The sequence below is a fragment of the Pinus tabuliformis genome, chromosome 3_1 (genome assembly GCF_031772625.1).
Source record: "Pinus tabuliformis cultivar Carrire ecotype Pingquan chromosome 3_1, CPIR1, whole genome shotgun sequence".
Lineage (NCBI taxonomy): Eukaryota > Viridiplantae > Streptophyta > Pinopsida > Pinales > Pinaceae > Pinus > Pinus tabuliformis.
The window spans coordinates 886,520,058-886,592,146 of NC_142301.1; the positions used below are offsets into that span (position 1 = coordinate 886,520,058).

Here is a 72,089-nt window from a genome sequence, read left to right on the forward strand (position 1 = left end):
TCCGCTGTGAACAAAAATAGAAGTCCATCTATTTTTTCCAACATGACCAATCATCCATAAACAGCATCCTGCAACTCATAGACCATGATCCATATGTCTAAAAATAGACATAGTCTAAAAATAGACTTTGCGCCAAAAATAGCCTGCGGGCCCACTTAGTGAAGGCGACTCCTTTCCACTAAGCTCCATCATCTTGTTGCATTTTCAACAAGTGGTCCATGATGGGGATGGGCTCCTCCAGCCACAACCACACATCATGCACCAGGTAGAGCAACTTCCTAATGATGAAAATAGTCATTGGGGCGTGATGGTAATGTGTTACCCAAAGCCGATTTAACAATCCTGCCCTTTCTACACCTCTCAGCCACTTACGCGGATCCAACTCTATAACTCTCGTCGGCGCGTCTTTCTTCTGGCGCATCAGTTGCGCGGTTGCCAAATGTGGGAACTTCTTGTGGTCTGTGATATCCCAGTCTTCAAATTTTAGTATAGACACTCGCCCCAAGTGCGCTCCATCAAAAATGATGTCGTTGGGGAGCAGCAGATTCTGCAGAGAGCTCTTTCTCTCATCTAGGTATTTGGGAACCTTTGCTTTCCCCTTCCACGGAGGAACATACGCAGGCAGCCTAGTCAGAGGGTCAGTACCCTGGGTTTCCACCTCCATTTCTACATCCTCCTCCTCCTCTACTAGGTTCTCCTCAAATTCTTCCTCCTCATCAGCCTCCAAATTGATAGCCTTCCCTTTTTCTTCCATTGTAATCCTAGTCCTTAGCGGATTCCTAGGGGATACGCGCACTAGTATCATAGCTTGCTTATATTTCTTAAGTATCGATGTGCACGGTGATTTAGGGATTTCTGTGACTATCCCGACACTTTCTCGAACTTCTACTTCCGTCATGGCTTGCGCGGCTTCCTCAGCGGTCATTGCTCTGTTATCCATGGCTTCCTCAGGTGCTTCCATAGTGCTATTCCAAAATTCTCGCAACGGCTCGGGTAAGTGCTCAAACAACGACTTTGCCTTCAAAAGATTGAACAAGTCTAGGTTCATGAGTGTCTGGGCGTGCAACAGCTCAGTTCGCAAATTGCCAAGTGTTGTTTGCTAGACACTCCTTTATAATTTATAGCGCCTTTTTAATTTGAATTCGACCGTTCCCCCCCACATTCGATCCATTAATGCTAACTTGGTGGCAGATTTTCAAGAATCTATCCCATAACGTTTGCCTTAAATGCCTGTTGCCTGCTCCATTTGGTCTCAAACCAAGCATCACATCGTGAATAGTGACTGTAACAGTCACTTTCCAACCAACCCGCGCGGCAGCACAACTACCCTCACACTGTCGCGGACCCTGTGACACTTCGCTACTACGCACAATCCTGACATTGCGCAGCTTTCGGGCAAAGTATTTTATAGTCTCGTACCTCCTTTCAGCTACCTGGAGCGCTAAGACTATGCTTCTGTCAGCTAGTCAGATGGTCAAGCCCCCTGTGTACACCTTCAAACCACTGCCATTGACTTTTCCTGGGAAGATTTCTCCATTTAACTTTACCAACTGTATCACGCCACCATTTGTGATCTCCTTAATAACATACAGTCCTAGCCAATGCATTCTGAGCTTTCTTGGGAATTTATCGAACTTACTATCATATAACAGCACCAAATCATTCGCCTTAAAGGTGCGTAACTTAATATGTCGATCGTGCCAAGCCTTTTCACACTACTTTTGTATCTGCTGGTAGAATCTAGCCAAAAATCGTTCTTCTTCGAGCTCCTCCAACTGCGCGAGCCTCTCCTCCAGAGCTCCGGAATGCATCATACCTATGAGCGCAGCTATGTGCAGACTAGGCATGATGTATTCCATAGGCATTACAGCTTCCACTCCATAGACAAGCCGAAAAGGTTTCTGCCCATCAGTTTCTTGCATGTCGTCCTATAAGCAAATAACACTGCAGTACGCACAGGTCCCAATCACTTCGTTGCACATTGCATACCTTATTCAACGCGTTGCATACCCTGTTGAGCGCTTCTATGCAGAGAACCTTCTATGTGATTTTTCTTCCTACATAATGTCTTCCCATCATTAAGAGCCATTTTCTCATTTGCTCCCCCCAACAAATGCTTATTGACCATACCTCTCAACACAAAGTTCATGTGCATCCGTGTAAGTTGTTTTCCATATGCCTACACCCACCTGGCCAGATGCACCCATGGACTATCCCGTTCATTGTATTTGTCTATAAATCACACTCTAGCCTTCCCAAATCGTGTGCGCATCATCCTTCTACATCCACGCCACTCGTAAAAGCTTCCTTTATGCGTACCCCACCACCTCGCGGGCGTAGTGCATAGTACCCAGTCCAAGGCCTCGAAGCGTTGCTTTTCTGGCACCTCCCTTTCAAATTTATTCAAGAAGGTATCTACCTCACTTAGACCATCATAAGTAGGCAAATCTCTTACTTTTGTCAATACGCAACATAGCAACCTTGTCATCATATTACAATTCAGTGTAGTTAACTCATGTAACCGATTCTACCATCGTTCTGTTTCCTCATCCAAATCCAAAGTACAGGAGCTTTCGCGCTCCCATGCAATCCACCCATCCGCGGTGGGATTCACCCAGTCCTAGTTTCACACTGTTATCTTATAGATGCATCTAAATCATCATCACTTTCATAGTTGCACACCGGCTCTGTATAGCGTGATCATTCAGCAGGGTCCAGGGGTATAATTACACATAGGGACTTCTTTTCAAAAATCATCTTGCGCTTCTTCAGATTAATCACCCCGTTCATGTCAGTGGCCCAATCAATTCCTAAGAGCGCAGGGTAGGGATTGTTGCCATCAACAATCTCTATCACTTCAAAGTCTGCCAATGCACTCGCTCCCTCAATATCCACGGTTATTCCTTGCAATCACCCCATGGGTATTATTTTTTGTTGGTTCGCCATTCGGCACTAAATAAGAGACCATTACAGCGCAGGTCACCCCATTTTCTCCCATGTTTGTTTTGGTAGAACATTTGCATCCAATCCTAAACCCAGGATGACTTGATCCATCTCATATTCTCTGATCTGCGCAGTTAGTCTCATTTCTCTTCCCGTTCTTGTCTTATTTTTTCCGATCTTCTTAACTACGCATGGTTCTCTTGATGTGGTCCCAGTGCATCTATTAATGATTTCCTGTAACCCTTTTACCACCTTACTGTCACGCAGTAGCTTCATACATGTCTCCAAGAACATTTTGAGCATATATGGGTCCATCTACGGCTTTGGTTTATCTTTGCTTCCTGAACTGGATGCATCAACAAAGCTCTTCTTGGCTTCCATGAAAGTTTCCCGGGTGTGCTCCAAATCAAACTCCGCTTCTTTGGCCAGAGCTTTGTGAAACCAAGTACTATCTTCTGGTTGTTTGCATTTGTCATCTCCCATTGTGATCCCACTTCGGAGCACAATGTTCACATTCGGATCTTCCTCACGTGGCTCAGACCTCATCATCTACAGGTTCTAAGTCGGGGGAGGCGGTAGCGCTCCTTTATCGTGTATCCTAGCTATCAGTGTAGGAAAATCTTATGTCTCATGATCAAATAAGTTGTAATAAAAACATGACGGGCACATTGGATTTATGCAATCATGGGCATAATGTCCTGGCCCTCCACAATTGTAGTATATCAACTGTCTGCGACCTCTTCCAGGTCCTCCTCCGCCTCAGCATCGTTCGCGCCCCTGAAATCATGTTCATGCCATTCCTGCATTTTGATCAAGGGGCCACGTTTCAGCCCGAACTCTGTAGGTGGAAGCTCTATCCATCATTAACTCATAGCTTCTACAAGTGCTCTCATCGTGGCCCACTAACCTACAAAAGTTGCAGAACAACTGTTGTGAATTTTTTGTATACTTCTGTAAGAAATGGTAGTTGTCTGTTCCATGTTTTCCAGCTATTTGAAAAATCACGCACCACAAATCAGGTGTCGCTCTAGGTCCTGCTTGTGCTTCCGGTATTAAGGGCATCAGTCCTCCTCTTGCGAGGTAATTTGCGAAAACCGGGTAGTGGTCCTTGTCATGACCCTGACCCTTGCATTTTATGCACCACACCTCTTCGCGCACTTCTGGGCAAGTTGTCCTGTCCTATTTCAGACTCTGCATCTCAAGGCATAAATTCTTCAGCTGCGCATGGATCTGCTGAACTCCTAAGTTAGGATCTTGCATCGGGATCTCATGCAGCCTCATTGCGATCTCTAAGGCCTCTGCCTGAGTCGTTAGTTTTTGTTGTGATAGTGCACTCCTTAAATGTGGTGTTAGCAAAGCTACAAACCATTCACGATGTTGTCCATCCATCAGATTCATATTAGCTTCGTGAATCGTACATTTCAACCTCTGATCGAGTTCCCAAGGAGTCTCACCTGGTAGCATTGTGATCTCTTTGAATCTAATGATCGACTGTGCTTCATACTTTGGCCTACTAAATTCTCTATTTAGCGCTGCTTGGATATCTGCGATTCCTGCATTTTGATTATCATTGGAGTGCTTAATATACCAGGTCAGTGCGCAGTCCTTGCGCTTCCCATACGACCCTTATGACGAACCATAATTGGTCTGGATCTTCATTTACCAAACCTTTGAACACAGGCAACTTCACTGTGCTTGCCATATTGAATCGCGGTGGTGGTGGAGGTGGTACAGGTGAAGATGGAGGTGATGGTGGTGAAGCTAGTGGCGGTGTAGGTAGAGGTGGTATTTGCGGTGTAGGTGGAGGTAGATATGTAGGTGGAGATGGGGGTGGCAGCGGTGGAGGTTTTGGCGGTGGTGGTGGTGTAGGTGGTATTCGCAGAATTCTTTGCCTTATCAGATGGATCGCACTTCGCGGTGAGACCTTCGTGAGCTCTTCCTCATCCCCTCGTAGAGATGAAATCAAGGGGCTAGTTTCTGGTCCCTTATTTCCTTCGTTCTTGTAAGCTTTTCAACTTCGCGTAGCCCTGAACATCAAGGTAAATGCATAACCCTCTTTTCGCACAATAGCATTTTAATCCAAGTATTCAAAAACTTTATGTACTTGCCTCATGGTCCTTTGAGAAAGCGTCACTCTGCCTCACTGTAGCTAATTGAGGTGTCAACCATGAACTCAGTAATGAATCCTCTTATAATACAATCGAGCCAATGATCAATGGCGCACACAATCTTATCCTCCAATCCTTCCAACCTTTGCACTAACTCTGGGGTCCACACAATAGGACCGGCAAGTTTCCACCTCACTTGGCTATCTGCTAGCTTCGCAATCCACTCATATGGCTCAGTAGGGAAGGACGCGAAGAAGAATTCGTGGATCTTCGTGTATAGGTAGCAATCTAACCACTCTTCTTTTAACAATCACGAGTTCCTATTCTCCTGCGCCGCGAACTCGTGAATTATTATGTCCAACCAGCCTTCAATTTCCTTCTTAGTCAAATTCCAATGATACGACATCAGACATCTCTATGCAGATTCTAGTCTCGGAAATGGAACCATTTGTTGGCTTGAGGGGGCCTGACCCAGGTTCAGAGTTATTTAGCCAAACAAATCCCTACACTACTGGCCCTTTCAGCATCATCCCGCAGAGCGTGGACTGCAGTCTCACCTAAAGCAGTGTGGGGGGATGTTGGAACCAAGTTTCCCCACCCTCGAGATGTCTGAAGTGTCGATTTAGTCCAAATGTACCTACCTGCGTGAAAGTCACTTCGCACACTATTCTAACCTTCAATACCCTTGCAATATGTTATGATCGCCTTTCGTGCAACCCTAACCAGGGGCTAAGATGCTTTCACGCTGCTATAGCAGCGAATTGCACTATTTCCTCAAGCTACACCGTGAATCTTACTTATCTTCTTAAAGATCTTAGTTAACTTCGCATAAACAGAGATTCTACCTTACATTCACTTAATCAACACATTCATACATATACATGCATCATATAAACAATAGAAGTGCAATTTATACCCAATATATTCAATGCATAAAGCAGGAAATAAATACACATAATATATATGAAACTTCTCTTTATTAATACTTCCAACCGTTACAGACTCGACTCGCCCTACGCACTCAGCTACAGGGGTCTACGCACTCAGCTGCATTCTACTAGGCCTCTGTGCACTCAGCTGTAGAGCCTTCTCCTACTCTACAACCCAAAACTAGACTTTACACTTCAGATATGACTCAACTCTTCATCCTCATCGTGATCATATGATCTCTTTATCTACTTAGAGCCTCACTCTATTTATACAATCCTATGGTCCGCAAACTATGGGTAGATATCTACAGCCGACATTACATTACAAAATTGAGGGCGAACAACCCTGTGACTCTTTTACAAACTACGCACTCTGCACCCACAAAATGCGGAGTCTTTACATCAGGGTTACAACTTTTGACCAAAATCTAGGCTCTAAGCCCCAAAATTTCCCTTGGGGGATCCCACGCCTAACACACCTCCATTCTTTGGGCTCAACTAACAATTGGTTCTCTCGGATTTGGCGCCCACACATCCTCATACCTCTGTAGGGCCTGAAACTTGGCCATGGTAGCAGGGTTGCGGGGGAGTGCCCCCCTCACCCCCCCTTTGAATCCGCTCTTGAAGTGCACTCCGAGTGGGAGTGCATCGGGAGCAATTTTTGAAATTCACACCCTAGCTTTTTTTTGCAAAAAAAAATCACAAAGACATTCCAAACACAATTATTTCAAAGAAACAAGAATTTTTTAGTGGGGCAGCCTAATATTCAAGCCTATGGCCCCAGTATTGATATGTAATTCATGGTAATGTTAAATTCTTAAATTTTTAACATTACCATGAAATGACTCAGGATGTTTGACAGTGGTTCTGACCTCATTGGATTTCATATGGAGAAAGTAAAATTTTATATCTCACTCAAAATCGCGCAGACTTATCAATTTTTCAGGATTTCAAGATTGGAGGGATTGCAATGTTTCCATTGGAATTTGTCATGTACTAGGGTATAGAACTTATATTTAATCAAGAGCACCAAACCCTCTATGTACCTTGATGTTAGTGGCATTGGTTGTCGAACTCCTCTTTCAGGGCCCTACTAAAACTTTACCTATTGGTCAAACAAAATTTTGACTTGACATGATATGTCTTTTCTATCTTATGTTAATGCTCAAAGGGTGATATTAATGACAAAGATCCCAAGATATGCAATTATTTTGCTAATATGTAGGTATTTTTTGTAGCATGATTTTTTTGGATGCTAGAGGCCATCTAAAGCCTATTTGTTGATGCATTTTTAGTTCAGAGATGGATTTCACTCAATGTTATTTTGGTTATGTGCACCCTTACATGCTATATAAATGAGAACTTTTAATTTGTGGACCTGTGGTTGATGAAGATTATAACTACTAGATGAATGATGTTATATGGTTTAATCCATGTTGTTATTTTTTTATCACTAATTCATAATTCTACATGCTTTTGCTGACATATATGCATCAAAATATATAAATATAAAGTTTTCTCCCAAAATCGCTCCCAACCCAAGAGCTTTTGAAAATGTCACTCCCCACTCTCGCTTCCCACTTTTGTTCTTGCTCCCAAGCAACCTTCCCTGGGAGGTTGATGCAACTAAAATAAAAGGAAAATGCATATGATGGCCACAAGCAAAATAAAAGAAATAATATCAAATGCATATACATTAACATGTGGGAAAAAACCTAGCATGAGCTCTACCTCACCCCTTGTGGCCATCACCCAGTTCTTGAGCACATGGTTCTCTTTCACATCATGAAAAGGAATCCTTGCATCTCCCAAACCCTGATGAGTAATGATGTGCCTCATCATTAAGGGGGTAATCATTGTTATACATCATACAAATCAAGCTCTAACCCTTTGAGCTATGAGCAGTAATACAAATAAAAATCAAGAAAAATTAAATGGCGCACAAAAGGAATGGAAAAACAAAGGTCAGGTTGGTAACTCATGGATCCATGATTGCTCCCTCCTCACATCTATGCACCCAAAATGTGGATTCCCACCATTTTGGTCCCTTTGACCATGGCACTTGGCCATGAATTATTTTCCCCTTTGTTACCATCATTATTCACACAACACATATTTATTCAAGGGTGTAAAAAGGAAATGTCACTTCCCCTTAGGGGTTGGGAACACCTAATAGGGTTTTCCTTTGACACTCCTACTTAGGGAGGTAACATCATTTTGAGTTCAAAACCCCAAATTTGGAGGAATCCTTGTTTGAAGTGTGAAATAACCCATTACTTTCGAGCTTAGTCCACTTAGATGCAAAAAAATGATTATTGTACCTGATGATTTGTTGCTTTCAATAAACTTTGTGATGTGATCATTAGGTGGTTTCACAACTACGACCTGACCACCTTAATTGGCACCAAGATCCCAGAGGAGCATATTAACACCCACAGGTGAGGTGTTGAGAGTCATGGGACTTTAAGCGACAATAGAGCATCATATACACCCTTGGGCACCTACAACACCCATAGCGTTTTGGCACTTTTCCCTGCATTTGATGATTTATGAGATGATGCACCTGGAACCAGCATGCCCCTAGCTAGCGTTAGCACTTTGTGAGGGAGAGAAGTTGATCCATGGCCTAGATGAGGATAGTCTAATCTTGTGATACATGGGAGGTCTAGCACCACCTTAGAAGGCCTCAATGTTTGAGCTGAGACAGGCATTATGGCCATTTGGAGACCCATGAGACCACATTTTGACCCCCAAGATGAAATTTGGGGCCCACAGTGAGATTTTGAAAGAGACCTAAGGGCCAACCCTTAGGAGATTATTTTAGAGGGTTTCTACACATCACTTGGAACCCTAAGCCCTCAACACATGCCTTAGAGAGGCTCAAGCATGGATGACGTCAGCATAATCAACCCTACGACTCACACGTGTGGGAAATCTATTATGTTTTGTCTTGGATAGGTCGTCTTGTGACCTAACTTCTTCTTGCAACATTATTTTATTATTTTTAGGGGCTTTAGGCTAAAATAAGAATTAGTCCTCCTCATATAAGTAGAGGAGAGGATTCATTTGTGATTGATCATCATCACATGGATATTTCAACCTCTCTAAAGATAATTTTGGCCTTCCTTTTTGTGGAGAGATTTGGATCTATGAATGCATTTTGATATTTGGATCAAACCACTTGTCTTTGGATCAATGGATGAAAATCATGTATGTTATCTTTTAAATCAACTTTTGTTGGAAAAATATTTTCTCCATGTCTAATGTATGGGATATATTGAATCTTGGATTATCTACTTTTCCCTAATTTGTTGAAGATATATTGGATAGAGTCTAGATATCATTATTGCATGCATTACTCATGAATTACATGTGAATGATAATCCTAGTGGTGAAATTTCATTAACTCTTCCATGAAAACTCCTTGATCCATTGAATAGGTAATTGTTAGGGTTTATGGTGCTAGCACATCAACTAGCCTTCCTCAACAACCTTTTTCTATTTAAACAACACATAGACTCCATCCTCCCAAGAAGCAAGACACTGGTTGTCATTTTGGTGATCACTTTAATTGTAAATCCATAAAATTTTCTCTTTCTTCCCTTTTCCCTAATTCAACCCCTTTAAGGCCAAGCAGCTAAGCAAGGGCTTGGTGTGAATTCCTAGGCAAGACGAATTTTGGTTGTTGAAAAGTCTAAATGCTAGGGATAGGGTGGTTGCCACAAAATCACCAACTTTGGTAGGAATTCATTCCAATTTCATCCATAAATTCATTTTCCCTCGTTGTTTTCCTAGGGTAAACCTAAGTTAGGTTTTAGGTTGAACTTGGGGGATTTTTTAGGGTTTCATGTGCCTTGTCTTTGTTGACACACATTAATGGAAATCTTTTCTCCTTGCATTGACCTTTGGCCATCCCAACACTCAACCCACCAAACAAGCCCTAGGTCTTACACCTCATTTTATTGGTTTCTATAAAAAAACAAATTGCTTCTTATTGGAACCTTGAGACTAAATTGTATCTTTCTTGTAAAAGGCTTCCTTAGTTCACCTCATGCATCAAACCTAGAATATCCATTAGGTGACCATATACATATCGAGACTCCTCCCATCTGTAGCAACAAACCCATTGCTTCAATTGATGTTGCTTGAATTCCACTTAATGTGCAATGTCTCCAACTCAATCAATAACAATATATTTGGAAAATGATCCATGGCAATAAAGGAAGAGCTTGATCATGCGATTAATTGTCTAGCTACTCAAAGGATCACCCTTATGGATATTTACATCTATATGAAATGAAGACACCATCACACTAGCCAAACAAGTTTCCAATCTACATAGTTGCAACTTGTAATCGTTGGGGCCAATAAGGTCACTTAAAGCCTTAGGTTGTTAGTTGTTACAAAGGCTTGAGGAAACCTTCCTTTCTAGTTATTGTGTCCTTGTAGTTAGCTTACCATTATTTCTTGTATTTACATTCTTACTCATGTGCAAATAATGTTGTAATATCCCCAACTAGAGATACTAGAAAAACAACAATATTTTTAAAACAAGGGCACAACAGAATCTGAAATTTTATTTGCATATAAAAATCAGAAACTACAACTATGAAAATTACTTGCTAAAATAAACACAAATCCGAAACTGTCCTCTGAATTTTTATCTCTAATTCGACCTCCAAACCTAATAAATGATTGCATCCCAAACAAGATGATGTGCTAGGGTCTCACAAACTGAAGCTTTTCCATTGAAACGCATCCTTCTAACTAGATGGAGCCCATATGTCTCTCCGAAACCAAGGATACCCAAGGTTGTCATACCTTAAGTCCAAAATTGCAACAACATAGAATAGAAAAATCACAATGAATATATTTTTGTAGCTACCAAAGCGCCCTCCTTTTATCAATTATGGAAGTTGAATTATCCATGCAAGACTTTGCCTTTAATCCATGTGCATTAGTAGACTCAAGTTGATGTGTAGGGGTGCCTTGTTGACTTGAGGACAAAGCAAAGTAAATTGTTCAAGTGTTGGAGTTAAGAGAAGGTTAAGGGAGTAAACTTGAGTTCATTTTATGTTGAATTTTCTAATTCTGACAGTTAGAAACCCTCCATCAACTTTACTAATTTATTCCTACCTACTTGTTCTGTTAATTAACAAGTTATTTACCATGTAAATACTAAAAATAAATACAAGTGCATGTTCAACACATTACAGATCATCAACTAAAGGAAACAGAAACAAGCACACAAATGACACCGTTATTTTTGGACTAATGTCCCCGGATAAACCCAATGCGGGAAAACTGGTGCAACTATCTGAGGGTTTTATTATTAAGCAGCCCTTTTCTGAGTACACTGGGTGCCAAGCTAGCTAACCCAGTAGAGATAAAAAATCTGGCAGCAATACCTCTCTTTGAAAATAGGTATTTGAAAACACTGCTCCACGAAATCCCTCTCCTACACAGTCTAAAGCTCATCGTCAGCCCTGTTGGCCTCTGCATCAGCCTGAAACCCTCTGCGTCAGCCTACTGAGGCTCTGTGCAGCCTCTCTATCTCTTTGCGTCACTCCTGCAGCCTCTACATGGATGACGCATGCCCTTCTGGCTTTGCGCAGTCTCTGCTGCCTCTGTGAAGCTCCCTCTGGTTCTACATCTTCCTCTCTTTGCTTCTGCGCTGGTCTCTTGGCACTAGCCCTACCTCTCTGCCTCATACTCACTGCCCCTCGCTACAACTGATCACTTATTCTGTCTCTCTTAGCAAACCCTACTCTAGAGAATAGAATGACTGATCACTCTAGTGTATTCTCCAAGTGACCCTCAAGCCTCCTCTTATGCTTTTCTCATTGACAAATCAACGACCGAGATTAAGTCCCTAATCGATGGCTAAGATTAGATCTAGCTTGATCCATGTCTTTTGGACCATTCTAACATAGTTTTATACTAATTAACATTAATATTTTAATTTCCCTAAGTTTAAACTTAGGGACTCCATTAAAAATATTAATTATTTTAATATCTCCCAAATTGTTTATAATTTGCTCAAACCCTTTCTGAGTATTGGACATCTCATAAGCCCTAACCTCTCCACCAAATTTCATGGCTAGAGCACATCCAATGCTACCCCAAATCAACACTCCCTCTTAGTGAGGATTGTGCTCTAGCAATACTCCTTACTGAGTATCACCCTGATCATCTAGCATCGGTCCCTGTGCTGATGCTAGGCCTGTTGCCCATCATCCTCTACATTGTTGCATCATGTACTGCTGCCTATAGCTCTGCCACTGCGATTACTACATCTGTATGACAACTCCCTCTGTATCTGTGTTGCTGCCCATGGCCCTGCCACTGCCGCTGTTGCGTCTGCACTTCATCTCCTCTCATCATGATGCATCGTGTTGCCCATAGCACTACCACTGCTAACTGTTGCACTGCAACTCACTTACAAAGAAGTAAGTAACTGATCTCCCAACTCTGACCTCTCTATCAGGCTAGAGTACTCCTAATGTTGAAGCTCCCTCTGCCGCTGACAAGTGCTCCCTCTTTGACCTCTGCGCTGCTGCAACAACTCCCTGCATCTCGCACCATTGCACGCCTCTATGTGTCATCCTGCACTGGTGCAACACTCCTATGCCTCTCTCACTATTGTAGATTTTTAGCCTTGCGATGTCCTGGGAATTCTGCACTGTAGCTCTCTCTATCGCTTCATCCACATCCGTATCTACCCACATCCGCCAGTCCTACTACTCTTTGGGGCGCCCGTAGCAAGGTATAATCCAAGAGGCTTGGTACCTCGAGGATCTTGCCCCTCATCACATGTAGTTCTATCTGACTACAACTCAATGTCTACCCACTTCCGCTTAAGTGGCGTGTGTGCACTCATGGCATGGTCATCGTCTGTCTCCACTTCCTTCTCTGCCCTTACTGGCGCTGCCTTGGTCTTGGAGGCCTCTCCCTTGTTCTTTTTCCTTGGACACTGGGTCGCATAATGACCCAGCTCCCCACAGTGGAAGCATTTGATCTTGGAGAGGTCTTTCTTCTTTCGTTTCTCTTGCTTCCCCTCAAATGCTAGGGAAACATCCTCCTCCTCCTCCTTCATGACTCTAATCCCCTTATCGCTGCTTGCCACCTTGCTTAGCCTTCTGATCTCTTCTTGGAGAAGAGCTACCCACATTTCCTCCCAATGTGGAAGGGTTCCTTTGCCCAGTATACTCTGGACAAATACCTCCCAGTCTTCTGAGACTACATTCACGGTTGTTCTCACCATCAATTCTTGATCCAGCGTAACCCCTATGGAAGTCAGTTGATCCCGGATCTCATTCAGTCGACTGAGGAAGGTGTCGATCAGTTCTCCCTTCTTCATCTAGTATGACCGCAACTGATTTTCTAGTAACATCCTTCTCTGCACAGAAGTATGATGGTACAATTTCTTTAGGGCCTCCCACATCTCATTTGTTATTTCCTTCTCAGCAATGTGTGGTACCACATGGTCCTTGACCCCATCAAGGATGATGCTCTTGGCCCTCACCATTGCCTCCTCATACTTTTCGTTATCAGCTGGGTCAACTGGGATCGCTATCGTCCTTAAGGCAAATTTCTTGACACGATTTCTATCAAGTATGAATAAGATTATGGCCCTCCAGACTGCAAAGTTTGAGGCTCCATCCAGTCTTTCATGGTCTCTTATTCCATGTAATTCCATGTTTCTCTTCTACTTCCCTCCAGGAAGTTCTCTATGTGACTCCCACTGAGCCTTGATTTCCCTCCTGGAAACCCTTCTGCCGATGTCAAGATGCCCCCTACTCTGATCGTTTGTGCAATTACACCACTCATCCAAACTTCTCAGCTAGAAACCCTCGATAGCAACTCCCTCCTCCTTGGCCTTGCCCTGTTAGGTAATGTTTTGACTACAGTACCCCACCAACGCCACTCTGCAACTTACTCACAGCCTCCTAAACCCCAACAACCTGAAGGTGAGAGCTCCTAGGCTTTGTGCAATCCTAGCACTGGAAAACTAGCTCCCTCAGCCAATTGTGTCAGCCCTTCTGGCCTCTGCGTGAGCCCATCTTTGCCTCCTTCAGCCTCTGCGTAGCCTCTTCTTGGCTCGAACTTGATGATGCAGGCATTGTGTAACCCCTTGATCTGGGTGGCTCCAGACACAAGTAGAAGTCCCAGAGGACTTAGAAAGGGCCAAAATTCAGAGTGGTCAGATTTCACCCTAACCAACACCAGATCGAAGTGCTCGTTGCCCCAAATCCAATGGTGTGAATGACACTCAAATCCAAGCTCGTATGAGGGAGAATGAGCTAGTCAAAGTTTTGGTCAAAGTTAGGCAATTGGCCAAGTTTAAGTGTCCTACAATTTGACCAACCCTGGGGCATGAAACCTAGCTCCCGAAAGCAGACGAATTTGTTGGGTCATTAATTTGTCTAATATCGCCTATATTAGACAAAATAAAAATTAAAAAAAAAAAAAAAATCTCTATTATATAAAATATATATATATATATATATATATATATATATATATATATATATATATATATATATTTATTTATGGGGTGGCGGGCCACCAACCGCACCAGCCCCCCAACAACCAACATATATTAAAAAAAAACAAATTGTATTAAAAATGGCTGACGAGCCATGACCCCCACTGGCCCCTAACCCAACTACATTACATGTTACAAATATGGAGTGGGCGGGCCACCTCCGGTGGACCCGGCCCACACCCCAACTGCATTTCCATATACATATTAACAAATGAAGAGGAAGGTGGGAGTTGAACCCATGGCCGATGGCTTCGTCGGCCCCGCCCATGTGGCAGCCCCATGTGGCACCGTGCCATCCAATCAACAACCCCATTTAATACCACCAACAACGCGTCAACCCAAACTTATACATAACCATTAATGCGCCCATATAAAACGATTTCACGCCAAACTTAACCACATGCGGTTTAAAAACAATGTGTTATGTGTATTTTTGGGAGAGGTGGGATTTGATCCCCCAACCTCTCCGCCACCATTATTCCGCTTAACCACCGCACCACGGGTGGCGGCTTTGTAAAGTATTCCAACCTTGCACCACATAAACCCTCATTTTCTCAATGTGCAGAGGCAAAGGAGAGCGCAGAAACCGAAATGCATATTTTTTTAATTGATTTGTAGGTGGAACCATGAGCTTGGAAAAAGAGCAAGCGGAACCATGATTGAACCAAATTTTCAGAAGGGCAAAACTTTGCCAGTGTCCAAATTGAACAAACTTTATGTCGATCCTACACTTCTCAATGACACGAACTTGATGGTGTGGACAGAAATTTGATCTAAGCAGCAGATCTTCAGATCACCCAAAGGAGGGAATCTATGAAGAATCTAGGGGGAATATAAAAGATTCCTTAAGCCCCAGATTTTCACTTTGTCAGAATTCAGAAATTTGACAGTCGATTTTACACTATTCGATGCCACAAATCTGATGGTGCAATCAGATTTTTCATTTGATCATTTCATTTTTCGGCCACTTTTCAAAGTGGAGTGCAGGTGTCAACAGTCGATGTGTGAGCAGTGATTTCCATGAGATTCGACGCCATGAGTTTGATAGTACAACTAGATCCAGCATTTTATCATCCTCTTCTTCATATAATTCCTTGATGTGAGGTATATATAGAGTGATCATGTGCTTCTTTGTCTCTTTGCATGAGATGCATTGTGTTGTATAGATCCATGTTTGATGTTTGATGTGGGATCTTGTTTTGTTTTTGACGTGAGATATACTTATTGTCATGTTTTGATTGAGATCCCTTTGTCGTCATGCTGATGGGATACTCATGTGTCGCCATGTATGTGTGAATAGAGATCCCTTTGATGCCATGTTGGCGAGATGCTCATTATTAACATAAATGAAATTATGTCATGTTGATAGGAGTCCTTTCTTGAATGAGAGTTCTTGAAATGGAACATCTCTTGGAGCCACTCCTGCGTGAGGGCATATTCCTTGTATGATAGATAAAACACATGCATGTACATCATTACTTTTTCCAACACTTAATGCAACGGCCTACACAATCTTGACATTGGGGCCCAGAGACGTAGTCCCTCTTGGACGAACTCCGTTATCAACGTTTTGTGTTTTATGTTGCTGATTCTTGTTATTGGACGTGGTATCTCCCAAGGCAAGTTTTGGGACATAAAGCCCAAATTTTGACCAAATCCGATGTAAAGACTCCGCGTTTTGAGGGCGCGGAGCGTGAACTTATAAATGAGTCATAGGGTTGTCTGCCCTCATTTTTTTAAATGTAATGTCGGCTTTAGATATCCACCCATGGTCCGCAGACCATGGGATTGTATAAATATAGCGAGGCTCTAAGTTGTAAAAGGGAAGAAGGAATCAATGAATGAATGATGAAGAATTGAGTCATATTTAAGTGTAGAGTCGAGTCTTGGGTCATAGAGTAGGAGAAGGCTCTACAGCTGAGTGCACAGAGGCCTAGTAGTCTGTCGCTGAGTGCGCGGACCCCTCCAGCTAAGTGTGCAGAGGCCTAGTAGTCCGCAACTGAGTGCGCGGACCCCTGTAGCTGAGTGCGCAGGGCGAGTCGAGTCTGTAACCTTTGGAGAAGTAATAAATAGAAGTTTTGTATCATTTCTATGTATCTTTCCTGTTTTATACATTGAGTATATTGGGTATGAATTGCATTTTTACTATTTATATGCGCGAACTTATATGATTATGTTGACTAATAGAATATAAGACAAAGTATATGTTTACGTGAAGTTAACTAACAGTTATAAGAAGATAAATAAGATCTACGGTGTAACTTGGGGAATTAGCGCAGATTGCTACCTTAGCAACGCGAAAGCATCCCAGCCCCTAGTTAGGGCTGTGCGAAGGCGATTATAATAGATTGCAAAGGCCTCGCAGGTCAGGGCGGTGCGCGAAGTAACCTACGCGAAGCTATTCACAGTTGGACTAAATCGACCCCTCAGACATCTCAAGGGTGCGGAAACTTGGTTCCAACATCCCCCCATACTGCTTCAGGTGAGACCTCAGTCCACGCTCCGTGAGCTGTTGCCAAAAGGGCCAGTAGTATAGGGACTTTTTTGGTTAATTAACTTCGAACCTGGGTCAGGCCCCCTCAAGGCAACAAATGGTTCCATTGCTGGGACTGGAATCTGCATAGAGATGTTTGATGTCGTATCACTGTGTTGAAGCCCCGAAAATCGGGTCTACAACAAGGGGGATACCCACCCGGTCTGGACCTTGAAAGTAGCTCTTTTTCCGTTTGGGATGGTAGGTCCAACTGGGGATAATGGGACCAGTTTCCCAATTTGTGTGTTTGTTGATAAGAATTGATATTTCTGTTTTTTAAAGATTTCTAAGTAAAATGCTTTTAATCTAAATCTAATTTAAAAATGCAATTGCATTCTAATGAACAGAAATATTTAAGTCTAAAACTAACCCGGGATTCAAGTTTTCACTTATGCGATCTAAAATAATTTCGAACAGTAATTGGTAATAAAGATCATTCAATCGCTATAAGAAAAGAATTCGATAAAAATGAATTGTTTCGTATAAAAAGTTAGCCGAAACAATTATGAGAAGCATATCGCATAATAAGTCATTCATATATTGAGAATAAACAGAATATTCATTACCGTACAAAATGTCAAATAATAACTCAAACATTCAAGATTTCATATATAAATAACTAAGCATAAAATATTACTTGGACACACAAGCAGAAATCATTAAGAGATAAAAGTACCATTGATAATAAGTTCTACTCATGAGCTTCAGCAATATAGATTTATCTCTTCCTAATTCAATATCTACTAATAGTATAAAAGTGCATTTCAGTAGTAGATATTAAACACAGATATCAATAAATCTCATTCCATTCATTCATCAAAACCTCCTTTGAGGGTGCAAAAGTGCATGTTCTAAGGAAACTTTTCTGACAAATTTCAAAACCCTTCTCTAAATGCGTGAGAGGGGTTAAAATACTACTTTCTAAATATTAAAAATAGTTTATTACAAAAATATAGGAGGAGGTTTAAATGATCGTCCTCATCTAAGGCAAAAATAAATCAAAACTAAAACTAAAACTGAATCTAGAAATAACTATATATGTATCTGTTCTCTCTGTTCGCAAGCATTCAGCATCGGCTTGAGGAGCGTCGGTTGGCCGACCTCCGATTTTAGTTGTCCTGTGAAAACAGAATCAACAAGTGTTGGCGCTATCTTCTTAGCAGAGTTCATAAGCCATTTGAGAGTCATACATTGATTATGCAGTTTAACCAAGTATTGCCAGTAAGTTTCCCAATTCAACTTGGTTAACTTTTTGATGGAATCTGACCTTTCTTTAGCCTTTTGTCTCTAGCTTGTCTGCAATTACTGTGCCTTTGGGAGAAATCCGGGTGCGGTCTCTGAAATAAGGTTTTCTCTGTGTCATTGACACAGTCAATGACATTATTTGCCGTTGTAGCTGCTTCTTCTGCTGCCACACGTCGAGCGTTGAATGGAATCGCTAAGTTTCAGCCAAATCTGCTTACCACCCAAGGGTGTACCCGATAAATACCGTCGGTTTTGGAGCGTGGGTCCTGCCTTTAGCCTTTAGTGCTTTTCACCGTGGTTTTCCAGCTTTCCATGTGACTGAATGCTCGGGGGCTTTCCTTCTTGAGGGGTTTTGCCCAGCGATGCACGAAGCGCTAATCGCGCATTAGAAACTCCTTCCTTTTTCCGATCCAGGCTTCCCAGGTGATATTTTTGCCTCCTGCGCGGTCTTAATGGCCCTTGGTCAACGCGCTTTGCCCTTTTTCAATAGTTCTTCCCTTACCAACCAGTTCTTGGTGCATTCTGCCTAATCTTCGTTTTCTTTGGTAAACTTTTCTACGCACTGCTTGTTGTAGGTTGCCTATGGCTCTGGTAGATGATACATAAGCCTTAAATCTTATGCAGTGAATGACCCAATGAGGTCTTGACCTCGAGACTTGAATTATTTGTCTGTTATATCAGCACTGTCTAGTACCCACTTGAGCATGTCTGTGTATGGAAGAATCTTCGGTCTTGATGCTATTCGATGAAGGAACGAACATGCAAGTTCATTGATTGATGCCTCAGACGACCCGCGTGAGTCTGTTGTCGCTTTAACCTCCATAACTGTCGGCTTTTCTTCTTCGAGCAAACTGTACATGCCTTCCCAAGTAGTTATGCCGGCATCTTTGTTACAGGGGGTGTCTGTGTATAAGGGCATCATCTCTTTGTCCTCTGCAACCAGAGCTTTCCCTTCTTTCCCATTACGTTTTGCACACTGATGCATTTATTACTCTACTTGCCGCTCCTACAAATTTACAAGGAAAGAATAATGATAAGAGATAAAGTGACGGAAAAACTCCTTAATTCTGAAATCATATCCAATATACCACCCTACGTGAAATAACATTTTGATCAGATTCAAATCTTATCTCATAAATGACCACCAACTAACCACTAAATTGACATTAATGCCCATAACTCAGTATCGGATTACGAGAAAAAACTTTATTGAAGGATAAGCCCTGCAGATCTGCGATAAAGCGATTTTGAGATTTGCTTCGCAAGATCACAAATTGCAATATCACTAATCCGTTTTGTCCACAATCATTCATTACCTTATGTGTATGCGAGATGCGATTTGCGAGATGCCTTATCGCATATCGTTGGATCGGGATATTTTACCTTAGGTGATACTTGCGGCGTATGAAAGCTGCGATGTGTGATGAGTCTTTAAATCATGCGATCTCGCATCACGTTTTCGCAATTTCAAAAACTTGTTTATATGATGTTCCCCATTACCCTTTGCGATGCGATGTTTTATTGTCAAAAGAATGATTTTATTCGGAACTTATCATAAAACTTAGTTTTTTTAAGTTTTGCGGATATTTTCCTAAGTTTATGATAGCATGTTTTATTTAAAGGGAAACATGAGTGCCAGTTTTTTATTTTTTAGAAGCGTCTCCATTTATTTAGCTTCATTACTAAAACTAAATAAAAAGGAGCGTTGTTGTTGGCCACAACAATTGGCGATTCACTAGGAAGAACCAGTTATCTCTGATTATCTTTTGAATTTTCTAAACTTCCAAAACAGAAATATTTTTTGGAAAATCAAACTTTATTATAAAAATATAAAGTGTATCATGCTTTCCGTTGTTAATGGCAGTTTGTTTCTCCTGTGTTAACTCTGATTATTTACTTCCCAAAGCTAGTCATTGTATTTACATCAGCCACTACTTAATTTATAGAGATAAAAACAAAGACTTCTTTGTAGATCAGTTTTAAGTATGCTCATTTGTCGTAGGTAGAGCCTCTGCTGCCAGCAGGCGTTCATAGCCTTGACAGGGTTACCTATTACCCAGCAATGATCCTGTATCCTACTTGGAGAAATATACAATTTTCAAAGATAAATCCATATCCACACTTGTTGTTTTTTGTTTTCTTTTAATTCTTAAAGAACAATGTCTTGGTTTGGTAGCCAAATTATGACAGTGCCATTCACTTGATTTATAACTTTGCTGAACAAGCTGGCTCGTGATGAGACCCCTTGTCTTTTGATTGCAACAATCTTGAGCCATTGCCCTATTGTGGTATGCAGTTTTGGCAATGTCAGCAAGTCATAATATCTATGATCATGATAAGTCGGCTCGTGATGAGACCTCTTATTCTTTAAGCTTATAGTGTATCATTAGATTATTCCTTGAAACTCGTAATTCCCCAGGTGGCGAGGAAGTCATTGGTTCCTTAAAAATAGCTCTGGACAACAATTATATAGTTTTTTTGGAAACAGTGTTTCTACAGAGAACCTTTGTTTTGTTATTGATGCTTTTCATTGACTGATATAAAACAAATTCTCGCTAAAGGTTGTTTTTCATCAAAATTCGTAAGGCTGAAACTAGTAACATTTTCAGGCTTATAGCATTTGACTGTATTTTTCAATAATAATGATCAATTTTCCAAATCAGTGATATTTATACAAGTGAAAAAAACAAAATCTAAAAGAAACACTAATCTTTTTCGCGAATTCCCAAATTTAACCATTTACAACCTGTTTTATTATAAAAATAAAACTATTAAATACTAATTTACAAAAATAGAAGAGGTCATCTTCTATGGAAAGTATTTTTTGAGGATTTACCCATTAACAGGTAAAGATTCTCTTTTCCCTGCTAAATCTTGCAACATGAAAGTGGACGGACCTATGATTCCAACAATTTGGAATGGGTCAAGCCACATTCGTTAGAATTTGGAATGTTTGCCTTTTTCCTCATGAGCCTTATCCCATTTCAAAACTAAATCTCTATTTTGAAAATCTTTCCTAAATACTATGTTTGAATCAAAGGAAGCTTTCACTAATGCTTGATGATGAGCAGTGTCATTTTAGCCTGTTCTCGTTGTTCTTCTAGGTTAAGGATCTGCAATTGTCTTAGTTGTAAAAATGAAGTTGGTGTTTCATCAATGAATTGAACTAAGGCCAGAGAAGGAATTGCTAGATGAGTTGAGAGAACCACTTCTTTCCCATAAACTAAATTAAAGGGAGAAGTGCCAATGGAAGACTTCTGCGTTATTCGGTCTACCCACAAAGCATATATCAAATATTTGTGCCAATTTTTATGATTCTGATCAACGGTTCGCTTAATGATTCTGATTAAGTTTTTATTCATTGATTCGGCCAACCCGCTCCCTTGTGGGTAATAATTGGCAGAATATTTAAGCTTAAAACCTCTTTTAAGTGCAAATTCAGTCATAGCATTGCCAGAAAAATATGATGCATTATCAAACATTAAGGCAGAGGGTAAACCAAACCTGGTGATTATGAACTGATCTATGAAATCAATGATATATTCAGCATTTGTTGTCTTGAGCGGAACTGCTTCTACCCATTTAGTAAAATAATCTGTAGCTATAAGGATATACCTATGTTGTTTAGAAGATTGAGGAACGATCTCAATTATTATATCCAATCCCCATTGATCAAAAGGTTGATCGATATTGACTGGTTGCAATGGCAATGATGGTTTCTTTTGTCTCTCAGCAGCAGTTTAACAAATTTGACATTTCCTTACATAGTTATGCGCATCTTTAAATAATATAGGCCAATAATATTCTCCGCGTAAAATTTTATGTGCTGTAGAATCTCCCGCATAATGTCCACTTGCTGGTCAATCATGGAGTTCCTGCAACACCTTTTCAGCTTCAGATTTCTCAAGACATCGAAGGAGAACAGAATCATAATTCATCCTAAAAAGTACGTCATTTATGAGTTGATACTGCTTAGCCTTCAATCTTAGAGCTCTTTTCTTTGTATAATCCAAATTTGAAGGAGCATATCCGTTCTTTAAATAAAATATGATATCATCATATTTTGATTCAATATCATTTAGGCTTACCTCATACATTTTTACTTCTTGATTTGGAGATGATATTTCATAAATAAGCAATGCTCCTGCAAACATCTTGCAAAAGCCTTGTCCTTTTACAATATTTGCTAGTCTAATCTCAGCGTCATATTCTTGTAAGGCAGTGACCCAATTTGCTCTCTTTTCACCCACATATTTATGTACTAAGAGATTCCTTACCACTAGAAACGGCACTATGATCTTTGTATGGGTTTTCAGAAAAAAGGGTCTAAAATATTTGATCGGTTTGAAAACAGCGTAAGCTTGTTTCTCAATGTCAGAATAATTTAATTCAACCCCTTGTAGATTTGAACTAAAGAAGGCAATTGGGGCTTCCGCCTTGTCTTGATTGGCTTGAGTGAGTATCGCAGCATATGATTTATCAGAGGCAAACGTATATAAAATAAAAGGATCCAAAAAATTTGGAGTTGCTAAGAATGGGGAATTAATAATCGCTTGCTTGATTAGATTGAACGCTTCATATTCTTCTTGGCCCCATTTGAAGAGTGAATTCTTCTTTATCATTGCTTGTAATGGTGACACAATCCTTGAGAAATCTGGAATAAATCTTTTGAAAAAATTAATCTGGCCAAGGAAGGATTGCATGGCTTTCTTATTATGTGGTAAGGATATTTCGGAAATCTCCTTAATTCTATCGGGATCAATATGGATTCTAAATTTTGACACTATAAATCCAAGAATTTTTCCTTCACTTAATGCAAAAAAGGACTTTTTTGGGTTAAGTGAAATCCCATACCTTTGGCAACGTTGGAAGATTTGCTTTAAGTCTCTAAGGTGATTACCGTGTTTTTTAGAATACATTGTTATGTCATCCAAGTAAATTACCACTAATTTGTTTACTAATCCCTCAAATGCGATGTCCATGGTCCTTTGAAATGTGGCACCAACATTAATTAGACCAAACGACATCTTTTGATATGCGTAAGTACCCCATTGGGTTCTGAACGTGGTTTTTAGCTGATCATTAGGATGGACTAGAACCTGGTTGTAGCCGGAGAAACCATCTAAAAGGACATTAATTCCGATCCTGCAACTAGTTGCAATATTTGTTCCATAGGAGGCAGGGGAAAATTATCCTTTTGAAAAGCTTTGTTAAGATTTCGAAAGTCAATAGAAATCGTAATATCTCCATTTTTCTTTCTAACTGGAACCATATTGGAAACCCACCTAGAATGTCGAATGGGAAAAATAATTTTGGCTTTCAATAATTTATTAAGTTCAGACTTAATCTGACTTTCCAGATTAGGATGGATTTTTCTCAGCTTTTGCTGGACAGGTTTTTCATTAGCTATCATTGGGATAGTATGTTGAATAATCGAAGTGTCGTAAGTCTTAAGTTCATCGTAGTTCTAGGAAAAAACACTTTTGTATTGTTTCAGGAGCCTAATATAGGCTAATTTTTCTTCTAGGGCTAGGCCAATACCTAGGTTGATATTTTGTGGCTTGTTATCTATTCCTAGATTTACTAATTCATAGTTTAGAGTTGAACTCTGAAGTTTTGAATTGGTAGATCTTTTAAACCAGTCTTTCAAATCATATAGGTCTTCCAACTTGACAATAGACTTTGGTATAGCATTATTAGTGATTTCTTGTTGTAACTACTGGTCATGTTGGTCTTCATCAATTATCTGATTAGTGTAAGATCCTTCCGATGTCAAGAAACTCACAATATCGGGATCATCATTGAAAATTCTCCAGTTTGTAACATTATCAGGGATCGAGGGCCTAAAGATCAATTCGATTGAGAATCTATCTGGGCTATAGTCTTCTGATGGAATAAGCTTGGAGGCTACATTAGCCAAGAGGTCAGCACTAGCATTTTGGAGTTTAGGAATAGGTGAAATATTAAATGATATAAAATGTTCAGTCAGATCTTGCACTAAAGATTGATAATGTTTCAAATGACCTGACACACAATGTATAGTATTTCGTACATGTTTAATAACAATCTCAGAGTCTTTGAAGACTTGTAGATACTTAATATCTAATCCGATTGCCTTGTACAATCCTTGGACTAGAGCTTCGTATTCTGCAGTGTTGTTTGTACAATCGAATTCGAGTCTACATGTCAGCATAGTTTTGTTTCCCTCTAGACTAACTAAGACACATCCTACTCCTACTCCATCATTAGACTTAGAGCCATCAAAAAATAATTTTCAAAATAAAGATTTATTTACAGGACTATCCATACAATTAGCACATTTAGAACTATCTGTTTGAGAAAAGTTTTCTACTTGAGACAAAGCAAAATGTTTTAGGTAAGGCGAAGTATGAGCATTAAAATTTCCTAAGAAAGAGTCAATAGCATAGTTTCCAATTATATTGTTGTTGTATGCTACAAGTTCATTTTCTCCTTCCAATTCTGTCACTATGTATTTTTGGTGTCTTTCTCACTCAACATTTATCTGATTTGGTTTACCATTATAAGGGAGCCACATATGTGACCAGTTAGTCGCAAATTATCCATGGAGCTTTTCAGACCAATCCCTACTAAGAATTAAACCATAAAATTCGGGAATGTCTGCAACTAAAATATCAATAACTTTGACATACCTTTAGATTAGATGACAGCCTTATGGTAGCTTGATTTAGTTCACCGATTACTTCAACCTGCGATCGGTCGAGCTAAACTATGCATACTGCAGATTTTTGAGGTTGGACATTTAATTTTTCACAGATAGTTTTAGGTAAGATATTAGATGAAGCTCCTGAATCTACCAAACAATTATGCAAGTTTTTATTGAAAATTTCGTAAGTAAGAAGGAATGGAGGAGTATGGGATTTTGACCTACCTCCAATTAAAGTGATATCATTGGGATCAACTTTATTTTCCATATTAGTTGGAGGTTTTCCCATCTCATGAGAAGCTTGCAAGATTACAGCGGCAGGAAGAGGTGCAATGGGTACTGCATGTAACTCTTTCATAAGCAGCTTTTGTTGATGTTTCAATTTTCTCAACTCATGAAAAGTAATGTTAGCCCTAGTCTTCTTCATATCTTCAACGATATTATACTCCATCTCATCAGAAACAATTAGTGTTTTAGATGGAGTTGAGGGATCGGATTGGACTGGGCTTGTTTGAGTCGCTTTTGGTGATGATTTCTTACCTGCGACTTTATCTTTAGATGTCGAGCTTGCGCTCTTCTATTTAGGACTAGGTTGTGGAGGATCGAGTTGATTTCTACTTCTTGTACTAACTGGTAATACCTCTTGATCCTCTTCGTCTGGAAGAATGAAGTCCCACATTCCCTATACTTCTACAACTTCATCTTCATTAGTAGGTTCTTCGTTAGAAACTTCCTCTTCTTCTTCTTCTTATTCCACATTTGTTATAGCATTGGGCGGCTTTGAATCAGTTGAAGGATTTTTTCTATAAGGCTTATAGGGCTTTTTTGAAGAAGTCTCTGCTACTTGTTTCTTAATGTCAACCATTTCATTAGACATGGTTTTTAAGACTTTCTGCAATCCTTCTAAATCAAATGGGTCTTTTGATTGTTTTTTCTTAGGATCATCTCTAAAAGTAACCTTCTTAGATTTTCTTTCATTGACAACATTTTTATTTTCTAAAGCTAAGATACATTTCTCTACTGCTATCGCTTCCTTCATGTTTTCAGCTAATGTTGCCTTGGCAGCCCTGTCAACAAAGATAGTTATGTTAGATGGTAAAGTGGATATGTACCATTCACTTCGAACTTCTTCGCTAGGATTGGAAGCGGTCGGAATTTTATTCAAAAGCTTGTTGAAATGCGAGTTAAAATCTTTGATAGGCTCTCTTAATTCAGCCTTTAGATTTGATAGATCATTGATCAGTGTTGTTATAGATCTATCATCGCCGAACTTAGTCAAGAATTGCTCTTGGAAAATGTCCCAACTAGTGATGGATCCTGATGGTAATGAAAAATACCAGGATCCGGCTACTCCTTGTAATATATAAGGAAAGAGTCAGAAAACAACATCTTCATTAGCAACACCATTTAAATTTATCGATAACATAAAGTTGTTTATGTGTTCTTCTGCTAGCCTGCCTGCTTCGGGATTAAACTTGGGCAGCCATTTTTCAGGATGGGCTGGTAATTGACTCAAAGGGTTAGGCATTAAGACTACCCCTGGGTTATTCCATGGGGTTTGGGCCATCGTTGAACTACTAATAGAGGAAAGCGCAGACGAAGTCGCTTGTGAAAGGGATGAGGATGCTAAAGTTCCAGTACTCTGATGGACGACGATTTGAAGTGGAGGGGTGGATGGTTGACTTTGCAATGGAGAAGTTGGAATGGATGTTAATGATGAAAGAGTCTCACTATCAGACCCTTAAGGTGATTTCCTTTCTCTTTTCCTTTTAGGTAGAGGTAATTCGGTTGGTTCGATACCAAACTTTTCACTCTGCAATCTAGTTAAAGGATGAGAAGGATTGTATTGCGAAGTCACACTACCTTGAAATATTTCAAACTTTTGCGGTGATATGGAAAATCCTTGAAGTTTACGAATCAAAGATTCAACTTCAAGAAGTTCGATAGTAGATTTCTTTGAAATGTTTGGGTTTGTGGCAGTGGTTGTTGTTTTCTCAACTTCTCGCTTAGGGTTTAAAGATTTAGAATGTGATGGAGAAATCGGGGGAGATTTTGAGGGCGATTTACTCTCAGAATGGTATTTAGATTTGGATTTACTAGCTATTCATAGTTCGGAGGTTCAAGCCCTCCTTCTAGCGCCAAATATGTTGAAGCCCCGAAAATCGAGTCTACAACAAGGGGGATACCTACCCGGTCTGGACCTTGAAAGCAGCTCCTTTTCCGTTTGGGATGGTGGCTCCGACTGGGGATAATGGGACCAGTTTCCCAATTTTTGTGTGTGTTGATAAGAATTGATATTTCTGTTATTTTAAGATTTCTAAGTAAAATGATTTTAATCTAAATCTAATTTAAAAATGCAATTTTATTCTAATGAAAAGAAATATTTAAGTCTAAAACTAACCGTGGATTCAATTTTTCACTTATGTGATCTAAAATAATTTCGAACAGCAATTGGTAATAAAGATCATTCAATCGCTACAAGAAAAGAATTCGATAAAAATGAATTGTTTCATATAAAAAGTTAGCTGAAACAATTGTGAGAAGCATATCGCATAATAAGTCATTCATATATTAAGCATAAACCGAATAGTCATTATCGTAAAAAAGTGCCAAATAATAACTCAAACATTCAAGCTTTCATATATAAATAACTAAGCATAAAATATTACTTGGACACATAAGTAGAAATCATTAAGAGATAAAAGTACCATTGATAACAAGTTCTACTCATGAGCTTTAGCAATATAGATTTATCTCTTCCTAATTCAATATCTACTAAGAGTACAAAAGTGCATTTCAGTAGCAGATATTAAACATAGATATCAATAAATATCATTCTATTCATTCATCAAAACCTCCTCTGAGAATGCAAAAGTGCATGTTCTGAGGAAACGTTTTTGAAAAATTTCAGGAACCTTCTATAAATGCATGAGAGGGGTTAAAATACTACTTCTTAAATATTAAAAAATATTTTATTACAAAAATATAGGAGGAGGTTTAAATGACCGTCCTCATCTAAAGCAAAAATTAAATCAAAACTAAAACTAAAACTGAATCTAGAAATAACTATCTATGTATCTGTTCTCTGTGGTCGAAGCATTCAGCATCGGCTTGAGGAGCGTCAATTGGCCAACCTCTGATTTTAATTGCCCTGTGAAAACAGAATCGGCAAGTGTTGGTGCTATCTTCTCGGCAGAGTTCGTAAGCCATTTGAGAGTCATACATTGACTATGCGGTTTAACCAAGTATTGCCAGTAAGTTTCCAAATTCAACTTGGTTAACTTTTTGATGGAATCTACCCTTTCCTCAACCTTTTGTCTCCAGCTTGTCTACAGTTGCTGTGCCTTTGGGAGAAATCTAGGTGCAGTCTCTGAAATGAGGTTTGCTCTGTGCAGGTTTTCATTGACACAGTCAATGACGTTGTTTGTCGTTGTAGCTGCTTCTTCTGCTGCCACGCGTCGAGCGTTGAATGGAATCACTAAGTTTCAGCCAAATCCACTTACCTCCAAGGGTGTACCCTATAAATACCATCGGTTTTGGAGGGTGAGTCCTGCCTTTAGCCTTTAGCGCTTTTCCCCGTGGTTTTTCGGCTTTCCATGCGACCGAACGCTCGGGGCTTTCCTTCTCGAGGGGTTTTGCCCAGCTAAACGCTAATCACGCATCGGAAACTCCTTCCTTTTTCCAATCCGAGCTTCCCAGGTGCTATTTTCGCCTCTTGCGTGGTCTTGATGGGCCTTATTCAGCGCACTTTGCCCTTTTTTAATAGTTCTTCCCTTACCGACCAGTTCTTGGTGCATTCTGCCTAATCTTTGTTTTCTTTGGTAAACTTTTCTACGAATTGCTTGTTTTAGGTTGCTTGTGGCTTTGGTAGATGATACATAAGCCTTAAATCTTGTGCAGTGAATGACTCAATGAGGTCTTGACCTCGAGACTTGAATTGTTTGTCTTTTATATCGGCACTGTCTAGTACCCACTTGACCATGTCTGTGTATGGAAGAATCTTCGGTCTTGCCACTATTCGATGAAGGAATGAACATGCAAGTTCAGTGATTGATGCCTCAGATGACCCGCGTGAGTCTGTTGTTGCTTTAACCTCCATAACTCTTGGCTTTTCTTCTTCGAGCAGACTGTACATGCCTTCCCAAGTAGTTATGTTGGCATCTTTGTTACAGGTGGTGTCTATGTATAAGGGCGTCATCTCTTTGTCCTCTGCAACCGGAGCTTTTCCCTTCTTTCCCATTACGTTCTGCACACTACTGCATATATTACTCTACTTGCCACTCCTGCAAATTTACAAGTAAGGAAAGAATAATGATAAGAGATAAAGTGACGGGAAAGCTCTTTAATTCTGAAATCATATCCAATATACCACCCTACGTGAAATAACCTTTTGATCAGATTCAAATCTTATCTCATAAATGACCACCAACTAACCACTAAATTGACATTAATGCCCATAACTCGGTATCAGATTATGAGAAAAACTTTATTGAAGGATGAGCCCTGCAGATCTGTGATAAAGCGATTTTGCGATTTGCTTCGCAATATCGCTAATCTGTTTTGTCCACAATCATTCATTACCTTATGTGTCTGCGAGATGTAATTTGCGAGATGCCTTATCGCATATCGCTGGATCGGGATATTTTACCTTAGGTGATACTTGCGGCGTATGAAAGCTGCGATGTGCGATGAGTCTTTAAGTCGTGCGATCTTGCATCGCGTTTTCGCAATTTCGAAAGCTTGTTTATATGATGTTCCCCATTACCTTTTGCAATGCGATGTTTTATTGTCAAGAGAACGATTTTATTTGGAACTTATCATAAAACTTTGTTTTTTTAAGTTTTGCAGGTGTTTTCCTAAATTTATGATAGCATGTTTTATTCAAAGGGAAACATGAGTGCCAATTTTTTAATTTTTAGAAGGGTCCCCATTTATTTAGCTTCATTACTAAAACTAAATAAAAATGGGGGTTTTTGCTAGCCACAACACATTGGAATCCAACTAAGAAGGAAATTGAAGGTTGGTTGGACAAGAGAATTCACGAATTCGCGGTGCAGGAGAACAAGAATCTGCGACTATTAAAGGAAGAGTGGTTAGACTGCTACCTATACACAAAAATCAATGAAATTTTCTTTGCATCTTTCCCGACTGAGCTGTACGAGTGGATCGCAAAGCGAGCAAATAGCCAAGGGATGTGGAAGCTCGACGGTCCTATTGTGTGGACCCCAGAGTTCGTGCGCAGATTAGAAGCATCAGAAGATAAGATCATGCGCGTTGTTGATCACTTACTCGATCGGATTATAGGAGGATTCATTACTGAGTTCGCAGTAGATACTTCAGTCAGCTATAGCAAGGCAGAGCGACACTTCCTCAAAGGACCGCGAGGTAAATACGTAAAATCTCTGCATACTTTGATTAAAATTCTATTGTGTGAAAAGAGGGTTATGCAATTACCTTGATGTTCGGAGCTATGCGAAGTGGAAAAACCTACAGAAACGAAGAAAGTAAGGGACCAGAGAATAGCCCTTTGATTTCACCTCTGCGAGGAGACAAGGAATAACTCGCAAAGGTCTCTCCGTGAAGTGCGACCCACTTGATAAGGCAAAGGATTTCACATATACCACCCCCACCCACACCGCCATCAGCATCACCGCCTTCACCTCCATCTTCACCCGTACCACCTCCGCCACCACCATGAGTCAACATGGCAAGCGCGATAAAGTTGCCTGTGTTCAAGGGAGTAGGAAATGAGGATCCGAACCAGTTTTGGTTTGTGATAAGAGCCCTATGGAAAGCACAGGGAGTTACAGATGACAATATAAAGAAAGCGACATTGGTTAGCGCCCTACAGGACCACACGCTGACCTGGTATATTAAGCATTCTAATGACAATCCGAATGCGGGGATTACAGATATCCAAACTATGTTAAATAAGGAATTTAGCAGGCCGAAGTCAGAAGCGCAGTGGATCATTGTGTTCAAAGAGATCACAAGCTACTAGGTGAGACTCTTTGGGAGTTGGATCAAAGGCTGAAGTGCACAATTTGCAAAGCTAATATGACGTTAATAGATGGACAGCACCATGAATGATTTGTAGCATCGCTAATGTCACATTTGAAGAACGCGTTGTCGCAACAGAGGTTAACGACTTAGGAATAGGCCTTGGAGATCGCCATGAGGCTGCATGAGACCCCAATACAACATCCTAACTTGGGAGTTCAGCAGATCCATGCGCAGTTGAAAAACTTATGTCTTGAAATGCAGAGTCTGAAACAGGACAAGACAACTCGACCAGAAGTGCGCAAAGAGGTATGGTGCATTAAATGTAAGGGTCAAGGTCATGACAAGGACCACTGCCCGGTGTTCGCGAATTACCTCGCGGGAGGAGGACCAATGCCGTTAAGGCTGGAAGCGCAAGTGAGACCTAGGGTGGTGCCTACTTTGTGGTGCACGATTTGTCAAATAGGAGGGAAACACACTATGGACAACTGTCATTTGTTACAGAAGTATACACAAAATTTGCAACAATTGTTCTATAATCTTTGTAGGTCAGTAGGACACGATGAGCGCACTTGTAGAAGCTATGATTTAATGATGGATAGAACTCTCACCTACAAAGTTCAGGCCGAATCGTGACCCTTAGACTCGAGTGCAAGGATGGCGCGAACCGAATTTCAAGGGAATGGTCAAGGCCGAGGTGGAGGGCGACCTGGAAGAGGTCGCAGACAGCTGATATGCTACAATTGCGGAGGGTTGGGACATTATGCTTGCGATTGTACGAATCCAACACGCCCATCATGTCTGTATTGTACCTTGTTTGATCATGAGACGGAGGATTGTCCTACACTGATAGCTAGGGTACGCGACAAGGGAGTGCTACCACCTCCCCCAACTCAAAACCTGCAGATGATGAGGTTTGAGCCAAGCGAGGAAGATCCGAATGTGAATATTGTGCTCCAAAGTGGAATTATGACAGGAGATGATAAAGGCAAACAACCCGAAGATAACACTTGGGTTCGCAAAGCTCCGGTGAAGGAAGCGGAGTTTGATTTGGAGCGCGCTCGAGAAACCTTTATGGAAGCAAAGAAGAGCTCCGTTGATGCCTCCACTTCAAGAAGCAATGATAGACCGAAGCCAGAAATGGACCCATCTATGCTTACGACATTCCTGGAAACATGCATGAAGCTACTACGTGACAGTGAGGTTGTAAGGGGACTACAGGAACTCATTAACAGATGCATTGGGACCGCGCCAGGGGAACCACGCGTAGTCTGAAAGATTGGAAAGCATAAGACAAGGACGGGGAGAGAAATGAGGCTAACTGCTCAGATTAGAGAATATGAGATGGACCAAGTAATTATGGACTTAGGATCGGACGCGAACGTTCTGCCGAAGTAGACATGGGAGCGCATGGGGAGGCCTAGGCTACAGTGGTCTCCTATTCAATTGCGAATGGCGAACCAACAGAAGATAATACCCCTAGGGCAATTGCAGGGAATCACCGTGGATATTGAGGGAGCGAGCGCGCTAGCAGACTTTGAGGTGATAGAGATTGTTGATGACAGCGACCTCTACCCCGCGCTCTTAGGAATTGATTGAGTAACTGACATGAACGAGGTGATTAATCTGAAGAAGCGTAAGATGATTTTTGAGAAGAAGTCTCTGTGCGTAGTTATTCCCTTGGACCCTGCTAAGGGATCGTGCTATACAGAGCCAGTGCGCGACTATGAAAGCGACGAAGATTTGGACTACATCTACAAGATAACTATGTGAGAGCAAGACTGGGTAAATCCTACCGTGGATGGACGAATATCATGGGAGAGTGAAAGATCCTGCACTTCAGATTCAGATGAGGAGATAGAACGATCACAGAACCGGTTACACAAGGTAACCATGCTTAATTGTAACATGATAACAAGGTCGCTACGCTGTGTATCCACAAAAGTGAGATATCTACCTACTTATGATGGATTAGGTGAGGTAGATGCTTTCTTGGACAGATTTGAAAGGGAGGTTCCAGAAAAACAACTTTTCCAGGCCTTGAAATGGGTACTGCGTGCCACACCCGCAAGGTGGTGGGGTACGCACAGAAGAAGCTTTGAATACTGGCACACATGTAGAGAAATGTTGTGCTCACAGTTTGAGAAACCTATAGTACGATTAGCAAATAAATATAATGGACGGGATGGTCCGCGCACGCATCTGTCCAGGTGGGTACATGTATATGGTAAACAACCTGCGCGAATACACATGAACTGTGCGTTGGGAAATATGGTCAATAAGCATGTGTTGGGGGGCAAATGCACGAACGATTCCTCAAATTGGAACGACATACTATGGAGAGAACGAGCACGCAAAAGGTTATCCATGCTGAAGCATTTAACGAAGTGTGCAAAGCCCTGAACAAGGTATGTAATGCACAGCGAAGTGATTAGGACCTGCGCATACCAGCAGTCTTATGGTCTTATAGGACAACGTGCAAGAAACTGATGGAACAAATGCCTTCTAGGCTGACCTATGGAGCAAATGTTGTAATGCCGAGGGAGTATATCATGTCTAGTCCGCGCATATCAGCACCCCCAGATATGACGGTTCGTGGAGCCTTGGAAGAAGGAATCACATAGTTGGAAGAGCTCAAAGAAGAATGCTTGGGACCTGATGAAGAGATCTAGCAAGGTAATCTTAGGCTCCAAGAACTCATGAATGAAAGAGTTCAGTTGAGGGAGAAAAACACCATGGTGGAAGCAGAAGTCAAGAAGCTTGAGGAAGGAATACAGAAGGACTTTCTTGATAAGAAAACCGTGGTTATAAAACAAGATGTGCACGATTACGTTAACGAATTTGGGGACTACAGCCGAGAGTTGATCAGTTTAATGCCTTTGATTGGACCATATGTTACTAAGGGGGTCACAGATGGTGGCGCGATGCAGTTGGTGAAGTCAAATGGTGAACCCTTCCTAGGAGAAGTAAGCAATAGTCGGTTGAAGCCGTATACAGGTGGCCCGGCCACCTGACTAGCCATAGGAAGCACACTCTGAGTGCCCCAGGCAGTTGAAAGGAGGCGTGAGACTATAAAATACTCTGCCTGGGCACTGCGCGATGTTAGGGCTGCACGTAGGAGTGAAGTGTCATAGGGTCCGCAATAGTGCAAGGGTAGCTGCGCTACCGCGCGGGTCCACTGGAAATTGACCATTATAGTCACTATTCACGATGTGATGCTTGGTTTGAGACCAAATGGAGTGGGCAACAAGCATTTAAGGCAGGCTTTATGGGCTAGATTTGGGAAAATCTGCCGCCAAGGGAGCATTAATGAACCGAATTTGGGGGGAACGGTCGAATTCGAATTCAAAAGGCGTTATAAATTGCAAAGGGCTGCCCAACAAACAACACTTGGCCATTTGAGAATTGAGCTATTACACACCCAGAGATTTATGAACCCAGATCTGTTTGATTTTTTGAAGTCGAAGGCATTGTTTGAGCACTTACCTGAGCCGTTGAGAGATTTGTGGAACAGCAGTATGACCACACCAGAGGAAGCCATGGATATCGGCGAAATGACTGCTGAAGAGGCCGCACAGGCCATGACAATAGGAGATGCCCCTGAGAGCGCCTAGATAGTCGCGAAAATCTCTAAATCACCGTGTATGCCGAGACCCAAGAAAGATAAGTAGCCCATGGTTTCGGTGTGTGTGTCCCTTAGAAACCTACTATGAACTAAACTGGCCATGGAAGAAAAGGGAAAAGCGGTTAATGTGGAAACCAATGAGGAGGAGGAAGACCTTGAGGAAATCCTGGTCGAAGAGGAGGAGGATGAAGAAATGGAGGAAGAAACCTAGGGTGCGGACCTCTAACCAAGCTTCCAGCGTATTTTCCACCGCGGAAGGGGAAGGCGAGGGTGCCCAAAGACCTCAATGAGAGCAAGAACTCCCTGCAGACTCCGCTACTACCTGACGATATTATTTTTGAAGGAGCGCACTTGGGACGGGTGCCAGGTCTAAAGTTTGAAGATTGGGATCTCACAGACCACGAGAAATTCCCACACTTGGCAACCTCACAGCTCATGAGGCCGAAGAAAAACACTACGGCGAGAGTCATAGAGTTGGAGCCGCACAAGTGGTTGCGCGGAGTCGAGAAAGCAGGGTTGTTAAACCTGCTCTGGGTGTCGCATTACCATCGCGCCCCAGTAACTATGTTTGTCATTAGGTAGCTGCTTTGCCTGGTGCATGATGGGTGTTTGTGGTTGGAGGAGCCCATCCCCATCATGGACCACCTGACTCCCTTGTAAGGGGGAGGACCCTGCGGATATTTCAGAGGGTAAAAGCAACGACTTGGCCATCGCAAAGGCCATGAAGGCAAAATTCAAGTTGGAGAAAAAGAAGAGAGGGTACGCGATCTCCACTATCAACAACAAGGCAGTCAGAGTTGCCACCCAGATACTGGCTGGCAAGGTTATGCGGAAGTGTCACGCAGATGAGGTGTCCGCACTAGTGATAGCACTTGCCGCCCAGTGTGCGGAGGGGGTCCAGTTTAACTGGTCCGAGTACTTGTGCAAAGAGTTCTTGGAAAATTGTCGCGAGGCACAAGAACAGGGAAAAAACTTCCACTATGCATGGATTCCGCTGTCCATAGTGCTGGTGGCTTGGGAATTGCCTGAGGACAACCAGTTCCCCACAATTGCGCGGGATCTTCTGAAGGCAGCGAAGTACATTTCATTGTGCGCCACTAAAGATGCACAGAGGATCCGAGACAGTAAGATATTCTGGGTGTTCATGGAAATGAACATCAGAATGGGAATTAACCGCAGGCCGTTGTTATCGCCCACTGTCTATAATAGTCTACAAAGTTTCACGAAGTTCAAGGCAGACTTCTACCATGTGTATGTTAGGGCGCAAGAACCCTGCGAAGAAGTGGAATGATCTCTCGTACCTGGCCACGAACGATTTCATATTCACCGTACTTGAGTCATGGCAGTCAAAGTGGCGTGGTCCAGCCATCTCCACATTGGAAACAAAAAAGCCTGCTACACAATGGAAGAAGGAGGAGGAAAAACTACGGATGGTGTAGTTGGCAGATAAAAGAAGCAAAAAGGCAGCAACAGCAAAGGCATAGGAGGCACAGTATGTCGCGAAGGCAGCAGCAGAACGTAGCATCTGAGCAGCAACAAGAAGCAGAGAAGGAGCACAAAGGCCATAAGTTGCCCTCGCCTGAGGAAGAGCCCGAGACAGAGGAAAGTGGCACAGACCCAGAAACAACATCTACACAGCTGAAGCATCAGCGCTCGAGAGAGCAAGTGGGACCGCGAAAGAAGTCGAAAGCTTCTAAGACTTCTTTCAACTCGATCACCCTCATAGAAGGAGATCTCCATGATATAGGGGAGATGGTGCGCGACGTCATCACGGAGGCCCTCCAGCAGTTTGCAGAGGAGAATCAGATTGTGTTGGGGGCCCTCTGGGCACAGATATAGGAGTTGCAGGTGCGCACTCCTCAGGCTGGTACTCTCTCGACCAACCTTGCAGTAGGAATGGTTGCGGCTGAGGAAATGTTGCGCACCCGCATGACCAACACCATAGTGCTGCCAGAGGGGGCACTAGTTACAGAGAATGAGGTCGACAAGCCTACGATCAGTGCGTTGAAGGGAGTAGGGATCAACATGGTTGCGCTCCCTCAGGAGACACTCTATGTCCTGCAGGACAGAGTGACTGCAGAACTACGGGCTAGGGAGGGCCGCGCACTACAGGTGTTGAGCGAGCAGAAAATTAATATGGAACAACTAAGCCTACAGCGCGACGAGGTAGTGGCACAGAACCGGCAGATGGTGTAGGTGGTTGAGGAGGCCTGCCAGATGGTCCCTGAGTTGGCCATCCCAGCAAAGGCACCAGTAGAGGCGCACATCCAGAGGTTAGCAGTAGGGTTGTGCGAAGCGCGAGAAGAGATGGCTATTCAGCTGGAGCTGAACCTTCAGATCGCAAAGCCGCAGTTAAAGGCGCAGCCTTCAACTCCTCCAGAGGTGAGGGAATAGCGCGCCAGCGCCATTACATCAAGGATGGAGGAGATTAGCAGTGCAGTGAAGGACTGCACCAAAATGTTGGAAGAGTCATTCGAGGTCCTCACCACTCTGTAGGAGGACCTAAACATACAACGCTTAGAAACAGAGGCACACGAGCTGCAGCAATAGTATGATGATATAAAAGGGATCGCGCAGACAGTGGCCCTTACATAGAGGCTCGCGCAGATGCAACAGGAAAAAGCACTTAAGGAGCAGGTAGACGTGGCACGACACAAAGAAGCGGTTTTGAAGGCATGCGTCCAACCTTGGATCAGTGAGGCATTCGTCATTACATCCTCGATCGAAGCCAAGCTCATGCAGATGCAGGGAACGCAAGCGCAGATGCAAGGAAGCAGTTCAGATACCGCAGTCTCTAAACAACGCGCATGAGGTACAACAGGCAGCTGCTCAATGCACTGCGGACCTTGCAGCAGTGCGAGCAGAGTTGGGAGGTCTTCGCGCGAAGATCTTCGCACCGACAGAGTGACTCGAGGGCGAGTCACGATATTTTGTGTTGGGGACCTGTTGGGCGCGGGATCCCCCAAGGCAAGTTTTGGGGCTTAAAGCCTAGATCTTGACCAAATCTGATGTAAAGACTCCATGTTTTGGGGGCGCGGAGCGCAAACTTGTAAATGATTCATAGGGTTGTCCACCCTCATTTTTGTAAATGTAATGTGCGCTTTAGAGATCCACCCATGGTCCGCGTATAAATAGAGTGAGTCACTAAGTTGTAAAAAGGAAGAAGGAACAAATGAATGAATGATGAATAATTGAGTCTTATTTAAGTGTAGAGTAGAGTCTTGGGTCATAGAGTAAGAGAAGGCGCTGCAGTTGAGTGCGCAGAGGCCTAGTAGTCCGCAGCTGAGTGCGCAGAGCGAGTCGAGTCTGTAACCTTTGGAGAAGTAATAAATAGAAGTTTCATATCATTTCTGTGTATTTTTCCTGTTTTATGCATTGAATATATTGGGTATGAATTGCATTTTTACTGTTTATATGCACGAACTTATATGATTATGTTGACTAAGAGAATATAAGACAAAGTATCTATTTACGTGAAGTTAACTAACAGTTATAAGAAGATAAGTAAGATCCGCAGTGTAACTTGGGGAATTAGTGCAGATCGCTGCCTTAGCAGCATGCAAGCATCCCAGCCCCTGGTTAGGGCTGCGCGAAGACAATTATAACAAATCGTAAAAGCCTCGCAGGTCAGGGTGGTGCGCGAAGTAACCTGCACGAAGCTATTCACAGTTGGACTAAACTAACCCCTCAAACATCTCAAGGGTGCGGAAACTTGGTTCCAGCATCCCCCCATACTGCTTCGGATGAGACCTCAGTCCACACTCCGTGGGCTGTTGCTGAAAGAGACAGTAGTGTAGGGATTTGTTTGGCTAATTAACTTCGAACCTAGGTCAGGCCCCCCCAAGCCAACACTTGGCATGTTCCTTTTTCTTTACAACATGCATTTATGTTCCTTTAGGCTATTTTAAATGCAATTCTAATCAAATCACGAAAGCAAAAGAACTTAGTTAAATTCGAGAGTTGAGTCAACTCGGATCAAGTTTGGTATCAGAGCGGTTTTTGCGTGGATGTGAATTGCGAGCGTGAACAATGGAACATGCAATGATGGAGGATGACAAAGTGATGTATGAGACCATGCTCATAATTTCCCAAAATGTGGAAATAATGTATGAAGCTCTACAAAAAGAGACAGAGGAAAAGGAGCGATTGCAGCATCAATTGCCAGACACGGAAGAGGCCCTAGAAGAACTGAAGCACAACAGCCAAAGTCTTCAAGTAGAGAACGGTGAATTGAAAATGCTTCTACAAGAAGAGAAAGAGGAGAAACATAGTTTGCTACAACAAATGCAAGTTAAGGACGAGGCCTTGGAAAAGTTGCAGCATGACCCATGTGAGGTAAAAAGTTGTTCTTCTTCTTCATGTATGTTTCCTCATGATGATTTCGTTGTTTTTGGAAATCACACTACAGGAATTGGCTCCAAATTGTTGAAGAAAATGGGGTATGAAAGGAAAGGCTCGGGCATTAAAGGCCAACGCATTGTCAACCCCATCAAAGTAGAGGAATTACCCTGTCAAGCGGGACTGGGGTATGTTAGGAAAGAAGTTGGAGAATCCACCAAGACAGACAGCGAACCACCAACAACAGATGATGAGCAACCCTCATTAATTCTTTCCAATTCAACGAGGAAGGTTAAAGATGTTGATTGCCCTTCAATTTCGTCTTCACATAGTATGGTTTCTGTTGGAGATGTGGAGATACTAATTACAGGGACAAACATGAGGCTCCTTACCAGGGTGAGGTACAAAGGGGAAGAAGAACTTGGTGTTAATAACCAAGGCATAACTCAACCACTGGAGGTTGTGCAGAAACCTCGATTTGCAGGCTTGGGATACACCAAAGGAGAATGCTCGAAGGTGTTAGATTCTTCCAAGACATCGTCAAAATCGTTGAGGAAAGAGAATGACGGGAACACATCCCCATCATCCCATGGCAGTGTCTATTGCAGGGAAAGAGTTGAGGCAAGCTCTCATCGCCATAATGACACTAGAGATGGCAATGAAAGGTATAACCAGTGTCGATATTCGAATGTTCATTTCGATTATAATCATGTTGTTAATGATGAACGTAAAACATGGAATCGAAAAACATGTACCTTTTGTGGATTATATAACCATACATTTTCTAAGTGTTGGAAAAGAATAACAGCACAGAAAAGGAAGAGGCATGAAAGACCCTCTCAACAGCAAGTAAAGAAACGTGTTAAGCAAATCTAGAGGAAGAAGATGTATTGCAGTCATTGCAATAGAGGTGACCATCAAAAAGCCACATGTTGGAGGCTCCATCCAGAACAACGCCTTAAAGACAAAGCATCGGTGCATGAACCAGATGAAATGGTTGTTCGACTAGCGAATGTGCCACGAGGAAACGACCCATTCACATTGATAAGTGAGAAATGGTTCTTCTAGGCGTGATAGAATGTCATGGTCTTATTTTTTTCCAATCATGTGTTGCATTTTAAAATGTAAAAGTGATGATGTGTTTTCGATCACTTGTTAAGAAACAATGATGTCTGGTCTTATTTTGTAATTGCATTTTAAACTGTGAAAGCGATGTTGTATTTCCATCATTTGTCAAAGAAAACAATAGTGTTTGGCCTTATTTTTGTAAATCATGTGTTACAGTGATGATGTGTTGTCCATCACTTGTTGAAGCAACAATGACATGTCAGCCTTGTTTCCATAGCTAGGGTATTGTTTCCATTTTGATGTAAACTTGACCACCGAGTATGTGTTATAAACTCGTGGCAAGTATGGAATACTTGAGCCATTAGTTGGTCATGTAAGTCAAGCATGTAATTTGCAAAACAATGTACTACAGGTTTGCAGAGGTTGCAGGTGTCGACTCATCGCTTATGGCTCCAAAGAACAAAGGTGAGGGAGAAAAAAGGGTGACATATCAGATAATTGTAAGTGCAAACAGGGTACAAAGAAGTTGCAGATTATTTTTTCATGTTTTTGAAGGACCAAAAGCTCCACAGTGGGGAGGATTGATCCAGGTGGCTCTAGACATAGACAGAAGTCCCAAAGAACTCAGAAAGGGCCAAAATTCAAAGTGGTCATATTGCTCCCCAAACCAAAACCAGATCGAAATGCTCATCGCCCTGATTCCAACGGTGCGAACGACACTCAAATCCAAGCTTGTATGAGGGAGAACGAGCCAGTCAAAGTTTTGGCCAAAGTTGGACAGTGACCCAAGTTTAAGTGTCCTACAATTTGACCGACCTCTAGGCCTGAAACCTAGCTCCCGAAAGCGGGTGAATTTGTTGGGTCGTTCATTTGTCTAATATCCCCTCTATTAGACAATAAAAAAAACATCTCTATTATATAAAAAAAATTTATATATATATTATGGGGCGGCGGGCCACCAACCCCGCCACCCCCCCAACAACCAACATATATTAAAAAAACAAATTGTATTAAAAATGGTTGACGGGCCATGACCCCCGGCAGCCCCCAACCCAACTACATTACATGTTAAAAATATGGGGTGGGCAGGCCACCTCCAGTGGACCCGACCCACCCCCCAACCGCATTGTCATATACGTATTAACAAATGAAGAGGCCGGTGGGAGTTGAACACATGGTCGGCAACTCCGCCCACGCGGCGATCCCATGTGGCACCGTGCCAACCAATCAACAGCCCCATTTAATACCACCAACAGCGCACCTACCCAAACTTATACATAACCATTAATGCGCCCATATAAAACGGTTACGCGCCAAACTTAACGACATGCGATTTAAAAAAAATGCGTTGTGTATTTTTGGAAGAGGCGAGATTTGATCCCCCGACCTCTCCGCCACCATATTTCGCTTAACCACCATGCCACGAGTGGCAGCTTTGTAAAGTCCACCACCCTTCCACCATATAAACCCTCATTTGCTCACTGCACGGAGGCAAAGGAAAGCATGGAAACCGAGACGCATAATTTTTTTAATTGATTTGCAGGTGAAACCATGAGCTTATAAAAAGAACAGGCAAAACCATGATTGAGCCAAATTTTCAGGAGGGCAAAATTTTGCCATTGTCCATATTGGACAAATTTTATGTTAATCCTACACCTCTTAGCGACACGAACCTGATGGCGCAGATAGAATTTTGATTTGAGTAGAAGATCTTCAGAGGACCCGGAGGAGGGAATCTTTGAGGAATCTAGGGGGAATTTAAAATATTCCTTAAGCCCCAGATTTTCACTTTATCAGAATTCAAAAATTTGACAGTCGATTTTACACTATTCGACGCCACAAATTTGATGGTGCTTTCAAATTTTCCATTTGATCATTTCATTTTTCGGCCACTTTTCAAATTGAAGAGCAGGGATCAACGTTCGATGTGTGAGCAGTGATTTCCATGAGATTCGATGCCACGAGATTGATGGTACAGCCAGATCCAGCATTTTATCATCATCTTCTTCATATAACTCCTTGATGTGAGGTATATGCAATGTGATAATGTACTTCTTTGCTCTTTGCGTGAGATGCATTGCGCTGTATAGATCCCTGTTTGATGTTTGATGTGGGACCTTGTTTTGTTCTTGATGTGAGATGTACTTATTGTCATGATTTGATTGAGATCTCTTTGTTGTCATGTTGACGAGATACTCATGTGTCGCCATGTATGTGTGAATAGAGATCCATTTGATGCCATGTTGGCGGGATGCTCATTATTAACATACATGAAATTATGTCATGCTGATAGGAGGCCTTTTTTTGAATGAGAGTTCACTGTAGCAGCACATCTCTTGGAGCCACTCCTACGTGAGGGCATATTCCTTGTATGATAGAGAAAACACATGCATGTACATCATCACTCTTTCCAACACTTAATGTAGCAGCCTACACCATCTTAACACTGGGGCCCGGAGACGTAGTCCCTTCTTGACAAACTCCGTTATCAAAGTCTTGTGTTTTATGTTGCTGATTCTTGTCATGTTCCTTCTTCTTTACAGTGTGCATTTATGTTCCTTTAGGCTATTTTAAATGCAATTCTAATCACATCATGAAAGCAAAAGATCTTGGTTAAATCAGGGAGTTGAGTCAACTCGGATCACCCCTTCCTTGCTGCTTTGCTGCTAGGAACAACTTCTGTCACTCGGGACAGTTGTTTTCTACCCCTGCTTCTCTACTCTACTGATGTCCTCAGTTCTCCTGTGATCTGCAACCACACTCTGATACCACGTTGAAGTTTCTAAGTCTAACAATTAGAAACCCTCCATGCACTTTACTGATTTATTCCTACCTGCTTGTTCTGTTAATTAACAAGTTATTTACCATGTAAATATTGAAAATAAATACAAGTGTATGCTCAACACATTATAGATCATCGACTAAAGGAAACAGAAACAAGCACACAAATCACACCGTTATTTTTGGACTAATGTCCCCAGAAAAACCCAATGCGAGAAAACAGGTGCAACTATCTGAGTGTTTTATGATTAAGTAATTCTTTTCTAAGTACACTAGGTGCCAAGCTAGCTAACCCGACATAGATAAAAAATCTAGCAACAATACCTCTCTTTAGAAACAGGTATTCGAAAAGCCTACTCCATGAAATCCCTTTCCAGCACAATCTAAAGCTCAGCGTCAGCCCTGCTGGCCTCTGCATCAGCCTGAAACCCTCTGCATCAACTTACTTAGGCTCTGCGCAGCCTCTCTAACTCTCTGCGTCACTCCTGCAGCGTCTGCGTTGATGATGTATGCCCTTTTGGCTCTGCGTAGTCTTTGTTGCCTCTACGTGGCTCCCTCTGGCTCTGCGTCTGCCTCTCTCTGCTTTTGCACTGATCTCTCGACACTGTCCCTGCCTCTCTGCTTCGTACTCACTGCCCCTCGCAGCAACTGATCATTGATTCTATCTCTCTTAGCAAACCCCTTTCTCGAGAATAGAATGATTGATCACTCTGGTGTATTCTCCAAGTGACCCTCAAGTCTCATCTTATACTTTTCTCATTAACAAATCAACAACCGAGATTAAGTCTCTAATCGACGATTAAGATTAGATTTGACTTGATCCATGTCTTTTGGACCACTCTAACACAGTTTTATATTAATTCACATTAATATTTTAATTTCTCTAAGTTTAGACTTAAGGACTTCATTTAAAATATTAATTATTTTAATATCTCCCAAACTGTTTAGAATCTACACAAACCCTTTCTGGGTATTGGAGATCTCATGTGCCCTAACCTCTCCACCAAATTTCGTTGCTAGAGCACATCCGATGCTAACCCAAATCAACATTTGAAGCAGAAGTGACGAGAAGAAACATATACTTTGTCTAGTGTAGATATTCTTATGTGAAAATACTATGAAGTTGGAGAGAAAAAGCACGCGCCTAGTTAACTAGATCGCACACTTAGTTATCTCCCTATGCATGCACACATTGTAGTTGACTCCAAAAAAAGTGCCAACTCATCCCCAAATTAGTCAATGCCTACAAGTGGTCTTTAGTTCACTCTTTCATGCACTCCAGATAACTACCAACATAGATCCATCTTAACCACGGATGTAACGTGAAACAATAGGGATCAAATTTCTTCATATGTAAGCTTATTTTAGAGTGCAAAAAATAATGTGTAATGTGCATTGAGCCATTTTATCATCGCACATTAAATTTTTGTTATTAATATATTTTGAAGTATACGTCAATATTAATTCACATTAAAATATTTTATTCATAACCCATATTGGATATTTTATTATATACAATATTTAAATATTTTCTTTTAACATTTTTTTCTATATATGGATGTCTATGAAATTGATATCATGTGTTAAAATATATCATGTGTCAAAACATTTTTGAAAAGTATAAGGTTTAAACATCTTACTCACATATTTTTTATTTTTTTTACTTCTAATTACTTTACATGAAATTATATTAAGTCATATGAACAAATAATTAAATATGCATAGCATATTTTTTTTTTCTTTTTTATTATAGCTAACATTGTTTTCTATTTAGAGAATATTTTTATTTTTATTTTAAAAGGAATAAACATACTTACGCATCACTTTCACACTAGGCTGTACCTTCACACTCGGATGTAGAATGAGCCTCTAGGCTCAACCAGTGACACTAAATCTTATTCATGTGCATACATCCAAATCCAATGTGGCTCTTTGTCCTTCTCCTCTTGAGTAAGCCAAAGAAAAGATGGCCAATTTGCAGTTAGTTTCCCTGATTTGAGTTGGGGACATTACAAATGTAATGCACAAAAGAACTATTAAGCAACACATTGGTTAGAATCTAAGGCTTGCATATATTTTATGTAAAAGCCATCACATCTATCACAAACCATTTTAGTACGTTTAAATAAGAGGAGATGCGACGGATTATTTTGCGCAGACCCTATGTCATCACCCAAATTAGGTTATACATCTTCAAATTAAATTAATCACAACACCAGAGAATTTTAACTAGATTATCTATTACTTAAAGAAATAGAGAAACATGCACAGATTTTAGTCAAATATAGTTTGGCTGAGATAAACAGATTGCTTCACAATATAATTTATCTTAATTTAAAAGATAAAGGGAAATGGTCCTCAATATGCAAAGTTCTGTTTCAAAATTCAATAGGATTAGGAAGTGAGCTTCAAAAAGTTACTGTATGTTTGAAAACCAGTCAAAGCCTTTATCAGAATGTACATAAGTTTGATGTAAGAGATATAAATCGAAATCTTTGAAAGTTATCGTGATTTAGCAAGCAAAGGGAAATGGTCCTCAATATGCAATGTTCTGTTTTAAAATTCAATAGGATTACGAGGTGAGCTTCAAAAAGTTGCTGATGTTTGAAAGCCTGTTGAAGCCTTTATCAGAAATTACATGGGAAAGTTTGCAGTAAGAATTACAAAAATTAATGATACTCTGAAATCTTTAATTTTGATAGTACCGATTCCTTGTCTAAACCATATAAAGCATCTATCAAGTGCATCCGCAATGAGGCCGGTCCATTTGCTTTTTCCATCCCAATTTCGCCAGCCATCCCAAAGACAGCAAGAGCGAAAGAAGTTGCTTCCAAGGCAAGGTTTGGTTGTATTGCAACAAAAGCTGCAATAAGTGCAGTAACTGCACAACCTGTTGCAGTGATCTTCTGCATCAAAGGCACTCCATTGCTCACTCCCAGTACTCTTTTGCCATCAGTGACAAGATCTACAGCTCCCGATACTGCAACTATAGCTTGAGTTCTACAAGCCAATTCTTTTGCAGCTTCTAAGGCATCAGTTGATACATGGCTGCTGTCTACTCCCTTCATTATTCACAACACTGAGAATTTTAGATGAAAGGAGAGGAAATCTAAATAAAGGGCATGAACAAACATCCATTAACATGCAATATTTCCTTGAACAAGTAAAAGACCTTCGGTATAAGGGTGATTGCCAATTATTCATCCAATAGCAAAATAGTGGAAGATTCCAATATGCAATTAATGAAACCAATAACAGGAAAACAGACATCAGTCACTTTCTTAATTCTTTACAATCAGCAAAGTATGAATCTCTAAAATGATAACTACTGACCGCCTTGGAAATGTGATGAAAAGTCTCACAAATTTTGGCAGATTCCTGGTGCTAAAATGTCAGAGTGAAGACTATGCTACATGAATAACCTCTTCTTCTTTTTTTCTTTTTTTTTCTTTGAACTTGGTTGAGACTAGGCAATGGCTAGCCCCAATGTTGGATGGAAGAACGATCTGGCCACGAGTAGGATGGTATCACCATGATTGTGCGAAGCTCAGTCGAACTTGGACGCCCTTTTGGATAGTTTAATTCCCCCAAAAGTGGCTCCAATCCTCAACCCCTCCCCATAAGATTTGAACCTGGGTAGGGACTAAACCCCACACAAACCAATTGGTCTACACCTTATGGGTATGCTACATGAATAACTTATAAAACTGTTCGATAGTCTTCCTGAAATCATAATATTACTAAAAGCCCATACAAATAAGGTGAATGTAATCTGATGAGGTTGAAAAACATTTAAAACACTTTTCAGAAATTCGAACTTTAGATGCCTAGAGGTCCACAACTGCACATATAGTGCCCAGTTGACAGGTTGATGTTTAGACGCATATCTAGTGCTGCTGAAGCACACGGTACCTTCTATATCAGAGCTATTGTTATAGCTGCTAAATGGTTTCAGTCTGCTTCTACAAGAGAAGATTAGTCATGGGGTATTTGAACATTGTGGTTATCCTAGAAGTAGCCTCCTCATTACTGCATTTTGTTAGCACAACAAAATTCACAAGGTTTTACGTACAATATACCAACACAAAACACCAATAGCCAGGAAACAAATGTTGTGAAAAACTGTACATATCTACACAATAATTAAAATATACATATATACACTGATTTTTATATGAGGATATTATTGAGCAATGGGATAAGAATACTTTCTTTTATATATTTTGATTTTGATCTGGTGAGACTTAAAGCTCAAATGTAACTCCCCACTTCTTAGGTGTTCATGATCTCTTAATGGCTGGAGGAATTCACACCAGGACTATATTTAGCCCAGTGTTTTAAAAACCGGCTAGTCTGAACCGGTAACTGGTCAAACTGGCCGGTTAGCTAGCCCACTGGGTCAAACTGGCAGAAAAACCTGGTTTCACCTTCCATTTCACCAAAAAAAGTGGACAAACTGGTCCTAATCTGCCGATTTAGGACGGAGCCAGCCAGTTTGTGGTCAAACAGGCTAGTTTCGTCCTAAACTGGACAGTTTATTGCCACGGCAACTATAAACTCCACAGAGTGCATTTTTGCGAGTTTTGAAACTGTTTTGTGGGAAATTTGGGGTTGTTTTCCTCCAAAAATAGTCCCTCCAAGAAAAACATGCCTACCCTCTCATTTTCTTAACACATCTCAACCCTAACAATGTTGGCAATTAATGGTAATGTTAAATTCTTAAAGTAAATTTTTAACATTACCATGAAATGGCTTGGGATGTTTGAGAGTGGTTTCGACCTCATTGGATTTCATATGGAGAAACTAGAATTTTAGATTTCACTCAAAATTCAATAGACTTAATGGGTTTCAGGATTTCATGGTTTGGGGGTTTGCAATGTTTCCGTTTGATTCTATCATGCGTGAGGGTATGAGATTGGCATTTGATCAAGAGCATGAAGCCCTTTAAGAACCTTGATCGTGGTGGCATTGATTGTTGAACTTTGTTGATGTTGGTGGTATTGATTGTTGAACTCCTCTACCATGGCCTTAACAAGAATGCACCCTTCACTCAAAGGAAAACCACTGGTTAGGCATGCTAACCTTTTTCTACCACATTATAAGATTGAGGAGATGAACCCTTCACTCAAACCAAAATCATTGGTTAGGCATGTTAAACCTTTTCAATTTCTATCATGTTATAAGGTTGAGCAATCCAAATCTGAAGACTTTGAGCTAGATGATGTTTAAGTATCTCTTGTGGATGATGTTTATGTATTTCTAGTAGCGTTGAATCAATGATGAACTTCATGAATGACCACGTTGATCAGTGATTTGTAGTTTTGATGTCTATTTTTGCTACTACCACTAAAGTTGTAGAGGATTTTTAGGAGTTCTCAAACTTGGAGCCATATTATTTATGTAGCGCATGTTGATGATCTCCTGTCTAGTAGTGGTGATGAGTTTGAACATGATGAGAAGTGATCATGTTGTTGATCATTGTTATGTAGACTCGTAGTAGTTCAGTGACCCCATAGCTTAGAGCATTGTTTTCAGACTCTAGAGGCCATTTAGAGCCTCATTGATTATGTATATTGTTGCGGATATGTATTGCACTCGATGCCATTTTGATATATTCATTTTTACATGGTATATAGATGAGCAAACCTTGCCTATTTTGTTTCTATTGGCTTGGAATCATGGTTTTAAATCTTAAAAATAGTTTTTTTCATTAAAAATTAATTATTTAATGTATTTTTTTAAACCGGTTCGTTTAGACCTGACCAATCCCGGTTCGAAACCCGGTTCATTAAGTGGACCGGTCCGGTCACCAGTTCCGGTTTTTAAAACAATGATTTAGCCAAGACACAATCACATTGATAATGGACCCGCCTTAGAAGCCTACAAGATCCACTCATGTTCTATCTCCACTTCTGCACAGTAATATTTTCTAGAGCATGGGAAAAAGAATATCATCCACTAAGAATTTTCAAAATAAAGTATTTAGGTTACAGTTTGAGGTAAAACGTGAAAAGCTTATTTGTTAGGACCCTGTTTCCTGCATTCAGCATTGAGAGTGGGTTTCATATCATCCATGGCTAAGGTGAATTGCAATATGCTATTATTGGATGTTATGTACTGCATTAGAAGGATATCTGTGGTAATGACATTTCAGATACTCGGTTTCTACTAGGGATGCGCAAGGTTGAAATGTGTGGAATAAATCAGCTTAACAATTGACATTTGGCAGTGGCAGTCAATAATCCTAAATATCAAAGGAGAAACACAGAGTACACTGGAGCTTCATAAGGTGTTAAGATAACAGCATCCCGTCAATAATATTAAAACACAGTCTAAGCATTTGTTTGGACTCTATTGGAAATGGAAAACAAGGCACCTGTTGATAGACCGTGGAAGAATATCATGAAATCATCAAGAGGTGAAATTATTCCATTCATAATATTCATCTAGTGACCATGTAGATACATCCCATTGAATCTAGGCTCAATTTCTAAATTCTCAAGATCAGATAAAGAATTTATGTTTCAATATCGATCGCAATATCAACCAATAAGGAGCAAACATCCACACCAGACCTACTCTGTCCATCAACAAAGAAGAAAAAGAAACCATAGATTCTGGTCCCCTGTACCCTAGTTCAATCAAATGATTGGATGAGAAGCATAAAGCCAACATTGCAAGCGCATATTGATAACAGTGTGAATGACCCTTCTAACCATTTGTGCCAAAATCATCAAAACCCACTTGACAGGAATTGAAATATCACATAAGGATTAAGGATTTACCTTGGCTGAGCCAATAGAAGCACCAGCTAATGCCAAGATTTCTGAAGCATTTCCTCGTATAACTGTGGGTTTAAGATCAACAAGCTCCAGACATCTATTCATTCTATATTTAGAAGCCCCTGCAGCCACTGGATCCAATACCCAAGGATTCTGAGCCTCTGCAGCCTTGGCTGCAGCAGCCTTCATTGAAACAGTCCAATCAGGGGTCAGAGTCCCAATATTGATGCACAAGCCCTTAGCATGAGGAGTAAAATATGCAATCTCTTCAAAGGCATGAACCATGGCCGGAGAAGCGCCTGCTGCCAGAAGGGTATTAGCCATTATGTCCATGGACACATAATTGGTTATGCACTGGATCAGAGGACATAATTCCCTCAACCTGCACAGGGATTTCCAAGCCTCCAACCCCCATATTTCATTCTGTTTCAACTCTTTCAAATCCTCCATTGCATAAAGGTCACCTCAACTTTTTGTGAATGTCACTTCCCTAACATCCAATTAAAGCCCATTGAAAATATGAGAATTTTATGATATACAGTGAAGCCCATAATTAATCATTTTCCAGAGAGAATCACAAATAAACTAATTTCGAATGCAACATGGAAAAAATGGAAACCCACAAACACCATCTTGAATGAAAATATGAGGTTTTTCTTGCCACTGAATTGTAATAATGGCTGAAAATCTCTGATTTTTGCTCAGACACAACTGAGACCCATTTCAAAAAAAATAAGAAAATAAAAATAAAAGCTACCATCGTCTCAAAATTTTAGACATCTACCCTCATACCTAAATGAAATTCATATATTAAATCTCAGGAGGGAAATCATCCTTACCTTTATAAGTCCTTATGGGATTTCCCTTACACTGAAATTCGACTGACACGGATCGCCATTCTTATGCTTTCTACTGGCTTTGCTTTTGCTCCTGGCTTCCTCGCAAGCACCTTACCCCTTCCAATCTACCAACTGCAGATTTTTTCACTGAATCCAAAGCAGTTCTTTTCCACAGAGATATATTCCCATCAAATATGTGCGTTTCTTTTCCACAAAGATATATTCCCATCAAATATATGCGTTTCAAAATATTTTCGTCCTTATTGGGATTCGTAGGTAGCTGTACGTTGAAAATTTTGACTATTAAACAAAATCATTTAGATTCAATTATTTGTTAATTATTTGATTACATGACATCACTTAGATTTAATTCTTTGATTCGACGATCATAACAATGTGAAGTGAAATTGATGATGGATAGATATTAATAATTATGATTTATTAACCATAATAATAATAAAAATACATTATGATTTGTAATTTGATATTAGCTTTATAGGTTATAAATTATTATTTTTATAAGTTATAAATTATTTATTTTTTTATAATTTTAAATTTTTATACAATTAAATAAATATATTATTTTTAAAGTTTAAAATAAAAATTTACTTGGTGTAGAATAGATGGCAATAAAGTGTTTTAGGTATTTGGTTATATTAAGGTTGGTGTGGTCTAGGCTAGATCGGATCCCCTTTGAAAGCTTAAACTCCTAAATCATGTCTAAAACTATAATTTAATGGTTCCAGTCATATTAAACCTCATATATATATATATATATATATATATATATATATAGTGGTGTTAAGTTTATTATGTAAGGAAAAATTAAATCATACTAAACACTAGTGTAGCCTAAACCAAATCAAATTTCCTTTAATAACCTAAACCTCTAAATCATAACTAAAACCATAATTTAATCCTATCAATCATATTAAATTCACATAAACTTATATATAATTAAATTTATTTATATTCTAGAATTTACTTATATTAAAATTCACATAAACTTACTGAGGTTGGTATAAAGACCCCAAGTCTAGTTAAACCATTGGGAGATCCACGAGAATGTTGCATTGCAAAACATTAATAACATTAAAAATATTGTTACTTCTAAGTTCAAAGAAAAAATGTGGTGTGAGAAAGCAGCTAAAAAAAATTAAGATATTATAAGAAGGTCATCAACCCCACCCTATAAGATCAAAAGTATCTCTCTGTTTTAACTAGCTCAAAGAAGAAAATTAATATAGCCAACATTAGAACGAACTCTCATGAGCTCCATAGTGAAACAGGTCATTGGGCAGTTCCTAAAACACCATGGATGGAAAGGTTATGCCATCTCTGTGAGAATACGAACATCGAGGATGAAAATCACTTCCTCTTAGAGTGCCCCGTGTACAACCACATTAGATCTCAGTTTTGAAATCTTTGTTGCAATACTGACCTTCCTAGCCTTTTACTTTGTCAAAATTACAGTGAGCTCGAGAGGCTTCTCTCCAAGCTTTTTGAGCATAGGAATAAAATCTTAAAGCAAACTAAATAATTCATTTCTTTAGGTCCAATAAACCAAAGTTTGATCGCAATGAACGTTGAATTAAATTTATTTAAATTTTATAATTGAAATTTACTTATATTAAAATTCACATAAACTAATATATATATAATTAAATATATTTAAATTTTATAATTGAAATTTACTTATATTAAAATTCACATAAAATTTTATATATAATTAAATTTATTTAAATTTTATAATTGAAATTTACTTATATTTTTTTTTCTGAATAAAGACTAATTCTATTAAGATAAGAAAAGTATAGTACAAACAAGCTTGCAAGCAAGCGAAGCAGAAAAGCAAGGGAGCCACAGGTGATAGGCTATCCACCTCGCGCTAAGAGACATTCCATGAAAGGACTAAGTAGACAAAGGAGAACAAAAAGAAAGAACTCAGCTCAGAGAACTACCCCGAGGAGTCATTTCCAGCCACACGACATTTTTTGCCTTTTTTCTTGTTTACTTTGACCCGCCCAGTGGAATTTGTCTGAGCCAAGACAATCTGAAGACTATTCTGCACTGGCGGCAGAATTTCCTTATCAGAATCTGAGGAAGAAGAAAAATGAGTACGTTTCTGAGAAAACTGAGGGTCAGAGGAGACTGCTGGAGCACCCGAGGGAGTGTCTATCGGAATCACATCATTCTGCACATCTGCTACCGTAGCCTCATCCTTCTGCAAAACAGCTTCAGTTTCCTCCTCATCCGAACTAGAGAAATCTAGACCGTCCATTGAGCGGGGAGGCTCACAAGGATTCCAGCGCTTGGCTTTGGGTTTGCGATTTAGATTCTTCTTTTTTTGGAGGAACTGAGGACATGTACTCTGGAGGTGCCCCGTTTGATGGCAATGGCGGCATCTGAAGGCTGTGTTCTCGTAATCCAAGGTTTGAGTCCAGTGGAAATCTCCAATCTTGAGATTAATCTGATCCGGTAGTCCTTTACTGATATCTATTTCTGCACAAAGTCTGTCGTAGGTAAAAAGACCATTTTCCTTTCTTGAGCTGTCTACAGCCAGGTACCGTCCTAAAGTATTTCCAATGGCAATGAAAACAGATACATGCCATAGATGAGCTGGAAGATTCGGGAGCCTGACCCAAATGGGAAGCTTGGTGATGACTGCTGTAGAAGGGTCAAAGTCTGGAAACCAGGGGGTGAGAAAGAGCCCAGCCGCACCCCAGAACCAAGGGCCTCCCATTAAGGCCTTCTGGTAATCTTCACTTGAGTCAAAAACCACAATGAAGAATCCTTTTGAACATAAGTAAATCTTGCTTTTTTTGGTCCAAGTGGAGTGGATCCATTGGTATAGATCTGCTGTGCGAGGCCAAAGCCCATTAAATCTGCAGATGAGTGCTGATTCTTCAAAAATCTGTAAACGATTTTCAATCTCAGCGTGAGAGAAATTGATGGAAGGAATTTCCTCTGATTTATCTACCAAAAAAGGCTTTGGAGCCCCGTTTGGGTGGGTTGCTTTCGAAGCGGACTGTGGCTACACAGCGTCTTTGCTAGCTGCATCTTTGTAAGAGAAAGAAGGGGCAGAGGAGGTTTGTCCAAAGGAACCACCTCTTAAACGAAAAGAAGCCTCGATAGAGGCGTCCTCATGAATGCTGTAAAAAGAGAGAGGAAGGGGGCTCATTAGTTGCTTACCCTTATATAACAATCTGAGGAAGGAGGAGGGGATCCCCATCCGACGTTCCAGTTTTTGCAGAAGATCTTGGACTAGATTTGTTGCTCGAACCCAATGCATCCTTGTCTTGCCCAGTAGTTTGACTTGGATTTGAAATTCCCGAGATTCTTCCAACAGATCTGGCTGAATCAAAAGAGGAACCTTTGCAAGAAATTTACTTATATTAAAATTCACATAAAATTTTATATATAATTAAATTTATTTATATTTTATGATTCAAAATTACTTAAAATTATAAGTCTATGTTAAACTTAAAAACCATATTTAAATTAAAATTTTACTCAAAATATAACTCATTGTTTTATTGTTATATCTCATTGTTTTAGTGGATTTTTCTTAGCCTTCATTTTCAATTCTTTGTTTATATTGTTATATCTCATTGTTTTACATTTAGTGGATTTTTCTTGGCTTTTATTTTCATCTAGTTTAAATGTGACATGGTAACTCAACCTCATCAACTAACCTACACAGATACAACATTAACGTACTTATTTATATTTTTAATTAATTATATTAATTTTTAAAATTTTATTATTACAAAATTTAAATATTTTTTAATTAATTATAATAATATTTAAATATTTTTTAAATTTTACTACTTATTAACACTTTTACTATATCTCGTTGTTTTTATTGGTTAATAATGTAAGTGTGTAATGGTAAATTAAGAACTTAGGAATAATTTTGAGTAACTTTGTAGTCATTAAGAATTTATTAATAATTTTAAGTTTGTAATTATAAGTGAAATTTGAATTAGCCCTGCGGGGTAGGCGAGTTGGAGTTGATAATCACAATGCGGTGAAGTTCATATGAAAGGCGGGCTCTGTATTGAAGGTCAAGAGTTCAAATCCCCTAGACTAGCCCGGAGCTGTGGAGAGGGGCGGGCACAATTCCCAGGGGTTATAGTGGTAGCGGTCAGAATCGACCCCGTGTTACGCGAGTTGCAAGGCTGCTCCAGTTGTTGATTCCTCTTGTAATAAAAAAAAAATTGAATCTTTCTACTTTATTTTTGTTTTTTTATTATTGTTTAAGTGTTTTTTTCCCGTATTTAAATTAATTATAACAATATTTAAATTAGCAATTGCACTAGATATTGCAAAGGAAATGTCGTGAGTGGATAGCATATGGAAGAAGAGCATAGATGAAGACATATGTGATATGTTATGTGATCTAACAGTAGCCCATATGATAATATGAGAATTAAATGAAATAAGAACCAGATAATCGGTGGATTAACAATATTGCATAGAGTTTTACAACCTTCGACAATTAGTTTCAAAATCCAAAACCTACATATCCAACGATGAAAATGAATGATTAAAAGTATCTTAAATGATATGATGATGTAAGAATGACATCAGACAGGTCGTGGGATGTACATTATTGTCACCCTAGAAGGTGGATGCCCTTGAAGAGGAGAAGGGGGAGGAACAAGGATTTGAAGATTCCCAACATGGCGAAAATGAGGAGAGACGGGACTTGGTTGGTGTACAACACAGAAGATATGAGGGAGGGAAGCGCTTGTTTCAGGCCCAGTAAGGCAGAAATGAAGAGAACGATGTTTCATAGGAAGAAGATGTTGAGGGCGTGGAGAAACGAGTCAAGGAGAGGGGCCAAGGAGAAAACATGGGTAGGCCTAGAGGGAGAGGGGCTAAGGAGAGAAAGACCAATGTGGTGTCATCATTTGTTGGAATAATTACATGCTACAATGGGCGAAGTAGTGCCATGTTCTTCTCAGTGCAAGGAAGGATATTGGTAAGAGGAGAAGCGTTGTGAAACCCAAGCAACCTCGAGGAACAAGGAGAAATGTGTGTGCCAAGGGTGTTTCCAGGCTTGAGGTTTCTGAAGAGCGTAAGGATTTGATTGAGTTAGCTATGACTGAATCACGGGTTGTAGGTAAGTCATTTCCATTGATGAATGTCTTTGGAATTGATGATCAATTATTGAAATCACCACTGAGGACCAAATCTCATACTCAAAACAAGTCATCTCCTGTTGTTGTTGAATCACAAGTTGAAACCAAGTTATCTCCTCTAGTGACAGAGTTGCAAAATGAAGACCACTCATCACATGTAATGAATAATTTGCAAATCGAGGATAATGCTTGAAGGGACGATATTGGTCGCACAAAAGGAGCCACCATGAAGGAATCAAAGGCTTAGTATTCTTCCATGGAACTAGGTCATGGAGGTTTCAAAGATATTAATCATAAGAGTGATCAGCAAGTAGACACTCCATAAATGCTATAAAGATGCACGGAAGAGGCAGTTCCAAGGGATGATTGTCAAAGAAGTGTGGGCAGTTGTGATGTTGAACAACTAGAGGCCTCAAATGTGATTGAAACTACCTAGAAGAAGGAGACTCTATTCGCAATTGAAAATTCCCAACTGCATGATATCTCATATCATACTGAGAGTACTCAACTAAAATTGACAAAAGAAGAACACCCAATGGGTTTTCATAATCAACTTAAGGATAACTTGAGTCTAGTTGAAGAAGGAGTTGAGGCCAGAATGCCAATAGTTTTAAGGCCATTTGAAAACCAAAAGAGCATGGATACCATGCCAATAGATACATCCTTGGTCAAAAACACAACATTTACACCTCAAGAGATTGGGGCATCCACCTTTTCTAGTAAGGTTGATTTACATGCTAACAATTTAAGAATTTCTCTTTTTTTCTTTCTGACAATGTTAATTTATTGGGTAATGGGTTGGTTCAAGAAGTTCCAAATAGCCCTTTGGTAGGTAATGGTTTGGTTCAAGAACCTCTAAATAACCTTCTTGTAGAAGGAATGGGTGATAAGTTGTCAATGAAAGCCAATGCCAATGACATGACTGTTACAGATGCTTCGTTGAGAAATGAAAGAGAGGACATCGATGTCATTGGAATAGACCTTGGAAAATTTTTCATTTGTCCTAATGAGAAAACATCTGGTAATGTGTTGATTCAAGAAGTTCCAGATAGTCCTTTGCTAGGTAATCAATTGGTTCACCCTTTGCTAGGTAATGAGTTGGTTCAAGAAGTTCCAGATATCCATTCTATAGAAGAAGCAAGTCATGAGTTGTCAATGGAAGTTAATGTCATTGACGTGGTTCTTGTAGATGTTCTATTGAGAAATGAAAGATAGGACTTTGATGCCATTGGAAAAGGTATTGGAAAAAATTTCATTTCTCCCAATGAAAAAATATTTTACCAAGATGAACCAGAAACAACTTTATATGAGGAAAGAGATATATATGAGAAGGTCAAATCTTATTTAAATGTAGGCTTTATCCATGTTATAACAGTGTCATTTGGCTTAGATCAAGGATTATCATGTTACAACCTGCACAAAAGTGGAGACGATATTGCTCAAGATTTAACAAATAAATAGAGGAACATAAGTATGGATATTTGCAAAAAAAATTAGGGAAAGAAACTAATAATTGCAATAATATTGTGGTGAATGTGGGAGGATAATACTTGAAGGTTGTGGTGAATGTGGGAGGACAAGACTTCAGTAGGCTCTGAAGTTTGGCAGGGTCATCTATAAGGCTTCCATCACAAAGAAATGAAGGCCAAAATTTGAAGAGGGCAAGGTCAACATCTCTAGTGGATGTAAGTGACGATGGATCATTAGGAGGTGAGGAGAATAAAGTGTTGCAGATGCTAGAAGACATGGATTTTATGACAACAAAAATAGATGAATCTTTTTTATATCAGAATTCAAGGGATTCCCAAGGTAAGTGATGAACCTCATCATTGGGTAACTATATGGACCTTAATACATCTCCAAGCTTACTAAAATCAACTCTTGTCATAATTCCTTACATGTTTTAATTATATTTTTCTTAATGAGATGAGTAAAAGTAAGATGTTATGCCTAGTGATCTAATGTGCATTTATTGCGGGTTTTTGAGAGAAAATCATGGCAATTTTGGCTACTTAAGGGCAGGAACTTGAATAAGACAAGGATGAGAGATTATAGGAGATAGATCTTCATCATTAAATCCTCACTCATTCAAATATTCCTCAATCAAATCACACTAGTTTGCAGTTGCAAGCAACTGAGTCATGGAGATCATGGGGAGTCGAGCCACTGACAGTTAAGAACCAGATCATCTTGAGTTTGGGAGCCAAGCCTCCCTAGATTTAAGGAATTTGTTGGAGACTTCAGTTGTATAAATAAGGAGGTCTAGAGCCTCATTAGGATTCAGATTTTTTATGTAAGAGCATTAAGCATTTTCAAGTTCAAGTTTTGTGGCAAAACATTGTTATGTAATTTTTTTGATATGATAATGAGAATGAGCATTTCCTTGATCCAGCACTAAGTTGACTCAAAGGGTTGAAGCTCTTGGGTAGGGCCCAACCCTAGCAGTGAATGTTCCTCTTCTTGTATTTGTATGCTTAGGTTATTTCATAGATTAATTGTTGAATTGATTTTAACATTATTTCATTGCAAGTAGTGGTAAGTTGGATTAGTTTGCTTCCATTTGTGCATAGATTTAGCAGTAGTTTTAGAGAGGTAAAGGAATACCAAAAAGGTTGATATCATGTGGGTTTGGCCTCACTCCTCCCTTCAGGGACCATGGTTTGAGGAAAAACTCCTGTTTAACCCCAAAAAGACAGAATTGTGCTTTTTTATGGAATTTAGGGTTTTCTGCTACTGAGGTCAGCATCTTTTCAATTTCCAAGAAAAGGTTTCAGTTGTCATTTCTGATATATCCAACTTTTTATTAGATATCGTGGTGTTTCACAATATTCTGCAAGTATTTCCATGCATGAACTAGGCAACTAAATAATGAAATTTTGTTTTCTTATGTTGATTGGAAATCTTCCTTGTTTGATATGATTCATGGATAAATGTCAGTGATGTACGTATTGCAAGAGTTTCAATAGTGCAAAAAGATCTCATTTCAACAACCCTAGCCTAAATTCATCCATCCATGATCACCAAAAGCCACTAAGTCCCTCAACCAATTCAACATTACATAAGAACAACTTTCCAGGTTTGTTGAGCAAATAGAACCATCTTACAAACTTTTTTTGAACTTTGAAGAAGTCCTAGCCACTCCCTTGCCTTATTTCTTCCACCCTTCACCTTCCCTAAGCCCTATACCACCTTCCAAATCACTCCTATTTCTCTCGATCGGATCCTGTAGGAGCATTAGGACATCCCATAGGAAGCATTAAGACATCCTATAGGATGACCTGTAGTGGCCTGTTTTGAGGCCGATTTGTGGAAAAATCATCCAGGAAGATAGGAGAAGACCCCTACTTTCCTCCCAAACCATCTGACTCTTCACCATCATCTCTAACCTACCTACCACATCACCAAGAATATTTAGCATTCACATTTTCACAAAAAAGGACAAAAAGAAAAAAAGAGTTATTGTGTTCATTCATATGCACAACAATAAAATGTTTGGTTATTTTAGATTGCATGTCTCGGACAATTAGGATTACACACATGTTAGCTTAGAATTCTTCTGAAGCAAGATCTCTTAGCAATTAGTTAGATGAGTGGTGTGTTTAAAGCATTTATTTCAGTTTTTCATTGCTGCAGTAGACAGCATTTCCATTCTCTGAATTAGGGTAAAATTCCCCTTTCTTGATTAGTAATCAAAATTCTTCTGAATCAGTAGAAGGTTAGTTTTAGAAACCATAGTGGTCTATCGCTAGCTTAGCAGCAACAAATAGTGGATCCATCACATCTGCTTGTGTATACAGCATTGTCACCTCCAAGTTTTTATGAACCCCGGGTTGTTAAAGTAAAGTTGGTAGCTGCAGGAGTTGCAGCATTCTTGCTGCAATACTGGTGCTCATCACTTTTTGGTGCCGTTGTTGGGGAGGTGTCTAAGTAAGATGTGATTTCTGCTTTCTTTCTTCCATTTCTTATCTCTTTCATTCTGCTATTAGCTTCATTTCTGCAAAAGTAATTGTAAGTTGGTTTGCTTTCCTTTCCATTCTGCAAGTAAGATTTCATTCAACAGTTAGTTTCCATTCAGTTTTTTATTTCAATTCTATAATTAGTCTTAAAGCTTGAAAAACAAAACAAAACAAAAACACTTCTTTCATGCCTCGTAGGAATAGGGATAACTTAGGGAAATTTCTACCAAATACCCCCACCACTTCAAACAACCAACCTTCCCTCTTCATCGGTGGTTGTGAATTGGAGTACCCCTTTGCCGAACAACCAAAGATTTTTGAAGAGCCTACAGGGGGAGAAGAAGAAGGAGAACCCATTCCAACTGACCTAATGGCTGAAAATAGAAATGACAGAGGAGATAGAGAAATAATTGAGGGTGTTTTTCCCATTAGAGAAACCAATGGGGATGCCAAGATGAAAAACATAAGCCCCTCTGCTCTTCCTCACTTCCATGGATTGACCTCAGAAGATCCAGATACTTTCTTGTTTGAGTTTGTTGTCATATGCAGAACTTATGATTACACCAATGATGATCAAAAGTTGAAATTATTCCCATCCACTCTCAAGGATGCAGCTCTGCGCTGGTTCATGGGTTTACCTGGGGATAACATCACAACCTGGGCTCAGATGCAACAAGCCTTCAACAACAACTATCGGGACTACTATAGGTCCAAAGACACTAAAGAGGAAATTTTTAGAATGACCTTGGGACATGATGAATCCTTAGAGGATTATGAGGAAAGATTCCATCTTAGCTGCAAAAGGGCCAGGTGCACACTTGATCCTGAGTCACTAAAGATAGTCCTACTTAGGGGGGTCAAGGGAGATCTTTTGGATACCCTAAACTTGCTAGCAGGAGGGGACATCTACCAGCTACCCTATGAAGATATCAAGACTTTCTTTAAGAACCATTCTAGGGCAGCTAGGAAAAAGGGTAGGGATAGGAAACCAATGGCCATCTCATCCTCTTCCAAGACATCCATAAAAGGTGAAATTGGAAATATGTTGGAAGATTTCAAGAGTGAAATTCTGCAAACCCTTGCCCTACAGATGGACATTGTGCACATCAAGAGAAAGCAGGAGGAAGCAGAGAGAGCATTAGCCATTTTCTACCCTAGATGCACAAGGAGGCACCCTAGGAATGAATGTCCATTAAACCTTATATACTGCTCAGTCTGTGAAGAAAACCACTCCGCAGACAAGTGCCCTTCTCTACCTGGACTAAAAACTATGTATCAAGGAACTAAAGGGGTGACTGAATAGCTCTGCTACATAAATCAAAGGAGGCCTCATGGACCACGACCGTACCAGCAGGGCATGCAAGGGTCATCCTATGCATATCACAACCCTAACCAAAACACATCCATTCCCTCTTGGGGCCCCCCTGCTCCTACACCTTCTCCTTGGTCTTTTACACCTCAGTACCATTCCTAGCTGACCAACCAGCCATTTCATCCATATACTCCTCCAAAACCTTAGTGGAATGCACCACCCCGGGGGTGGATGCCCCCATACAACAATGCTCTAGCTTTATTGCCTTCACCTCCCACTCAACCACAACTTTTACACCCTGCTCCATCTAAACAACCTCATATGTCTACCCAGCCAAATCCAAACCCAAAAAACAAGCAGGCACAACAAGTATACAGTGGAGAGACATCCTACCCTACTTATGTTGTGGAAATTCACGAAATCAACCTAAGGTCTAGGAGAGTACTCCTAGACAACCAACCCACATCTCCACCTAGGGAGAGTGAGGAGGAAAGAGAGGAAAGCATGCCTAGAGTAAATCCACCACCCTTTCCTAAAATATTAACTCATCTAGTCTAGCCTACCCTAGAAGAGAATGAACTTCTGGGTGAATTGAAAAATCCATGTGTCAAAATTCCACTTCTCCAAGTCATTAAGGATGTACCTATTTACAACAAAATGATTAAAGAGAAGTGTTTCAAACATCCAGGGAGGAGAAAAAGAGACACCCCTACCATTAATGTCATTGGACAGTTGTCTGACTTAATGTTGGGGCAGGTAATTTTCCCAAAGTATTTAGACCTTGGAAGCCTAGTAGTAGATGTGCACATAAATGGCAACATTGTCCCACACACCTTGATTGATGTTGGGGTTTCCATTAATGTAATGACTAAGGACACCATGCTCGAGCTAAATCTTCAAGGTTCACAACAGTCTTGCAGCTTGCAAACCGTTCCACAGTAACCCTTGAGGGGATTGTTGAGGATGTGATGGTCTCCATTGACTCCTGGGAGTACCCTGTAGACTTCCTAGTTCTCCAGCCTAAGGCCAAGCTTAATGGTTATCCTCTCATACTTGGGAGACCTTGGTTAGCCACTGTCGATGCCTACATCAGCTGTAGGGCTGGAAACATGACTATCAAAAATGGGCATATGTCCAAGCAGTTGGTCTTGTACCCTCCTGCTTAGCCATCTTTAGAACATGATTTACCTTTATGGCTAGAAGAGGAGGAAGAAGATGAAGTCTACTCAACCCAACTCTATACCCTAGAAACTGCCATGGGAGGAGGACAGTTGGATGAAGATGATTTGATTGAACACATTCTCCAAAATCCAACTCCCAACACCTTGTCCTTAGAGGAAGTAGTAAAGGAAACCAAGAGCAACCATGAGATTGATCTATGCTTAGCTTATTCAAACCCTAATCGTGTCAAGGCAATAGAATTTGGCCTTGAAATAAATTTGAAAATAAACTCCTCTATTTTTGTACCCTAAGAAGAAGAGTTGTGCAACATGCTAAGGGAAAATTTGGATGCCTTTGATTGGAGTTACAAATAAATGAAGGGATTACACCCCTCGGTGTGTACTCACCACATTTATATCAAAGAAGGTTCAAAACCAGTCCAATAACCCCAAAGAAGAATGAATCCAACTCTCGAGGATATAGTCAAAGAAGAACTGCAAAAGATGCTGGATGCAGGATTCATTTACCCTATCTCGGATAGTGAGTGGGTTTCTCCTTTGGTCCTGGTTCCAAAGAAAAATGAGAAGTGGAGTATTTGTGTTGATTATAGGGAGTTAAACAAAGCAACAAAGAAGGACCATTTCCCTCTACCTTTCATCGACCAAGTGTTAGATGGCCTGGCAAGGAAAAAGTTTTTCTCTTTCTTAGATGGGTTTAGCAGATACAATCAAATCCAGATTAGCCTAGAGGACCAGGATAAAACCACCTTAACCTTTCCTTAGGGTACGTTCACTTATAGGGTCCTTCCTTTTGGTCTATGCAATGCCCCCACCACTTTCCAGAGGGCAGTCCTGAGTATCTTGGTCGAGCTAGTCCATGATGCAGTGGAAATTTATATGGATGATTTTACACCCTATGGGTGTGATTTCCAGGAGGCTCTCTCCAACTTGGATAAGGTGTTGAACAAATGCGTTGAAATTAACTTGTCCCTTAGTCCCTAAAAATGTGAGTTCTTGATGACTAATGGGACTGTGCGAGGTCATTCAATATCCCAAAAAGGACTACAGGTGGACCCAAATAAGATAGCCATCATCCAAAGGGTCCCACCTCCGCAAAAACAAAGGGATGTCAGAAGTTTTCTAGGCTTAGCTGGATACTATAAGATATTTATAAAATACTTCAGTAAGATAGCTTCTCCTTTATTTGGGTTATTGGCCAAAGACTCTAATTTTTATGGTCAGAAAGTTGTCAAGAGGCCTTGGACACCCTAAAGGACACGTTAACTACTGCTCCTATTCTTCGAGGCCCAAACTGGGCTCTTCCTTTCCATATACATGTCGATGCCTCTCACAAAGCCATAGGAGCAACCCTAGGCCAGATAGATGACAAGCTACCTTATGCCATTTAATTCATTAGTAAGAATATGTCAAAAGCCGAACTAAACTACACAGTGACTAAAAAAGAGCTCCTAGTTGTTGTGCATTCATTGAACAAATTTAGGCATTACATTACAGGTTACCAAACATTTGTACATACTGACCATGTTGCAATTAAATACTTGATGAATAAACCTGATGTAAATGCCTAGATTATTAGATGGTTACTTTTATTGCAACAGTTTGATTTAACTATTATTGATAAGCCTGGAAAGGAGAATGTTGTTGCAGATTTTTTATCCAGATTGACTTTTCCTGCAGGGGAGGAAGGAATGGTTGATGATTAGTTACTGGATGAACACTTATTCGCCATTTCAGTTCTCTCTCCATGGTTTTCTGACATAGCAAATTACTTGGTGTCTGCACAGTTTCCACCAAATTTGTCCTCCAAGGAAAAGAGAAAGATTGTAAGGAAGAGCACCCCATTCACTTGGATTGGGGGCAACCTCTTCAAACTAGGCTTGGATCAAATTTTGAGAAGATGTGTCAGGGAGGAGGAAGTCTTTGACATCCTTCTGACCTATCATGATGGGCCTTGTGGAGGTCACTTTGCAGCCAAAAGAACAACATTCAAGGTACTACAAGCTGGTTATTACTGGCCCACTCTTCACCAAGATGTGAGGAGGTATACCAGTCAGTGTGATCAGTGCCAAAGGATGGGGAAACCTACTCTAAGGGATGAAATGCCTATGCAACCTCAAGTGACTTTCAAGCCATTTGACAAGTGGGGCATGGATTTCATTGGACCCATCGACCCTCTATCAAGGCAAAAGTAGTAGGTCATTGTGTGCATTGAGTGGGCTGAAGCCAAGGCCATCAAAGCAAAAACATAAGAGAAAGTGGTTTAATTCTTAAGGGAAAATGTATTTTGTAAGTTTGGGTACCCTAGAGAACTAGTCATTGATCAAATCAGTCAGTTTACATCTCACATAATTGAAAATTTGTTAAGCCAACACAAGATCAACCATAGAACCTATAATCCTTACCACCCACAAGTTAATGGGCAAGTAGAGGTAACCAATAGAGGGCTAGAAGGCATTCTGACCAAAGTGATTAGCAACAGTAGAAAGGATTGGGCAGATAGATTAGTTAAGGCCACTTGGGCCTACAATACCACCTGGAAGACCACCACTAGATTTACTCCTTATGAGTTGGTCTATGAGAATAAGGCCTTGTTGTCCATTGAATTTGAATACAACACCTTAAGAATGGAAACACAAATGGATCTAGATCTCACCAGGGCACAACAAGAAAGATTGCTGCAACTGAATGGGTTAGATGAATTTAGGATGCAGACCCTCCTGCACACAGAGGTGACTCAGGTTCAAAGGAAGATTTGGAATGACAAGACCATAAAGGACAAACAATTTCAAGAGGGTGATTGGGCTTTGTTGTATGATTCTAGATACAAGGATTTTAAAGTCAAGTTAAGGACTAGATGGTTAGGGCCTTATGTCATAGAAAAATGTCATGATAATGGTTCAATACATATAAGAACCATCGATGCAGAGGCTATCCCTTTACTTGTCAATGGGTACAGATTGAAGGTCTACAAGAAACCCTTGTCAAGGCAAGAATTCATCAATGGAATCAGCAAGGCAGTGATGGTGGTGGAGCAAGTCTTAGCTTCCACCCCATCAAGTCCTTGAAAAAAAGAGAAAAATAAAAAAAATAAAAAAAATCAAGAGACTCAGTTGAAAACCTCCATGAGGCACCTGAGTCCCACTGTTGGGTTAAAAACCTCTTGGGGCAGCCAAATGGTGTTGAAAAGAGAAAAAAATAAAAAGATATATGGGTGAAAACCTCTTTTGAGGCACCCATGGCAGGCATCTAGGATGAAAACCTCCTTGGAGGCAAACTAGCTGTTTTAAAAAAAGAGAAAAGAAAAAATAAAAATAAAAGAGAGAAAAGAAAATAAATTGGAAATGTTGTATGCAGGTCAGCAAGAGGAGGACCATTGTAGCTTGAGAGGAATAGAAGGACCTACAAAATCTATATTTTAATCCCTCCATCTCACATTCTTCATTATTTCATCCATCCTTCCATTTATGAACTCCATCAACTCAGTTTACACAGGCTTTGTGTTTTCTATAAGATTCCCTGTAATCCTATAGGATTCTCTAAAAACCTATAGGAGTTTCCTGTAGGAATTTCAGTGGTATTGAAATCCCAAGGAAAGTGATCCTAGAGTGAGGGGATGACAAGCCTATGTCAAAAAATAATCTATTCACTCCCCCACATCATCACCATGCCTTTCATCACCATGTTACCCCTGCATCCATCCAATAATTCAATTCAAAAAAAAAAATACAGTTTTCAAAGAAAAAAACAAATAGAAGAGGGTGAGAATAGAGGACAAAGGGATAATACCTGAAGGTTATACCTCTCACCTACCATTCACTAGAACTCTTCTCTACTCATGTCAACAATCCTCATGCTCTAGAAGTGAAAAAATGGTATGAAAGTTTAGGGGAGAGGTAGCTACAAGACATCTTGTAGGTTTCCTATAGGAAATCCTGTAGCAACCTATCCCACAAAGGAAACTTCTCAGGGTTGCATCCATCTTTAGCACAAAGATTCCAAGGTTGAGGAAGCTCCTCCAGAGCTTAGCAGCAGTAGCAAGATCACCACATCACTCTCCAGCACCTGCACATCAAAGGAAACAAGCATCAAAAGAGGCCAATACAAAAAATAATATGTAGCAAATACACAACACATGGACATCATTCTCCAACAAGCATCATCATCAAGGCATCTTACCCACAGGTATGTCATCTTACTCATGCTCTCTCATTAGCACAATATAATAAAAAATGTAGGATTATGTAAGAGTTGGTTTTATAAGCAAAGGTGGCCAGTTAACTTGGCCACCTTCGGCCAGTCGACAAGGAGAAAACAGTTATACCACTCCACACGTGGCAGCAGTCAAATCAGAAGAAAAAGGAGATAAGGCCAAAAATGGTTAAGTTACGGAGGAACAAAGTGGGAGATGATTATGAGGTAAGGTGGAATGATGGACTAATAGTGGGACCAACGGTCCAAAAGGAGGTGCTCATACTTAGACAACCAGCACACCATCCCACACGATCAGCCATATAAGGAAATAAAACACTAATTCCCATGCAAAGAGAGCATTAACAATCTAGATAATTCATCGAAAATAGGTTGCTCTTGGCCTTCTTGAAGCAGTACCTACAGGAGACAGTTAGCATTTGCAACGCAGGAGACCTATATGATCCTACAAGAGAACCTACAGGATCCTACAGGAAAACCTACAAGATACAAAGCAATCAATCTATAGGATTATCAGTGGGCACTAAGGGAGGAGAAATCAAAGGTTGTCCTCAACAGAACATAACCAATGAGGTAGGAGCTATACCTTCCATGTTTTCCTGTTAAAAAGAAGAAAAATCATCATTTGATTAAGGAAATTGCAGTCTAGGAGAATTGTATTGCAAAGTTAACACTCCATCCTCTCTCACCCACTAGAATTCTTGATTTTTATTTATCCAAGCCTCCACAATTACCAGGGAAGGATGACATGGGGTTTTAACAAGAGATAACCCACAAACATAGTGATAATTCACCAGCATCCTCCTATAGTAGAAATTTTCACAAGGCACCAATGGATGGGGTTCTTTGAGAGGATGAGAGGATACGATGATGAGGTGGCCAGGGACTTTGCTCTCTCACTCATACCCCTCACTAGGACCCATGCCACTATTGTGGTGAAAGGCCTATCGGTAGAAATCACCCCTGAAGTTATAAGCAGAATCACTACACTCCCTTTAGGGTTACCTTGGAGAAAAGAAGATAAGGGTAACAACACCCTTGCAAAGAAGAAATTATTTTTGGAAGGGGAGGAGCCAATGGAAGAAAAAAATGGGGTTAGAAGAGGAAGCATTCCATACCCTTGGAATGAAGTTAGTTACCACCTCATTAAATACATATCATGTGAAGGGAGATACAATGTGGTGTATGGATACCACTTTAGACTCCTCCAAGAACTAAGATTTGGAGTAGACACACCTCCTCAAAATAGATTAAGTATACCCTACTTTCTTCTTCAATCACTGATAGATATGAGCATCAAAGTGCAGGAGGGAAAACATCAACAACTAGCCCATCATGGGTTGATCAAACTTATCCTAGAAGATGCTCTACAAAACCTAAGACTCCCTATTACATGGAAAAATTTCAGAGACATGTAGGTAGAGGGAGCAATTCAAGCTCTTGAATATGAAAAAATCCCCACTGCTAGTGAGAGGGATGAAGAAACAGAAGGAGAAAATGAAGAGGAAACAGAGGAGGAAAAAGAGGAAGAAAAGGAGGAGGAAAATGAAGAAGAGACAGAAGAAGAAACAAAAGAAGAGACAGATGATTAGAGTGAAGAAATAGAGGAAGAAAAGAAAGAAAAAGACAAGGATGAGAAGGAGAATGGAAAAGAGGAAACAGAACAGAAGGAAGAACAAAGGTCTACAGTTCAAGGAAAATAAGGGGAAGAATCACTAAGGGTATCTCCAAAACCCACTGAGAAAGAGGCAGCAGCTGCTCTTACTGCCCTAAGTACACATATCAAGTCAAAAGGGAAGAGGAAAAGACAAACCCCACTGTACTTCAAAACAAGGAAGAGCACAAGGATTAGGCAGGGAAGACCTCAAACCCCCACCAAAACTCCTATTGTCATTGAAGACTCACCAAAGCAGCAAGAAAAGGCAACTCCTCTAGAGAAAAATCAAGGAGAAGGATCATCAGGACAAGCCTCTCCCAAATCTCCCATCACTTATGTTAGGAGGCCTGTCACAAGGTCAGCCTCATCAAAGGGAAAAGGTATCCTACAAGAGACACAGGCAGACCTATAGGAAGCAAAGGCCATCCTACAGGAAACCCTGTCAAACCTACAGGATGTGCAGAAAAGGGACCAAGAAGGTATCACTCCACAAGAACCAAAGGAAGAAGACCAAGAACTAGGGGAACCTAGTGCACAACCCAACCTCAGCTCCTACTATAGATTCATTGAAGGAGTTAGGGTAATCCCACAAAATTTTGTCAATCCCTTATTCTTTGAGCTTGAAAGAGAGAGGGCAAGGACTCACAGGTGGATGCAAATTGCCAAATCAAAAGGAGTGGAGGATGTAGGCCACATGGAGGAGAAATTGAAGGAGATGGGTAGAGAACTAAGCAACATAAGGGATACAGAGGCAATGATGAAAGCTCAGTTAAAAGCAGAGAATGCATGGCTAAGGGGACAACTACAAGAAAGGGAAAGCTAGTTGGCATCTATGGCCAGTTTATACTTAGATGCAATCCAGTGCAGGATGCCAACAAAGTCTTATGCCTTTTATCTCAAAGAACAGTGGCTACAATTCCAAATTAAGACTTTAGCATAGAAAGGCACTATGCCTTTCCAAGACTATAGAAAATTCATTGATCTTTGTGATCAAAGCACCTTTGAAGATAGAGAAAAAATATATGAGTTTTACCTACACAACTTGGCCTTGACAGATTTGGATGTGTGGGACCCAAATTCAAAACTAGAAGACTTGTAATTGATGGCCTTAGCATCATGGATGAATCATGAGGAGGCAAGAGCTATAGAGATGAAAAAGGTAATGGCAAGGGAAGAGACAGAACCCCTTATGATAGGAGCTAAGAAATCTAATCCAATGGTTGTCATTAGCACCCACAACTTGATTGAAAATGATCCTACGCTTGCACCTAGGTACCTTGCTGCCCAAGAACAAGCAGTCACACACTTTGAAGATACGTTCAAGTTGCTAGGATATGACAACATGCAAGCTTGCTAAAGGAAATGGAACACCTTGCCTTACATCTCGAAAATCAGAGAATACCATTCTCCTCATAGAATGAGAGAGGCACTAAAAAAAACACCCATGTACAAGCAAGCTCTACAAAGACTCAAAGTCAATTGGATTGGCTTAAGACTTAGTCCACCACTAATTTTTAGGAATGCTAAAAGGAAGGAAAGAAGAAGAAGAAATAAAATAGTGGGAAGAGATAGAGAGGAAGGCAAGATTTTATTCAAAGGAAGAAGAAACTACAACAAAAGCATGGGATGTCACGAAGGCCACTAGAGAAATGACATACAAGGATATAGATTAAGTTTCTCAGAGGATGAGCAACACTTTCAGTAGGGGGCTGATGATGAGCCTCATCATTGGGCAACTATATGGACCTTAATACACCTCCAAGCTTACTAAAATCAACTCTTCTCATAATTCCTTACATGTTTTGGTTATATTTTTCTTAATGAGATGAGTAAAAGTAAGATGTTATTCCTAGTGGTCTAATGTGCATTAATTGCAGGTTTATGAAAGCAAATCATGGCAATTTTGGCTACTTAATGGCGAGAAATCGAATGAGGCAAGAAGGAGATATTATAGGATATAGATCCTCCTCATTAAATCCTCACTCATTCAAATATTCCTCAATCAAATCACACTAGCTCGGAGTTGCAAGCAACTGAGTCATGGAGATCATGGGCAGCCGAGCCAATGACAGTTAAGAACTAGTTCATCTTGAGTTTGGGAGCCAAGCCTCCCTAGATTTAAGGAATTTGTTGGAGACTTCAGTTGTATAAATAAGGAGGCCTAGAGCCTCATTAGGATTCAGATTTTTTATGTAAGAGCACTAAGCATTTTTGAGTTCAAGTTTTGTGGCAAAACATTGTTATGTAATTTTTCTGATATGATAATGAGAATGAGCATTTCCTTGATCTAGCATTGAGTTGACTCAGAGGGCTGAAGCTCTTGGGTTAGGGCCCAACCCTGGCAGCAAAGGTTCCTGTAGAGCCTTGAACCTGTACCTCCTTACACACCCTCTCAGCCTTCTTTTCCCATTCATTTCCTCCTTTTTCCCACTCATTTCATCCACCAAGTTGATTAAATCATTGTATTTTAGGACTTTTTACATGGTTTTCTAACTACGCTGATGACTGTTGTTTGGTTTAGAATTTTGGTTCAGAGTGCCGCGTTTCCGCAGCCAACACAGGTTTCCGCAACTGATCCAGGTTTCTGCAGCCAGCACAGGATTCCGCAGCTGTTTTATTAAATGATATGTTACAGGTGTCCTCCGAGAAGATGAGCCACATGGGCAAGTTCCAGGAGTCAAGGACATGGGACGTGTCCCTCCAGATCACCCAGAACAGCCATAAAAGCCCGCGGTCAACGAGGAGGCAAATATCGGTCAACAGAAGTGTTCAGCGGTGGCACGGCTCTGCGTTGCTCTGTTTTTGGGCACGTGAAGCTAGGTGGCATCATCCTCAGCCACGGAGACAATCTAGAAGCACGAATCCAACAGCCATACTCTCCAGATTGAATGAACACGATGACAGTTACCTAGATCTGGGGACACAGAGGATTCACGTGTTTTTAAACAGCTGGTTGAATAGCATAGATCTCGTTAAAGTAGTTTGCTTTCTCCTTATAAATAAAGCGTCCTTGAACGCTGTAGAGTTAATCGTTTTGTAATCGTTTTTAATGTAATTTTGAGCTCCCCACTGTACCTTTACATTTGCTGTCAATACATGAGAAGACTGTTTTGCATTTAAGCGTATAACTGCTCCTTGAACCGGTTGAAGTAGGCAGAGGGCCCCTGTTTGCTGAAGCCCTGTACAGTAACCTTTAATTTCTTGCATTTCTTTTTCTTGTTTCATGTATATTAGTTGTACAGATGTCTTTTAAATTGCTACGTTTTTATTTCTTTTCAACATGTATATTAGTTGTACATAAACTTTGATTTCTTTTGATTTACATTTCTGCACTTTTATGTTCATGACTGATCAGTGTGTTATGCAGGTTTCTTAGCCAAGCCCGGGACAGTTTTCCTTTTCTTTTCATAACTAGTGGCATGCGTGATCATCTTGTCTATGTTGCTGACCTTCATTGTTTTGCAGTTTTCATTTTCCTTACTGTCATTTCTTTAACTTGCATATTTACTTTCTGCTCTTAGATATCAAGTTGTTCATCTATTGATGGTTCCTTTTCCATAATCAAATAACTTTATTGGGAGCCAAAATATCACTTAGTATAGCTTGATTTAGTTGCTTTAGAACTCACATTACTTGACTTATTCATAACTGTTTCTTACATGATAAATTCAGCTGAAAGGAAAAAGGTTAAGAGAAAGTTAAAGTATTGTGACTAGTCTCTTTTATGTAGTTTCACTTAGATTTCACATTGCTTAACATTTCATGATATCTTTTCATAGAGAAGATTAAGTTGAAGAGTTGAAATAGTGTGAGATATTTGTTCTTAATTTTAGTTGGATTTAATATAGATTTCATTTTCATTTTCATTCAGCAGCAGAGATACTGGGCCGATGTCATTAGTCCTTTATTTGATGTCTTTATTTTCCTTTAAGAGTTGATTTTATTGCAGTTGTTGTTCAAGCTTTCTTGTAGAATACTTTTTAAGTTTTGAGAAATCACTTAGAGATCACCACAATCATCCACATTTCACTTGCTTTATTACATTTCCATCACATCACAGTAGGAAAGATACATTCGAAAACAAACTTAAAAAAGCTAAAAACGACAAAAGACTAAGAAAACGATTACCTAAGTACATATAGTACACCTCACTTCATCAGCTTACGAGCCCCGGGTTGACATTTAAAAGTTGCAATTTAGAAA

At 40.3% G+C, this 72,089-nt stretch overlaps 1 protein-coding gene across 1 annotated transcript; it reads right to left on the reverse strand.

Annotated features, from left to right (window-relative positions):
• Positions 1-45,167: 45,167 nt before the first annotated feature.
• LOC149190450 (hydroxyethylthiazole kinase family protein) lies at positions 45,168-50,661 on the reverse strand. Its single transcript, XM_089412180.1, has 3 exons — positions 50,425-50,661; positions 49,589-50,075; positions 45,168-45,865 (listed from the first exon to the last, which is right to left on the reverse strand). The coding sequence occupies exons 2-3, from the start codon at positions 50,033-50,035 to the stop codon at positions 45,473-45,475; spliced, it is 840 nt and encodes a 279-aa protein (XP_089268306.1). The 5' UTR covers positions 50,036-50,075; positions 50,425-50,661; the 3' UTR covers positions 45,168-45,472.
• Positions 50,662-72,089: the final 21,428 nt, after the last annotated feature.

Bases quoted from the DNA above. Each gene is read 5' to 3' on its own strand.
- LOC149190450 (XM_089412180.1), bottom strand. From the start codon at position 50,035: ATGGAGGATTTGAAAGAGTTGAAACAGAATGAAATATGGGGGTTGGAG. The intron at 45,866-49,588 runs GTAAATCCTTAA...TGAATAATGAAG, and splicing joins CTTCTATTGGCTCAGCCAAG to GGAGTAGACAGCAGCCATGT.